Source organism: Vipera berus, assembly GCF_964194415.1.
Source record: "Vipera berus genome assembly, chromosome: 2".
In the NCBI taxonomy this organism is placed as follows: Eukaryota; Metazoa; Chordata; class Lepidosauria; order Squamata; family Viperidae; genus Vipera; species Vipera berus.
In genome coordinates this window covers 271,721,524-271,793,038 of record NC_138203.1, presented here as the reverse complement: position 1 = coordinate 271,793,038, position 71,515 = coordinate 271,721,524, and the positions used below count along the sequence as shown (strand labels likewise).

General features: G+C 43.0%; 3 protein-coding genes across 5 annotated transcripts; 2 read left to right on the top strand and 1 right to left on the bottom strand.

The window, feature by feature from the left end:
• Positions 1–11,545: 11,545 nt before the first annotated feature.
• On the top strand, positions 11,546–47,938 carry LOC308664357 (uncharacterized protein). 3 transcript variants are annotated; one of them, XM_081321563.1, is made up of 7 exons: positions 20,325–20,516; positions 20,740–20,884; positions 23,198–24,697; positions 42,393–42,556; positions 43,060–43,566; positions 43,785–43,903; positions 44,240–47,938. In XM_081321563.1, the coding sequence occupies exon 7, from the start codon at positions 44,734–44,736 to the stop codon at positions 46,045–46,047; it is 1,314 nt and encodes a 437-aa protein (XP_081177689.1). In that variant the 5' UTR covers positions 20,325–20,516; positions 20,740–20,884; positions 23,198–24,697; positions 42,393–42,556; positions 43,060–43,566; positions 43,785–43,903; positions 44,240–44,733; the 3' UTR covers positions 46,048–47,938. The 3 variants fall into 3 exon arrangements, with proteins under 3 accessions (XP_081177690.1, XP_081177689.1, XP_081177688.1); XM_081321564.1 differs by lacking the exon at positions 20,325–20,516 and adding an exon at positions 11,546–11,596 and having other exon boundaries at positions 42,393–43,566; XM_081321562.1 differs by having other exon boundaries at positions 42,393–43,566.
• Positions 47,939–52,469: 4,531 nt separating this feature from the next.
• LOC308664068 (uncharacterized protein) lies at positions 52,470–57,240 on the top strand. Its single transcript, XM_081321029.1, has 3 exons — positions 52,470–52,517; positions 54,030–54,113; positions 55,857–57,240. The coding sequence occupies exons 2-3, from the start codon at positions 54,080–54,082 to the stop codon at positions 56,648–56,650; spliced, it is 828 nt and encodes a 275-aa protein (XP_081177155.1). The 5' UTR covers positions 52,470–52,517; positions 54,030–54,079; the 3' UTR covers positions 56,651–57,240.
• A 1,861-nt stretch (positions 57,241–59,101) lies between these two features.
• Positions 59,102–63,168, bottom strand: LOC308664066 (uncharacterized protein). Its single transcript, XM_081321027.1, has one exon. It carries the CDS (start codon positions 63,125–63,127, stop codon positions 61,853–61,855), a length of 1,275 nt encoding a protein of 424 aa, XP_081177153.1. The 5' UTR covers positions 63,128–63,168; the 3' UTR covers positions 59,102–61,852.
• Positions 63,169–71,515: the final 8,347 nt, after the last annotated feature.

The following is a 71,515-nucleotide window of genomic DNA, read 5'->3' as shown; positions in this document are numbered from 1 at the left end:
CGGTCTATAATTTTTAACTTGAGTAACATCTTGGTCTTCCTTCGGAATCAAAGAAATAAAAGCTGTTCTCCAAGACGGTGGCACCTTTCCCCCCCTCTGGATTGTCTGGAACAGTTCCTTTAACGGTTTTATCATTTCTAATTGTAAATTTTTATAATAGGCCACAGTCAAGCCATCCGTACCTGGTGCTTTATCCACCTTCAATTCCTTAATTGCTATAAAAATTTCTTCTTCTGTGATCAGTTGATTAATCCCTTCTTTTTGTAGTTGCGTAAGAACCGGGATGCTAGCATTTTCCAAATATATATCAATGTCCTTTTCATTAATTTTCTCCTTAGCATATAATTTAGAATAAAAATCCACAAAAGCGTCCTTGATGAGGTCCTGTTGAAACACAACCCTTCCTTTATGCTCAATCTTGTCTATATTAGAAGCCCTTTGTTTTTTCCTCAATCTATAAGCTAACCATCTGCCTGGTTTGTTAGCGTTACAAAAAGTGTTATGCCTGGCAAACCGCAGATTGGTTGCCACTTGGTCAGCCATTAATTTATCAAATTGTCCTCTTAACAATTTAATAGCCTCCTTAGTCTTCACATCCTCTGAATTCAAAATCAAAGCCTTTTCTTTTTCCTTTATTTCATTCTCCAATTCTTTCCTCCTAGCTTCCACAGCACGTCTATGTTTGTTGTTCATATATATCAACACCCCTCTCATGTATGCCTTGCTAGCATCCCACACCATGTCCATAGAAGTACCTTTGTTCATATTAGTTTCAAAAAAATCCTTCATCCGCTGTTTACATTCTTCCACATTTCTCTGATTTCTAAACAAATTCTCATTTACGCGCCACGAGCGCCTGTCTCTTTTCTCCTTATCAATCTCTAACCACACTGGACTATGATCAGAAATAGTTCTTGCACAAATCTTCACCTTTTTAGTCCTCAAAAAAAGTCATTAGTCACCAAAATAAAATCAATCCTCGAAAAAGATTTATGTCTATCAGAATAAAAAGTATAATCCTTTTCCTGCAGGTGTCTCTCGCGCCAGATATCTCGCAATTCCAAGTCATCCTTCATTTCAAAAAAAGATTTAGGCAGTCTAGCATGACTTGGAATGCGCTTAAAAGCTCCAGCCTTATCCATCTGTACATCCATAACACCATTCCAGTCCCCCATAAAAATAAAAGATTTATAATCCAACTGGGTAAGCTTTGTATAAAGTAAACTAAAAAAGTCAACCTGTTGTTGTTGTTGATTAGGGGCATACAGTCCAACTAGAAGCGTCTTTTTGCCTTCTAACAACAAGTCTATCAGTACGTATCTTCCATGCTTATCTGCTTCAATTAAATCCGCTGTTATGGCACTTTTAATATAAACAACCACTCCATTTTTCTTATTCATTGCAGAGGCAACAAAATGCATACCCAGTCTTGAGTTCAATAAAAACTTTTGGTCCATAGCCCTAATATGCGTTTCTTGCAAACATATAACATCTATCTTAAATTGTTTTAAATATTGAAAAACCTTCTTTCTCTTCTGTGGTGAATTTAGTCCATTAACGTTCCAAGTCAAAAATTTAGTTGCCATGCATATCCTCCCAAAGCTCTTGAAGCACTGCTTTAATAGGACTATCTTCTTTAGGCCGTGCTCCTCCCACTGCTTGGCTATGAGTACGTTGTGAAGATTCTGAAGACTTTTGCTGATCTTGTTCTTTTATTTTCTTTGCTCTTTTTAAAGCAGCACGCGTTACCCTTTGCTCTCTAGGATCATCCAAAGAGGTTGTAGCTTGATCTCCTCCAGCACCATTTTCCTCAGTTTCATCCTCTTGATGTTCTCCTTCTCCTTCTCCCAATCCCTTTGCAGCTTCCAGAAGTTTTAATGGGGTTGCTTTTAAAACAGTATTGTAGAAATCACGCGCTTGCTTCACAGTAATCAACCGGTACCTTTTGCCTTCATACATCACCATCAGCCCGTCTGGAATCTCCCATCTGAACCTTATATCTCGTTGCTTGAGCTCTTGCACAAGAAATGTAAAATCCTTCCTTCTCCTCAAAATCTTTGGAGGGATCTCTTTTAAAACCAAAACTTCTTGATCAGCAATCACAACTTTAGCATCATAAGCAGCTTGTATAACTTCATCTCTGATTTCTCTTTTTGTGAAGTAAACCACCACATCTCTAGGCAACTTTCTCTGTCTGGCAATCCATGAGTTTACACGGAACACTTTATCCATAGCTGCTCTTATTTCAGATGCTGGCTGATTCAATACCACTTCAAAAGCCTCAGAAACCAGCTGCTTTAAATCTTCCTTAATGTTCTCTTTTAAACCTCTGATTCTAACAGCAAACTGCATCTGGTAATATTGGGCAAGGCTTAACTCCCTTTCCATTTTGTCTCTTAAATTTTCATTCTCCCGTACTTTAACTTCTAATATTTCATTCTTTTGAGTCAAATCATCCAATTTTTCATCTAAATCTTCCACACATTCCGCCACTTTATGCACTGAAGACAAAATGTCTACCTTCATCACGCTGAGCTTCTGTTCCATCCTCTCTTCCATTCTCTCCTCCAGTTTCTCCAATTTCTCCTCCATCTGTGCAAATTTATCAGCCATTGATTGATTAATTGATTCCAAAAGTTTATCCAGAGCATCTCGTAAATCCTTCGGTGTCAATACATCAGGAGGATGCAACGCCTGTAATGATGATTGTTGCACCGGAGGAGATCCACCACCACTCCGTAGAGTTTTAGGGGGAGGTTTAGCCGCCATCTTTTACTTTTCAATTATGACGCACTTTCACTAAAAGTTTAAAAAGTCCATCAAGCTCGAGAGTATAATAAAATAATCCTCTTCACCTTTTCCTCTTGTACCGCTCTGCCTGCTCCTTTAATCCATAGTCCTTCCTTCAGGCAGGGGTGGTCGCAGACGCCTGGCTCTGCTCCAAGAAGTCCGGAGCAGAGACGCCAGCCAGCTGGGAGCAACCCAGGCTTCGGGGGAGTTCAATCCTTCAGCCGCCCAAGCTCCAAGCTCAGGCGGCCCCGGAGAACTCTACCCCTACCTGGGGCCTCACCCCCTCCTCTTCTCCCGAGGAGGGGGCTTCAAATTCGCCCGAACAGCTAATCGGCGCTGTTTCGGGCGAAAAAACAACAGCTGAGCCGTGGGCAGCCCGGGAAGGCTGTCTCCGTCGCCGCGGAGCCACCGGAAGTCAATATAGCCACATTTTTGAGGCTGAAATACACAAGGACTTTTAACGCATTTGTAGGCGTGTCTATGTTTGTCTCTGTGTGCATATCTGTATAAACTAGCCTCAATATTTCCTGATTTATTTGAAAATAACAGTTTGTAATGGTAAGAATTTAATGATTGTGTGGATATTTGAACTTGGAACTCACTAGTCTTCTATGGGTCAAATTAATCATAATGTTTTTTTATTTTTTTTATTTTAATTCCATTTATATCCCGCCCTTCTCCGAAGACTCAGGGCGGCTTTACAAACTTAGCAGTAGCCTTCATTCTATGTATATGCCTGCTTATTAGGGCTTTCACACACACACACCCAAGTGGCATTATTACAAAGTCAGCTTAATTGCCCCCAACAATTTGGGTCCTCATTTTACCTACCTCGGAAGGATGGAAGGCTGAGTCAACCTTGAGCCTGGTGGGATGCGAACCTGCACTAATTGCAGGCAGCTGGTGTTACTTAAGGAGGCATTAGCCCACTGCTCCACCAAGGCTCATGTTAGAGGTTAAACTAGCTATTTGGCATGTTTGCTTTTTCATTATGATGCGTGCTTTTTTCCTTTTGCCATTTTCACATCTTCTGCACTCATTTTATAAACAACCATTAAACTAACCTTTTATGTCAATCTTGTAGACCAAGAGGACGCTAGGAAGAGAATTCTGGACAAGTGAGAACCACAAGCAGCATTAAAATGGAAAACGATTCCAACCAGCAATGAAAGTCTTTTCCACTTCCTCCAGAAAACTACAAAATTCTTCTCTTACCCAGACAGGTGATAGACAAAAGAGAAAATGGCAGGAAGAGAATTTTGAGCTGGAATATGTAGAACTCAAGCAAACACTCAAGAAAAAGGTCAAGGATCATTTCCAAATTCAGAAAAAGGGGAATACTTTGGAAATCGGAGAGGAGGAAAGGGTCACTTGGATAAGCATATAAGGCAAGCAGCTATGAAAGCTTCACACCGTGAGGAAAGAAATAGTAGCTTGAATCAAAGAAAACTATATGGCTGTCCAGGTTGTAGGAAAACTTTCAGTCGGGATTCTCACCTGATGATACATCAGAGGACTCACACAGGAGGAAAACCATATGAGTGTTTGCACTGTGGGAAAAGTTTCAGTCAGAATTCCAATCTGGTTGTTCGCTTGAGTACTCAAACAGGAGAGAAACCCCATGAGTGTCCAGATTGTGGGAAAAGTTTCAGGCATAATTCCAACCTGATAATACACCAGAGGACTCACACGGGAGAGAAACCATATGAGTGTTTGCATTGTGGGAAAAGTTTCAGTCATAATTCCCATCTGGTTGTTCATTTGAGGACTCACACAGGAGAGAAACCCCACGAGTGTCCAGATTGTGGAAAAAGTTTCAGTCATAATTCCAACCTGATGATACACCAGAGGACTCACACGGGAGAGAAACCATATGAGTGTTTGCATTGTGGGAAAAGTTTCAGTCATAATTCCCATCTGGTAGTTCACTTGAGGACTCACACAGGAGAGAAACCCCATGAGTGTCCAGATTGTGGAAAAGGTTTCAGTCAGTATTCCAACCTGATGATGCACCAGAGGACGCACACAGGGGAGAAACCATACAAGTGTCTGGATTGTGGGAAATCTTTCAGTTCAAAATCTGGCCTGGTGATACACCAAAGGACTCACACAGGGGAGAAACCGTATCAGTGCTTGGATTGTGGAAAAAGTTTCAGTCAGTCTTCCAGCCTTGTGAAACACCAGAGGACTCACACAGGAGAGAAACCATATGAGTGTCCGGACTGTGGTAAAGGTTTCTGTACTAAGACTAACCTTATTACTCATGCAGGTTTACACATAGGGGAGAAACCTTTCAAATGCCCAGAGTGTGGACGATGCTTCTCGCAAACCTCCTCCCTTGTTGCACACAAGAAAATCCACATGACGCAGAAGGTGATAAGTGAAGAGAAGGCTTGAATTTCTTTCCTGATCTGCCTTTGCAAAAGCAACTGAGAAATTAACTATTTAATTTGTGGCCTGATTCAGTTTAGTCATACTTGTCCTCACTATTAGGCAGGAGGGAGGAGAGAAGAAAAATGGAAAATGTTACCTTGATCTCGGTTAACTACTTATGTCTGCCTAGCAGCAGAATGTAGTGGATATTCCCCTTTGCAAAAATAGTGTAATTGCTGCCAAATGTTTTTGAGGATTTTTTTGTATGTTGACCATCAGAGATCATAGAAAAGCAACATACGGAAACCTTTTTTTAGCAGTTGCTGAAAAAAATATTAGAAGATAAGAGCTCTCAGATTTAGTTAGCATTTGTAGATCCTCAGATATAAAGTGATAGGAGGGGAGAAGCAAAGAGGGTTTGGAATTCATCTTTTCCTAATATTTTCTGAAAATGTGCAAGAAGAATCCCTGTTCAGACTGTGAACAGTGAAGCACAGAATGGAAAACACATGAGAGGTGTGAGACAGTGAGAACAGCAAGAAAATTACATATGTAATGATTGTTGAGCATGATATGCAAATGCTGTTGGAATATAATAGAGAAAAAGGGGTTGTGTTTTTTGAGCATAACATCTTCTCCTATTGTGATCTCATTTGCTTGGAGGTGCCTTCTAAGGCTGGTTGGTGATAGCACTGCAAGATGCTAAAATTTTGGCTGAGTTTAGAAACACCAAAGAAGTCAAGGGTTGTTCATTTCAGTAAAAGAATTCAGGTTATAATACAGCACCCCTGTGGCTCTGGACACACAGAAACAATGAAGCACTTGCTTCTCCAGTGGCTGTCTTAGAGAGACGTTTGTACCAGGCTCATCTCTCCTTTACTGCATAAACTGCTGTTCTCTTAGTTCCATTTAGACTTCCGTTTTTTTAATATACTGTCATTTTTGTCTTTTGTTTTTGGTAAAATTGCTATATTTTAGACTTTGCTTTCTATCGTTTTTAGCTGAATATGCTCCTTGTTTATTAGGCTGGTCTTTCACTGTAATAAAGATTTTAAACTTTAATCAAATTATCTTTAATTTTCATCATATTTAGTTCTCTCTCTTTGGTATCATCTTTGGGCACATCTGTTACTAAATTTTTTGTATGCTTTAAGGCGCTGAAAATGCTTGAAGTAGCTCTAAAGCCTCTTGATCTTCCAGACGATCAGTTCCATAAAGCAAACTCTTAATTGCTACAAGATTAGGATGTCTTTGTGGAACAAAATGGGACAGAAAGAATGAAAGGGAATAATTTGGAAGAGTTAGTGGTTGGCTACAGTAATAGTTCGACGTAAATAGTGTGTTTCTTTTGATTATAATTCTGTAAGGACTATATATTTTTTTCTTTTGGGTGTGTCTCATACATAGAACTAAAACATCAGATGGCCAGAAAGAGGAACAATGGGTATGAGTGTGAGGAGACGAATAAGAAACAGGAATAAAGGAATAGTAATTGAATTCCATTACTAAACATTCAACACGGACACAATGAAACTAATACAAAGGGAATAGTGAAATTCCTAACAACTCCTTTACAGTAGAATAAACATATTAATTAGACCCCATAGACCAGAAGTGTCAAACTGCCGGCCTGTAGGCCGGATGCATCATTACCATTGCCGGTAATGGCAAAAAAAGTCACGATACGTCGTGACATGTCACGTAATGTGAGTTTGACACCCCTGCCATAGACCCTACAAACACTATATATAAATCATAAAAATCAAGTAAAATTCTGCAACAGGCAATCTCATAGCCAGAGGAGCTGGTTCCCCAGGACCAGGCCAAAAGCCACTAGTCTCCAATCAGAGAGACATTCCATTTCCTCAGAAGAAAAGTTTGAAGCTCAGATTTAAGACAAAAAAGGTCCTTTTTCTGGAGAATAATGGGAACTCAATTGCAAAGTTGTTGGACTAGAACAGGGGTAGGCAACCTCGGCTCTTTTATGACTTGTGGACTTCAACTCCCAGAATTCCTGAGCCAGCCCTGCTGAAGGAAAAGAGAGATTTCCAAGCTGAGCCATGCTGGCTCAGGAATTCTGGGAGTTGAAGTCCACGAGTCATAAAAGAGCCAAGGTTGCCTACCCCCGGACTGGAAGATTTTGAAAGGCTGCAGACACGAGAACAGCTGAGTGGGTAGATTTTGTAGGGAGTAAGAAGAGCTAGTTTGGTGTAGCATTTGAAGCTCCAGGCTCCAGTGGTCAGTTCCAGTCCTGCCATAGGCCATCTGGGCATCTCTGGCCAATCCCTCCCTCAGGCCTAGGAAGCAGGAAAGGCGGAAACCACTTCTGAAAATCCTTGCAAAGGAAACCACAGAGAAAGCAGTCCAGCCACTTGACAAGTGTCAAGTATGTTGCGCTGCCACCACGTGGCTGTTTTGGAGTAATTACAATGTGGGCAGTCAGACCCTCCTACCCTATGATGTATTTCCTCTTCCCTCCCCTTTCTGGGATGGACTTCCTCCTCCTTTGTCTCTGGAGAGAATCCCATCCTCCATTATTATTCAGCTAACATGTGACAACAGCAGATGTGCAGTCTTTCTTCACACTGTGAAGAAAGAAATAGTAGCTTGAATTGAAAACCATATGGGTGTTCAGTTTGTGGGAAAACTTTCAGTCTGGATTCTCACCTGATGATACACCAGAGGATTCACACAGGAGAGAAACTATATGAGTGTTTGCATTGTGGGAAAAGTCATCAATCCAGGTCAGCCTGATGGAAGAAGAAAGTTTTGAGGTCGCAGCGAAAAGACCGGAGGTCCGGGGCCATCCGAAGCTCAAGGGGAAGTTGATTCCACAGGGCAGGCGCTCCCACAGAGAAGGCCCTCCCCCTGGGGGTCGCCAGCCGACATTGTCTGGCCGACGGCACCCTGAGGAGGCCCTCTCTGTGTGAGCGCACTGGGCGATGGGAAGTCGTCCCCGGTAGCAGATGGTCCTGCAAATATCCCGGGCCTAAGCTTTGGTATGCTTTGGGTTGTTGTCATGTTGAAAGGTGAAATTCCTCTTCAGCATTTTAGCAGAGGCCTGAAGGTTTTGTGCCAAAGTTGACTGATATTTGGAATAAAGCCTAATTTCAGCTGAAGAAAAGCAGCCCCAAAGCTTAATGCCACCAGTACAATGCTTCACTGTAGATATGGTGTACTTTTGGTGATATGCAGTGTTGTTTTTGCACCAAACATACAGACTTGATGCAGGTTTTTGCCAAATGAAGCCAAGCTCAGTTTTTTTTTGGGGGTGGTGGTAAGAAAAATGCTTCTGTTCTGCCACACTACCACACAACCCAGACATAAGAATACAGGAGTTTGTTGTCACACAACCAGTACTTGCCAGAAATTCTTGCATCTCCTTTAATGTTGTAGGCTTCTTGGCAGCCTCTCAGACCAGTTTTCTTGTTTTTGGAGGGACATCCAGTTTTTTGTAATGTCACTGTTGTGCCATATTTTTTACACTTTGTTGATGGCTGTCTTCACTGTGTTCCATGGTATATCCAATGACGTGGAAATTGGTTTGTACCCTTCTCCTGGATGATACTTCCAACAATGAGATTCTCCAGATACTTTGTAAGGTTTTTGCAGACCATGGCTTTTGCTGTAAGAGGCAATTGAGTAAATGTCCAAATAAATTCTAGCAGCATAGCTGAACCTGATCAGAGTCACTTTAATTGATGGCACTCTGTACTGGCTACTGTTTAATATCAATTTGAGTATGAAGGGTTAATTCTGAACACAGCACATCCCTACTTATATACACTTTTCAATCACATTACTGTACGTTTTCCTTGCCTAAAACAGAATTTCTAGAAGTCTGGCACTTTGATAAATTAGTTACCAATAGACATATAGACCTAAACAGTATGTATGTACTGTGCAAAGGAGACAATCAAGAAGCCAAAAAAAGGGAACAAAAAGATCAAAACGTTTTCCCACCAGCAATGAGTACCTAGATGAGTATAGATTAACTGGAAGATTTACATCAAACCAACAATCTATAAGTAAACAATACCCCAATCGAGGAACTGCCAAACAATCTAACAGCAAAGCCCAACCAAAGAACCTCCAAGACCACTCCCACCAATACCGACAGGACAAGCCACTAGACTATAAATGGAGAGCAAACACCACTCCTTACTAGCATTGATGATGTCATCTAGTTAGTGTAATTAAAAGTCTGCAAGAAAAAAATGTCAGAATGCACCAAGGATCCCTCATAATTTGCAGTTCCTCCACAGACAGGAATACAAACATAGCACATACCTTGCAGGTCACCACAGTGCTAGCCTCTTTCTCCAGGAGTCGTCAGTATTGTGTAGTGGGTCCGACGCAAGGAAGAGACCCCAGCCGGTGTGTGAGTTCAGCTCTTTATTGGAAGGGGAAGTGAACTGGGGAATGAGGGCTACCTGCCCTCCTTATATACCTGGCCAGGTAAGCTAACAGCCAATGGGGTTGGCCCTAGGGTTCCCGCCGAAACTGTCCAGGCCAACGCCCCCTGGTGGCTGTTGCTATGCAGGTGCCTGCATACATAACACCCCTCCCCCCTTAGAGAAGGACCACATAACAACAACAACTTGCAACTACTATAACTATGATTATATATAAAAAAACAGTGGTGTCCTTGTGTGAGGGTCACTTGCACACATAGTCCGACAGGTAGGCTGGTGTCCTGTGTGGACGGGTGGATCGTCTGGGTGTGCTTGGCCCCTGGGCTTGGACCTTGGGTTCCTGAGGCCTTTGTGCAGGGCTGCAAGGAGCCGGAATCAGGAAGTCCTCCTCCTCTGGTCCCTGCTCTGTGACGGGGACAGACGCATAAGGCGACACATCGATCAACTCAGAGGAAGAGTCCCTGAGCACATCACACACGCCCCTGAGCGCGTCACACACATCCCTGAACTCAACGCACACGATCAACAGAAGGACCACACTCCAGGAGGGGTCAACCCAGCCGTGGACGTCACAGATGGAGATGGAATTTATTGAAGAGCAGAATCAGAAAGAAAGGTGGCTCTGGGAAAACTGACCACATGTTGCTGGGAGTGGTGGGTTTTTATACCTTCTGGGGCTCTTGAGGTTGTTTCCTGTTCCTGTTTGAGGCTTTGTATTTCCTGTGTCATGTACTTTGACCTGAGTCTGAGAGTGCCCTTTTGGTATTGGTGGATTAAGCCTATTATGTCCTCAACGGTACTGTCTTTTAGAGTTTGGGTGGGTTATGTAGATTTTAGAGGTCTTCCTAGTCTCATAGCTTCTAGCTTCCTGACCCCAAGCTTCCTGAATAGATTATTGAATTTGCATTTCTAAAAGCTGGCCTCTGCCTAGGTTTGCGGCTGGTTTCTGTCTTTTTAAAGATCTTCTCTGTTATTCCTTTGGGGAAATATACTGCTCAAAAAAATAAAGGGAACACTTAAACAACACAATGTACTGTATTTAATAGTAGGATGTCTTATCTTGTGTTCCCTTTATTTTTTTGAGCAGTATACATTCTGCCTTTTTAATATTTCCCAAAATATTTCTTTCTCTGGATTTGTCCCACAAGATGAAGCTGGCAATAATTTAGAGCTACACATAAACAAGAATTTCATGAACTTTTAGGGCCCAGCAACCGGCTTAATCTGGCAAAGCTAAGTAGACTCAGTGAAGAGTAAACTTCACTCTTCAAGCTTCCCTCGGTTTGCAAAGGTAGGTTTTGAGGAGTTATCCTTGCCCCCTAGGATGAAAAACTGGCTGGAACAGAATTCACGCATGCACAATAAATGATGTATAATTGTTGCTGTTTGTGTGTACACCGTTTCCCACTCTCTCTCTCTCCCCACGTTGGTTTAAGTTCTTGCTTCTTGCAAATAGAAATAACTACAAGAGCATCCCTTGAAAGACCAGAAAGAACAGGTTAAGGATCGATCCAAAGTGAAACCACAGTTGTAGTTGGTGTTGAAAACCATTTAGTGGCAGATACAGTAATCCAGGGCTCTTCAAACTTGGCCCTTTTATGACTTGTAGACTTCAACTCCCAAAATTCCTCAGCCAATTGGCTGAGGGGTTCTGGGAGTTGAAGTCCACAAGTCATAAAAGGGCCAAATTTGAAGAGCCCTGCAGTAATCGATCAAAAATCTTGCAAACAAGGACGGTGAGTTTCAGCCTTATGTCGTTAGATGGCGCTCCATAAAATGAGTTATTGTAACACCCGCCGCCTAGAGAAAGCCGTCAATACAGTAGCGGCATCGATGGTTACTGAACACTGACATCCAACGGGAGGGGGAGCGACGGAGCCGAAAGGTGTATAAACAAACGAGTACTGGATTTCTAGAGAGGAGAACAGAGGAATCTCCTCTTCCGTCTGACCCGTGGGAGGATGGAGGTCTGGAGGGCGGCTCTCTTGCTCTTCCCAGGATCAAACAGCAGGTGGAAGGTGAGTTCAGGACAGATCGGAGGAGAGTCAGGGAGCAATTAGGGCTGTTTGGTTTCCTCCACAGTGTAGAAACCAGACTGAAAATGTCAGCTGCTACTGCATGTTCCTTCCCAAGTTTTGTTCCAGCAGTGCTTGTCGGGTCCTCCTGCTTGGTTGGGTGGACTGTAGTATATACACTTAGGAGAACGGAGAAGAGCACCGTACGTGACCGACAGGGAATTTTTTTACTTATTGCAAATCTATATAATCTATCCTCAGCATTTTCTGATATATTTGACAATAACAGTTTGTAATGCTAAGTGTTTGTGATTTACTGAAGTCCAGAAGGGAATCTAATGATTGTGTAGATCAGGGGTCTTCAAACTTGGCCCTTTTATGACTTGTGGACTTCAACTTCAACTCCCAGAATTCCTCAGCCACCATGGAACTCTCAGGAATTCTGGGTATTGAAGTCCACAGGTCGTAAAGGGGTCAAAGCTGACTTTGCTTGTCAGAACTCAGTTGGGAAGGTCGCAAATGATCACATGACTCTGGGATGCTGCAACAGCGTGCCTGGCTGAGGAATTCTGGGAGTTGAAGTCCACAAATCATAAAAGGGCCAAGTTTGAAGACCCCTGGTGTAGATATTTGAACTTGCATTTCACTAGATTTCTATGTGTCAAATGAATCATATTCAATGTTGGAGGTTATCTAGTATTTTGGCATGTTTACTTTTTCATTTAATGCATGCGTTTCCCCCCTCTCTTGCTGTTTTCACATCTTCTGCACCATTAAACTAAGGGTTTATGTCCATTTTATAGATAAAGAGGATACCAGGAACAGAATTCTGGACAAGTGAGAATCACAAGCAGCATTAAAAAGGAAAGCATATCCAGCCACTTCCTCCACAAAAACACAAAATTCTTCTCTTCTTTCCAATGCATGTGACGGACAAAAGAGGGAATAACAGGAAGAGAGTTTTTCGTGGAAAAACCCCCGAGTATGTAGTACTTAAGCAAGCACTCCAGAAAAAGGTCAAGAGGGATCATTTCCAAATTCAGAAAAAGGGGAAATATTCTGCAAATCACTGGGGAGAAAGGGATCACTTCTATAATCATAGGATGGGCGGTCATGCAAGCCTTGCCCTGTGAAGAAAGAATAGCTTAAATGAAAGCGCCATCCGAGAAGGGATCCAACATATTTTTGACCTTTAGAATCCAAAAATATCATTGATAGAAAAGCCCCACTGAGGTTCATATTGTAGGAAAAGAACAGATTGCAGATCACACCTGATTATACCTGTGGGGAACCACACTGAAGAAAAACCCACCTTCTATCCTCAAGGTGACAAAAACGTTAGGAAACATGCTAGTCTACTGATAGAAAAAAGGCCTGAAATGGGGGAGAAGTCATTTGGGTGTTCTGATTGTGGGAAAACTTTCAGTAGGAATTCTCACCTGGTGATACACCAAAGGATGCACACAGGAGAGAAACCCTATGAGTGTCCAGATTGTGGAAAACATTTCAGTCAGAATTCCCACCTGGTGACACACCAGAGGACTCACACAAGGGAGAAAATGTATGAGTGTCCGGATTGTGGGAAAGATTTCAGTCATAACTCCAACCTGGTGATACACCAGAGAACTCATACTGGGGAGAAACCCTATGAGTGTCCAGACTGTGGGAAAGGTTTCAGTCATAATTCTAACCTTGTGAAACACCAGAGGACTCACACTGGGGAGAAACCCTATGAGTGTCCAGACTGTGGGAAAGGTTTCAGTCATAATTCCAACCTTGTGAAACACCAGAGGACACACACTGGGGAGAAACCATATGTATGTCCAGATTGTGGGAAAGGCTTCAGTCAGAAATCCCATCTTGTTAAACACCTGAGGATTCACACTCGGGAGAAACGGTATGAGTGTCCCCATTGTGAGAAATGTTTCTTCTGTAACTCCAACCTGATGATCCACCAGAGGACTCAACACAGGAGAGAAAGCATATGAATGTCCAGATTGTGGGAAAGGTTTCAGTCTGAATTCGAGTCTTGTACCTGAGGATTCACACTCGGGAGAAACGGTACAAGTGTCCTGATTGTAGGAAAAGTTTCAGTCCTAATTCTGACCTTGTGAAACACCTGAGGATTCACAGAGGAGAGAAACCCTTTGAATGTCCTGATTGTGGGAAAGTTTCGGTCATAATTCCAATCTTGTGAAACACCAAAGGACTCACACAGGTGATAAACCATATAAGTGTCTGGACTGTGGAAAATGTTTCAGTTGGTATTCTGGCCTGGTGATACACCAGAGGACTCACACAGGAGAGAAACCATATGAGTTTACACACAGGTGAGAAACCTTTTAAGTGCCCAGAGCGCGGACTGTGCTTCTCACAAAATTCCTCCCTTACTGTACACAAGAAAATCCACATGAGCCTGAAGATGATGAATAAAGAGAAGGCTTGAATTTTTCTCATCTCCCTTTGGAAATGCAACTGAGAAATTAATCATTGAATTTCTGGTCTGATTTTGTTTAGTTAAACATGTCTCAGTATGAGTAGAGTAGAGTAGAGTAGAATAGAATGGAATAGAATCTGGAAGGAACCTTGGATATCTTCTAGTCCATCCCCCTGCTGAAGCAGGAGAACCTATACCATCTCAGACAAGTGACTGTCTAGCCTCTTCTTAAAAATCTCCAGTGATGGAGCGCCCACAGTTTCTGGAGCCAAGCTATTCCACTGGTTAATTGTCCTCACTGTCAGGAAGTTTCTCCTTAATTCTAGGTTGCTTCTCTTTGGTCGGTTTCCAACCATTGTTTCTTGTCCTGCCCTCTGGTGCTTTGGAGAATAATTTGACCCCTTCTTCTTTGTGGCAGCCCCTCAAATACTGGAAAACTGTTATCATGTCTCCCCTATTTCTTCTTTTCTTTAGACTAGCCAAACCCAAGTCCTGCAGCCGTTCTTCGTATGTTTTAGTCTCTAGGCCTTTGATCATCTTAGTTGCTCTTCTCTGAATTTTTTCCAAACTCTCATCTTTTTTGTAGTATGGTGACCAAAATTGGCTGCAGTATTCCAGGTGTGGTCTTACTAGGGTTTTATAAAATGGTACTAATACTTTGCTTGATCTTGATTCTATGCCTCTGTTTATACAACCCAGGATTGTATTAGCTTTTTTGGCTGCTGCTGCACACTGCTGGTTCATAGTCAAGTGATCATCCACTAGGACTCCAAGGTCCCTCTCACAGTTACTGTTTTTAAGCCAGGTTTTGCCCAGTCTGTACTTATACCTTTGATTTTTTCCTGCTTAAATGTAAAACTGCTTTTCTCCATATTGAAGCTCATTTTGCTGGACAGGGCCCATTGTTCAAGTTTGTCAAGATCTTTTTGGATCCTTAGTTTGTCTTCTGGGGTGGCGGCTACTCCTGCCAGATTGGTGTCATCTGCAAATTTGATGAGTTCCCCTTCAGTTCCCTCATCTAAGTCATTAATGAAGATATTGAAGAGTACTGGGCCTAAGGCGGAACCTTGTGGTACCCCACTGCTTACCTCTCTCCATGTGGATGTAGTACCATTGAGGACTATTCGTTGAGTACGGTTTGCCAGCCAGTTACAGATCCATCTGGTGGTGATGTTGTCTATTTCACCTTATTCTAGCTTACCAAGGAGTAGGTTGTGGTCTACCTTATCAAATGCGTTACTGAAGTCTAAGTATACTACGTCCACAATATTTCACTGGTCTTAGTTTAGTCACTTTATTGAAGAATGAAATAAGATTGGTTTGGCATGATCTGTTTTTGACAAACCCATGCTAGCTACTAGTTATAACTTTGTTTGCTTCTAGTTGTTCATGGATCTGTTTTTCTATTATCTTTTCCAGGATCTTCCCAGGTATTGATGTTAGACTGATTAGTCTGTAGTTTCCTGGGTCTGTTTTTTTTCCTTTCTTGAAGATGGGAACCACATCAGCCCTTTTCCAATCCTCAGGTATTTTCCCGGCGCTCCAGGATTTTTGAAAGATATGGTGCAATGGTTCTGAGATAACATCTGCCAGCTCCTTCAGAACTCTGGGATGTAATCTATCGGGTCCTGGTTATTTATATTCGTCAAGGTCGGATAGATGTTCTCTTCCATTTTCTTGCTCATTTTAATTTTTGTTTCTAGTTTGTCTTTTGCAGTATTCTTTTTGGTAAGTTGTGCTATAATTTGTTTTTGTGTGAAGAATGATGCAAAGAATGAGTTAAGCAGCTCTGCTTTCTCCCTATTGCTTGTTACATCCTTGCCATCTTCTCTCTTTAGTGGACCTACAGTTTCCTTGACTTTTTTCTTGTTATTAATATTTTGAAAAAAACTTTTTTATTATCCTTGATTTCTGTTGCAAGTCTTTGTTCGTTCTGAGCCTTTGCTTTCCTGACTTCGTCTTTGCATGTTCTGGCTGTCTGCTGAGAATCAGCCTTAGTTATGTGTCCCTCTTTCCATTTTTTGTATTTGTCCTTTTTGTCTTTCAGCTTGTCTGAGAGATCTTTGTACTACCATGCTGGTTTCTTGACTTTCTTTTTCAGTGATATTGTGCTGGACTGGGCTTTTATGATAGCATTTTTCAGAATTTCCCATGCTTCTTGAGTTGTTTTCCCCTTTAGGATTTTCACCTTTCCTAGGTTCTCTCTGAGTTTGTTAAAATCAGTTCTTTTGAAGTTTAAGACATTGGTTGAATTATTTTCTATTTCTTGTGTTTGCATTATATTAAATTCCAGTATGACGTTGTCACAGATTTTATTTTCCTGGGCTCCAAGATCACCGCAGACGGGGACGGCAGCCAAGAAATTAAAAGACGCTTGCTCCTTGGGAGGAAAGCCATGGCAAATCTAGACAGCACACTAAAAAGCAGAGACATCACCATGTCAACAAAAGTGCGTATAGTCAAGGCTATGGTCTTCCCAGTTGCAATGTACGGCTGTGAAAGCTGGACCATAAGAAAGGCTGAGCGCCAAAGAATTGAGGCCTTTGAACTATGGTGATGGAGAAGACTCCTGCAAGTCTTTTGGACTGCAAGGCGATCAAACCAGTCAGTCCTAGAGGAGATCAACCCTGACTGCTCTTTAGAAGGCCAGATCCTGAAGCTAAAACTCAAATACTTTGGCCACCTAATGAGAAGGAAGGACTCACTGGAGAAGAGCCTAATGCTGGGAAAGATTGAGGGCAATAGAAGGGGACGACAGAGAATGAGGTGGCTGGATGGAGTCACTGAAGCAGTAGGCGTGAGCTTAAATGGACTCCAGAAGATGGTAGAGGACAGGAAGGCCTGGAGGAACGTTGTCCATAGGGTCGCGATGGGTCGGACATGACTTCGCAGCTAACAACAACATGATGTCACTTTCCCCCAAGGTTCCGGCAACTTCAACTCCCTCTATCACTTCTCTATTAGTAAGAATTAGATCTAGTATAGCTTTACTTCTAGTTCTGACTTCTACTTTTGGATGACAAGTTGTTGGCTAAGGTAGTTAGGAATCTGTTTGATATCCCACTTGCTGCAGAGTTTGTCTCCCAGCTGATGTGTGGTAGTTGAAGTCTCCCATTACTACTGTGGTATTCTTCCTTCATACATTTGTTAACTGGTTAGCAAAGAGTTCATCTATTTCTTCTGATTGGTTGGGTGGCCTGTAGTGTACCCCTATGGCAATGTCACATTTTTCCCCTTTTATATTGACCCATATAGATTCTGGAGGGCTTTTATCTTTGATCGTGTGCATTTCTGTATATGTAGTATTCTCTTACATATAGTGCAACTCCCCCTCCTCTTTTGTAGTTCTGTTTCTTTTGAACAATTTTTATCCATCAGTCCATTCCAGTTATGGGTTTCGTACCACCAGGTTTCTGTAATGCAATTATGATACATACATACATACATACATACATACATACATACATACACACACGGAGCAAGAAGAATCCCAGTCCAGATTGTGAAGAATTAAGCAAGAAGAGTGAAGCACAGAATGGAGAACATATGAGGGAGCTTTGGGGCAGTGAGAAGAGCAGAAAAAATTCACAACATGTAAAGATTGTTGAACATGATATGCAAATGCTGTTGGAATATTATAGAGAAAAGGGATTGTGGCTTTTGAGTGTAGGATCTTCAGTTTTTCCACCACCTTTTGCTGTGATCTCCTTTGCTTGGAAGTGCCTCTTTAAATGCTGTTGGGTGATAGCAGTGGAAGGTGCTAAATTTTTTTCCTTAATGTAGACGACACCAAAGATTTCAAGGGTTGTTCATTTCAGTAGTACGCTTCAGCTTATAATACAATGTGCCTGTGAAACTGAACATTCAGAAACAACAAAACATGTGCTTCTCCAGTGGCTGTATTATGGAGATATTAGTATCCAGGTTGTCTCTCTAGTACTGCATAAATCTTCAGGCCACACAGGACAATTCTACACCAACCTCCAGCATTCAGATAGTCACCCTGGTATAAAATACAGTATAATGTTGCCAGATTCTGCAGAGCAGCACTTAAATATGATCAGATGATGGATGACTTGTGCCATAAGGAGCATCCGGCTCATCGTATTTTGTGCTCCGTACAGTGGTTAATCTGCCACACGCTAAAATTTATTCACCATGTCTTATGCTCCTCACCGAGCTCTTAGTTCTGTTTAGGCCTCTATTTTTATATATACTCTGTCATTTATGTCTCTTGGGTTTTTTTTGTATAATTACTATTTTTATACTTTATTTTCTGTACTATTTAGCTGAATACACCCCAAGTTCCTTATGCTGGTCTTTCAGTGTAATAAAATTTTTAAAGTTTCAAAGAAGCAAATTATATTTAATGCTTGTCAGATTACATTTAATTCTCTTTCTTTTTAGCGTCATTTTTGGGCACGTTTTTAATGCTTGGCCACTGAAAATGTTTGGAATAGCTGTGCAATACCTCTTACCCATTGCCTCACACCCCTCTGCATCCTTGCTATGCTCTGCTTCACCCTGCATACCCTCCGTGATTTCATGCAGAGCCTCTTGCTTAGCCCGTACGCCTTTCCTGACGCGCATGGTGCCTTTCATGCAACTTCTTCCTCATGCGCCCTTCCCAACTTTGCCCTCCATCTCCACGTACTTCTGTCACTCCCTCACCCAACCAGGTTCCAGGAATCTTTAGATCATCTTTCTGCAAACTAGTTTCCTCCAAGTCTTTAGCCCAAGTTGCTTGAGAATTATAAGGCTGCAAATCTAACTCCTTTGGAGATTTGGAAGGCTGCTCAGAGCAATTCTGCCCTCTAGTGAGATTTAGGCTCCCCAACAATACAGATAGAAGGTTCAGAGGCAAAGCCAGTTAAAATTTCTCCTACCTAGATGTGAGTCAGACGCAATGCCAGTGGACGCTTCCAGGTTTTGCTATTCTATTACTACGATGAAGCTGGCAATCATTTACGGCTACACATAAACAACATACTTAATGAACTTTAGGGCCTAGCAGTCGGTTTAATCTTGCAATGTTAAATAGACCCAACCCTCCCTCAGTTTGCAAAGATAGTTTTTGAGGAGTTATCCTTGCCCACCCCCACCCCCCAGGACGAATAATTGGCTGGAACAGAATTCACTGACCCTCACCCTCCGGGTGAGATTCAAGGTGCTGGTGATGACCTATAAAGCCCTAAATGGCTTGGGTCCAGGATATCTGAGGGAACACCTGCTGCCAGCATCAAGTTCCCTTCGTCCTGTGCGCTCCCACGGGGAGGGTCTTCTCAGGGTGCCGGCGGTACAAGATTGCCGGCGGATAACACCCAGGGGAAGGGCCTTCTCTGTGGGTGCGCCTGCCCTCTGGAACCAGCTGCCCGTGGAGCTTAGGACTGCCCCCGACCTTCGTTCATTTCGCCGGGACCTGAAGACCTGGCTCTTTGAGCTCTCCGGCCCAGGCTGAGAATTTTAATTTTAATTTTAATTGTTTTTTTTTTACTTTTTCAGGGACTGTTGTAATTTTTAAAATTGTTTTTCACTTTTGTATTTCTTGTTTTAAATACCCTGTAAACCGCCCTGAGACCTTCAGGAAAGGGCGGTATATAAATCCAATTAAATAAATAAATGAAGTGTAGTGTTGCTGTTTGTGTGCGCATCGTTTCCCGCCCCCTCCCCCCATGTCGGTTTAAATCAGGGGGTCTTCAAACTTGGCCCTTTTATGACTCGTGGACTTCAATTCCCAGAATTCCTCAGCCAGGCATGCTGGTTGAGGAATTCTGGGAGTTGAAGTCCACGAGTCATAAAAGGGCCAAGTTTGAAGACCCCTGGTTTAAATTCTCGCTTCTTGCAAACAAAGCGGCTTGCTTCAGTTGTGGTAGCTATGGGTGCAATCCCTGGGAGACCCGAAAGAACAGTTTAGAGATGGATCCGAAGTGAAACTATCGCCGCGGTCGGCGGTGTTGAAAAAAAAATCACTTGGTGGCTGTCAATCTCGCGACGTCACGTGACGTGTCGGGATCTATCGCGTGTTTTTTTTCCCCTCCCCATTGCCAGCAATGGGGTGGGTGGGTGCGGTTTTGGTTATGACCCATCCGGCCCGCGGGCGGGCAGTTTGACACCCCTTTGCAAAGAAAGAGCGATTTTCAGCCTTATGTCGCTAGATGGCGCTCCATGAAATGAATATTGTAACGCCCGGCGCCTAGTAAACCGTCGCTACCGGCGTAGCGGAATCGATGGTTGCTGAATACTTGACAATCCAACGGGAGGGGGAGCGACGGAGCCGAAAGGTGTATAAACAAACGAGCACTGGATTCCTAGAGAGGAGAACAGAGGAATCTCCTCTTCCGACTGACCCGGAATGGAAGCGTGGAGGGCGGCTCTCCTGCTCTTTCCAGGGATGGCAGTAGCTGGAAGCTTGAGTTGAGGACAGGTCGGAGGGAGCCAGTAAAGTTGTTTGGTTTCCTCCACAGAGAAGAAAGCAAACAGAAACAGGTCAGCTGCTGCTGCTGGTGCTGCATGTTCCTTCCCTCCCCAAATTTTGTCCCAGTGGGGCTGGTCGCTTTAAAAGTGGTGCCTGCCATTTTCTGTTGGCTGGGAGATTTAAAAAGTCTCCTTTCAGCTTAGGGTGGGCTCTTCGCTATTTTTATGATCTTGTTGTTGTTTATTTTGGAAACCGAGGAGTTTCACGCGCAAAACTGGGCATTATATCTTGCAGATGTTTTGAGCACTTTTTTCATCTGTTGAAGACGTTCATCCGTTGAAGCCCCCTCTTCCTCTAAAATTAGACTAAGAAGCGTGAGGGGAGCCACTTCTGGGACATGTTTGCAGTTGAAATGCACGTGGAGTTTTGACATACTTTGGTAAGTATGTTTTATATTTGTGTGCATATTTGTATGTGGGTGACATGGCCCAGGGGTTAAAGATGCTCTTTAGTGCTTCCAGCTGGAGAGCTGACTTTTGGGGTTCAAGACCTGCTCTCCATGCAACAAGGTGAGCTCCCATTACTTGCCAGCCTTGCAGTTTGAAAGCATGCATTTTGCTTGTCCTCTTATTTCAAAGAACGGAATTAAGATTTGTTTGGCATGATCTGTTTTTGAAAAACCCGTGTTCACTTCTGCTTATTCTCCGAAGCACCTGAAAGCAGGACAAGAAGCAACGGATGGAAACTAGTCAAGATTGTTGGGGGCAATTAAGCTGACTTTGTAATAATGCCGCTTGGGGGTGTGTGTGAAAGCCCTAATAAGCGGGCATATACATAGAATGAAGGCTACTGCTAAGCTTGTAAGCCGCCCTGAGTCTTCGGAGAAGGGCGGGATATAAATGGAATTAAAATAAAATAAATAAATAAACCTAGAACTAAGGAGAAACTTCCTGACAGTTAGAACAATTAACCAGTGGAACAACCTGCCTCCAGAGGTGGTGAATGCTCCAACACTGGAGGTTTTTAAGAAGAGACTGGACAGCCATTTGCCTGAAATGGTATAAGGTTTCCTGCCTGAGCAGGGGGTTGGACTAGATGACCTCCAAGGTCCCTTCCAACATTATTATTATTATTATTATTATTATTATTATTATTATTATTATTATTATTATTATTATTATTACTTTGCTTGCTTCTAGCTATTTGCAGGTCTGATGCTTTATTAACTTTTCCAGGATCTTCCCAGGTATTAATGTCAAGCTGATTGGTCTGTGGTTTCCTGGATCTGTTATTTTTTTTCCTCTTTTGAAGATTGGGACTACATCAACTCTTTTCTAGTCCTCTGGTAGTTCCCCGGTAATCCAAGATCTTTGAAAGATAAGGTTCAGTGGTTCTGAGATCACATCTGGCAGCTCCGTCAGCACTCTGGGATGTAATCTGTCAGCGGTGATTTGAACTTGTCTAGAGCAGACAGATATATCTCTTAGTATTTTCTTGCTTATTTTAATTTGTATTCCTAATCTGTCTTTCACAGTTTAGTTTTTGATAAGTTGAGCTGTATTATCTTTGTGTGACGACAGATGCAAAAATGAATGAGTAGCTCTGCTTTCTACTGCCCATTACTTCCTTGCCAGCTTCTCTCTAGTGGACCAATTGTTTCCTTGACTTTTTTTCTTGTTTTTTTATATGTTGAAATAAACTTTAAAAATTATTTTTGACATTTCCGGCAAGTCTTATTTCATTTTGAGCCTTAGCTTTTCTGACCATCATTACAAGTTTGGGTTTTTTGCTCTCTGCCTTAGTTATATCTCCCTTTTTCCATTTTTTTGTAATTATTCTTTTTGTCTTTCAGTTTATCAGAGTTCTTTGTGTAACCAGGCTGGTGGTTTCTTGGGTTTCTTGTTTTTCTTTTTCAGTGGTATTGAGCTGGACTGGGCTGTTATAATCATATTTTTCAGAGTTTCCTAACCCTGTTGAGTGGTTTTCCCCCTTAAGATTTTCATCCATGGAATTCTTCCCAAGCGCTCTCTAGGTTTATTAAAATAAGCTCTTTTGAAGTCTGGACACTGGTTTGATTATGTTCTATTGTTTGCATTTGCATTATATTGAATTCCAGTATGACGTGGTCACTCTACCACACAGTTGCAACAACTTCAATCCCCTCTATCACTTCTTATGTGTTGTGTATAGCAGTGCCTTCAGTTTCTTCCTCTACCTTTTGGATGACAAAGTTGTCAGCTATTCAATTTCCCACCTGATGCAGAATTTGTCACCCAGTTGATGTCAGGCTAGTTAGACCCTCATTACTATTATGGAGTGTTTCTGAAATACATTCGTTAACTGGTTAGCAAAAAGTTCATCTATTTCTCCTGCTTGGTTGGGTGGCCTGTAGTGATGACAATGGAAATGAGCTCCATGCCCTAGATTCAGACATAGACTGACAGGGAAATCTTTATCTATTGCAAATCTGTATAATCTATCCTCAGCATTTTCTGATATATTTGAAAATAACAGTTTGTAATGCTAAGAGTTTGTGATTTGCTGAAGTCCAAAAGGGAATGTAATGTTTGTGTGGATATTTGAACTTGGATCTCGCTAGTTTTCTATACATCAACTGAATCATAGTTAACATTAGAGGTTAAAGTAGCATTTTGGCATGCTTGCCTTTTCATTATAATGCATGCTTTTTCTCTTGCTGTTTTCACATCTTCTGCAGTGACTTTATAAACAACCATTTATGTCCATTTTATAGACAAATAGGATGCCAGGAAGAGAATTCCGGACAAGTGAGAATCACAAGCAGCATTAAAAAAGAAAGCAAATCCAGCCAGCAATGAAAGTTTTTTCCGACTCCTCCGAAAACTACAAAATTCTTCTCCTTCATGAGGAAGGTGAGAGACAAAAGAGAGAATAATAGGAAGAGAATTTTGAGCTGGAAAAAACTGAGTGTTTAGAGCTGAAGCAAACACTCCAGAGAAAAGTCAAGGGGGACAATTTGAAATACAGAAAAAGGGAAACAATCTGGAAATCAGTGAGGAGGAAGGAGTCACTTGTATAATCACATACGATAGGCGGTCAAGCGAGCCTTGCCCTGTGAAGAAAGAATAGCTTGAATGAAAGCACCCATCCAAGAATGGATCCAAAATGTTTTTGATCTTGAAAATTCAATAATGTTATAGGTTGAAAAGCCCCACTGATGTGCATATTGTGGGAAAAGCACAGGTTGCACATCACACCTGATTATACACTAAAGGAACCGCTCTGAAGAAAAACCCACCCACTGTCCTCAATGTGGCACAAGCGTTAGGAAACATGTACCCCTAGTAATCAGGGATGGGATTCAGCTGGTTTGCACCACTATGGCAGAACCAGTAGCTAATTTTTTGTTGCCCAGGCCCAGAATGGACTTCCGGAAGCGGCATCCACACAGAAAACCTGTTGTTCTCCTATTTGAATCCCACCACTGCAAGTAGAAAAATGCAAGTAGAAAAATAGGGACCACTACGGTGGGAAGGTAACAGCGTTCCGTGCGCCTTTGGCATCTAGTCATGCCGGCCACATGACCACAGAGACGTCCTCGGACAAGCGCTGGCTCTTCGGCTTTGAAACGGAGATGAGCACCGGCCCCTAGAGTCGGAAACGACTAGCACGCACGTGCGGGGGAACCTTTACCTTTACCTTTTACTGCTAGTAATACAAAAAAAAAGGACTGAAATGGGGAAGAAATCATATGGGTGTTCCGATTGTGGGAAAACTTTCAAACGGAATTCTCACCTTGTGCAACACCAGAGGACGCACACAGGAGAGAAACCTTATGAGTGCCCAGATTGTGGGAAAGGCTTCAGTCAAAATTCTCACCTGGTGACACACCAGAGGATTCACACAGGAGAGAAACCGTACGAGTGTCAGGATTGTGGGAAAAGATTCAGTGATAACTCCAATTTGGTGATACATCAGAAGACTCACAGAGGAGAGAAACCGTATGTGTGTCCGGATTGTGGGAGAGGTTTCCTTTGCAATTCCCATCTGATGAAACACCTGAGGACTCACACAGGAGAGAAACCATATGAGTGTCCCGATTGTGAGAAAGTTTTCAGTCATAATTCTGATCTTCTGAACCACCAGAAGAGTCATACTGGAGAGATACCATACAAGTGTCTGGACTGTGGGAAAGGTTTCATTCGGAATTCTGCCCTGCTAATGCACCAGAGGATTCACACTGGGGAGAAACCGTACAAGTGTCCCGATTGTGGTAAATGTTTCAGTTGGAATTCTAGCCTTGTGATGCACCAGAGGACTCACACAGGGGAGAAACCATATGAATGTCCCGACTGTGGGAAAGGTTTCAGTGCTAGGTCTATCTTGATAAATCATGTAGGTTTACATACAGGGGAGAAACCTTTCAAATGCCCAGAGTGCGGAAAGTGCTTCTCACAAACGTCCTCCCTTAATAAACATAAAAAAATCCACATTAGGCAGAAGGGGATGAGTGAAGAAGGTGAAGCTTGAATTACTTTTCTGAGCTGCCTTTGCAAATGTAGCTGAGAAATTATTTAATTTCTGGTCTGATTCAGTTTAGTGAAACATGCGTCAGTGTTAGGCATGAGGGAGGAGAGAAAAGAAATGAAAATGGAAAATGTTAGCTTGATCAAGGTTAACTCCTTGCGTCTGGCTATCAGCAGGACTTAGTGGATATTCTCGTGAAAAAATAGTGCGATTGCTGCAAAAAGGCTTTGGGGGGGTTATAGTTTCATGTTTAACAACAGAGATCATAGAAAAGCAACATGCAGAGTTTCAGAAATCTGCAGATGCTAAAAAAATAGAAGATAGGAGCACTCTGATTTACTTAGTGATTATAGCTGCTCAAATGTGAGATGATCAGAGAGGAGAGGTAAAGAGGATTCAGAGTTCATTTTTAAAAACATTTTCAGAAATTCAGTGGAAGAAGAATCCCTGTTCAGTTTGTGCAGAGTGAAACAAGAACAGTGAAGCACAGAACGGAGAACATATGAAGGAGGTTAGGGGCAGTGAGAAAAGCACAAAAATTTCACATGTAAAGGTTGTTGAACGTGATATGCAAACACTACTTGAATATTATAGAGAAAAAAGGGACGTGGTTTTTTGAGCGTTAGGTTCTCCAGGCTTCCTAGCAACTCTTGCTGTGATCTTTGCTTGAGGTGCCTCTTGTTAGCCTTTGAATTCTGGTAGGTGATAGCAGTGGAAGGTGATACATTTTTGCTGAGTTTACTAGACACCAAATAAGTCAAGCGTTGTTCATTTCACTAACATAATTTGGGTTATAACAGCGCTCCGAGTGACTCTGGACAGACAAACAACGGAGCACTTGCTTCTCCAGTGGCTGTATTACAGAGACGTTTGTACCAGGCTCATCTCTCCTTTACTGCATAAACTGCTGTTCTCTTAGTTCCATTTAGACTTTTGTTTTTTAATATACTCTTGTCATTTATGTCTTTTGTTTTTTAGTATACTTATTATTTTTTAGACTTTGATTACTTTCTATAGTTTTTAGCTGAATACGCCCCATGTTTGTTAGGCTGGTATTTCACTATAATAAAAGATTTTAAATTGTAAAATAATCCAATTAGTTTTAATTTTTTGACATCTAATTCTCTCTTTTTAGTGTCATCTTTGGACACATCTGTTACTTTCTTTGTATGCTTTAGGCGCTGAAAATGCTTGAAATGGATCAAAAGCCTCTAGATCTTTGAGAGGACCACTCTGTAATGCAAACTCTTAGTTGCTACAACGTTCTGATTTCTTTGGGGGGAAAAATGGGAGAAAATAAGAGTTTGTAATGCTAAGAGTTTGTGATTTACTGAAGTGCAGAAGGGAATTTAATGTTGGTTGGATATTTGAACTTGGATTTATTTATTTATTTATTTTATTATATTTGTATACCGCCCTTCTCCCGAAGGACTCAGGGCGGTGAACAGGGCAATACATGTTAAAAAACAAGAATACAAAAGTTAAAAAAGATTAAACAAGATGCCCAAAAACTATAACAATAAGTTAAAATACATAAAAACAATAAAACCCAAACCCATCACCCATCAGGCCAGGCTGGCTTGTTCGAACAGGTAGGTCTTTAGATCGCGCCGGAAGGAGCGAAGGTCGGGTGCCATCCAGAGCTCAACCGGAAGATGGTTCCATAAATCCGGCGCGCCCACAGAGAACGCCCTCCCCCTGGGGGCCACCAGTCGACATTCTTTGACCGGTGGCACCCTGAGGAGGCCCTCTCTGTGGGAGCGCACTGGGCAGAGGGACGTTGATGCCGGCCGCAGGTGCTCCCTGAGGTATTCCGGACCCATGCCATGAAGGGCTTTGTAGGTCATTACCAGCACCTTGAATCTCACCCGGAAGACAACTGGGAGCCAATGCAGCTCGCGGAGCAGGGGTGTAACATGGGAGTATCGGGAGACTCCCAACACAACTCTCGCGGCTGCATTCTGTACCAGTTGGAGCCTCCGAGTGGTCCTCAAGGGCAGCCCCATGTAGAGAGCGTTGCAGTAGTCCAAACGAGAGGTCACGAGCGCGTGAGTGACTGTACACAAGGCATCCCGGTCTAGATAGGGCCGCAACTGGCGCACCAGGCGAACCTGGGCGATCTCTCTAATCTTCTATAGAGAGGACATGATCTCTGGCCAGAACCACCTCTGTGAAGGAACGACAATCTTTAGATCAGCTTTCTGCAAACTAGTTTCCTTCAAGTTTTTAACCCAAGTTGCTTGAGAATAATAACTTCTGGGGATTTGGAAGGCTGCTCAGAGCAATTCTGCCCTCTAGTGAGATTTAGGCTGCCCAACAATACAGATAGAAGGTTCAGAGGCAAAGCCAGTTAAAGTTCCTCCTATCTAGATGTGGTTTGGATGTAATGCCAGTGGATCTTCCAGGTTTGACCAGGGTTTCACTGTTCTATTAATAGGATGAAGCTGGCAATCATTTAGGTCTACACAAACAAGAACTTCATGAGCTTTTAATGCCCCACAGTTGGCTTTATCTTGCAAAGCCAAGTAAGACTCAACCTTCAACGGTGAAAAAAGTTAGGTTCTACATTTGGGCAAGAAAAATCAGATACACAGGTATAGTATAGGGCACAGGTCTGCAACCCGTGGCTCCGGAGCCGCATGTGGCTCTTTTAGCCGTCTCCTGCGGCTCCCAGTCCTCTGCCATGTGCAGTCCAAAAACAAAAAGTGGGACTAAAAAAGTTCAACCAATCAATTCAAATATGCAGGGTAGGTGCATATCTCTCCTTGGCTCCACTCTTCAGTCAAACGCATGTATGCGCATGTGCACACATTTTTTTGCGGCTCCCAGTTTTTCCTTTTGTGAGGGAACCGGTTCCGAGTGGCTCTTTCACTGTTTCAGGTTGCTGACCCCTGGTATAGGGTTTCCCGCCTGAGCAGGGGGCTGGACTAGAAGACCTCCAAAGTCCCTTCCAATTCTGTTATTCTGTATACACTCTTCCCTCAGTTTGCAAAGGTAGGTTTTGAGGAGTTATCTTTGCCCGCCCAGGATGAATAACTGGCTGGAACAGAATTCAGGGATCCAGAAATGATGTGTACTTGTGTGTGCACACCGTTTCCTGCCCGCACTTTTGAGCAACCAAGTCAGCCTACTCGTTAGCTGCACACCCAGGAATTTGATGCTGGTAACCCTCTCCACAGGTGAATCATTTATGCACAAAGAAGTGTGGCTGTGCCTGCCTTTTCTGAAATCGACAATGATCTCTTTGGTTTTTCCAGCATTTAAAACTAGGCTGTTTTCCTTACACCAGTTCAACTACTTGTGTCTGGCTATCAGCAAAATATAGTGGATATTCCCTTCTGGGGAAAAAATGCAATTGTGCCAAAATGTTTTTGGGATGTTTTATGTTATGTAATATACCGTATATATTAGAAGATAGGAGCACTCTGGTTTGTTTAACGATTGTAGTTCCCCAAATATGAGATGATGGGAGCAGAGAGGTAAAGAGGGTTCGGAGTTCATGTTTTCCTAACTTTTTCAGAAATTCGGGGCAAGAAGAATCCCTTTTTAGATTGTGAAGCATCAAGCAAGAAGAGTGAAGCACAGAATGGAGCACACATGAGGGAGCTTTGGGGCTGTGAGAAGAGCAGAAAAATTCCACATGTGAAGATTGTTGAACATGATATGGAAATACTATTGGAATATTATAGAGAAAAGCGGATTGTGGCTTTTGAGTGTAGGATCTTCAGTTTTTCCACCACCTCTTACTGTGATCTCCTTTGCTTGGAAGTGCCTCTTGTTATCCTTTGAATGCTGGTGGGTGATAGCAGTGGAAGGTGCTAAACTTTTCCTTAAATGTAGATGGCGCCAAAGAATTCAAGGGTTGTTCATTTCAGTAACACACTTCAGCTTATAATACAGTGTGCCCATGAATCTGAACATTCAGAAACAACAAAACATGTGCTTCTCCAGTGGCTGTATTATGGAGATATTAGTATCAGGTTCATTTGTCCATTTACAACAGATTGCTTAGTGATCGTTTGAAGTTACAACGGCACTAAAAAAGTGACTTATGACCATGTTTCACAGTTACGACCTTTGCAGCATCCCCATGATCATGTGATCACAATTCAGACACTTGGCAACTGATTCGTATTTATGATGGTCATAGAGTCCTGGGGTCATGTGATCCCCTTTTACAACCTTCTGACAAGCAAAGTCAATGGGGAAACCAGATACACTTAAAAACTGGGTTACTAACTAATCAGCTCCACTGCTTCACTTAACAACCGTGGCAAGAAAGGTTGTAAAATGGGGCAAAACTCAACAAATTTCTCACTTAACAACAGAAATTTTGGGCTGAGTTGTGGTTGTGTCAAAGCCTACCTGTACTGCCTGTACTTAGGGCACATTGGATAATTCTGTAGCTCCCTGCGGCTTTGAGATAGTCGCCCTGGTACAAAATATCAATAATGTTGCCAGGTTCTGCAGAGCAGACTTAAAATTGGTCAGATGATGGATGACTTGTGCCATCAACTAGTCTGAAGGAGCATCCAGCTCATCATACTGTGTGCTCTGTAAAGTGATAGATTTAATCTGCCATATGCTGAGTCCTTCGGGAAAGGGCGGTATATAAATACAACAAAATAAATAAATAAATAAATAAATAAATAAATAAATAAATAAATAAATATGCTAAAATTTATGTGCCCTATCTTGTGCCCTATCTTGAACTATGGTGCTGGAGAAGACTCCTGCGAGTCCCTTGGACTGCAAGGCGATCAAACCGGTCAGTCCTAGAGATCAACCCTGACTGCTCTTAAGAAGGCCAGATCCTGAAGCTAAAACTCAAATACTTTGGCCACCTAATGAGAAGGAAGGACTCACTGGAGAAGAGCCTAATGCTGGGAAAGGTTGAGGGCAAGAGAAGAAGGGGACAACAGAGAATGAGGTGGCTGGATGGAGTCACTGAAGCAGTAGGCGTGAGCTTAAATGGACTCCAGAAGATGGTAGAGGACAGGAAGGCCTGGAGGAACATTGACCATAGGGTCGCGATGGGTCAGACACGACTTTGCAACTAACAACAACAATCTTGTGCTCTTAGTTCCAGTTAGCCTTCTGTTTTTACTCTCATTTATGTCTCTCTTGTAACTTTTCATTTTGATATGGCCCAAGGGCTAATCAATAAAGACTTATGTTATGTCTCTCTTGTTTTTTTTTTGTATAATTTCACTATTTTTACACTGTGATTACTTTCTCTACTTTTTAACCGAATACAGCCCACATTCATTATGCTGGTCTTTCACTGTAATAAACTTTTTAAACTTTAAATTAAATCAAATTATATTTATTTTTTGTCATATTCAATTCTCTCTTTTTAGTGTTATTTTTGGGTGCATCTGTTGTCACATTTTTATGGTTAAGGTGCTAAAAATGCTTGAAATGGCTGAAAAGCCCCTGGGTCTTTGAGAGGACTATTCCACAAGGAGGACTCTTAGCAGCTACAACATTCTGATGTCTCTGTGGAACAAAATGGGACATTAGCCCAGAGGGAATGGAAGTGAAAAAGTTGGAAGAGTTCATAGCTGACTGATTACTGCAAGAGTTCATTGCTAAGTGTGTTTCTTTTCATTATCATTCTGTGAAAATAGTCAATTGAATACACGTAATCTACCAGTATAGAGACACGGTGGCTCAGTGGGTTAGGACGCTGAGCTTGTCGATCAGAAGGTCGGCAGTTTGGCGGGTCGAATCCCGAGTGCCGTGTAGCAGAGTGAGCGCCTGTTACTCGTCCCAGCTTCTGCCAACCTAGCAGTTCGAAAGCACGTAAAAATGCAAGTAGAAAAATAGGGACCACTGCGGTGGGAAGGTAACAGTGTTCCGTGCGCCTTTGGCGTCTAGTCATGCCGGCCACATGACCATGGAGACGTCCTCAGACAAACGCTGACTCTTTGGCTTTGAAACGGAGATGAGCACCGGGCCTTAGAGTCGGAAACGACTAGCATGCATGTGCGGGGGAACCTTTACCTTTACCTAATCTACCAGTGGAAGGAGGGTCATTTTCAAGGTGGAAACCTTTTAAGGGGGTTGATGAAACAAAGGAATGAGTGAAACATTCCTTGGCCTAGGATACTGTGAAAAGGGTGGGTGAGTATTCAGATGAACATTTTGCCTTGGCTCTGCAGTCTTAAAAAGGGCCCTGCATTTTGGCTGCCTCAGATGGAATTGTGCAGCAGGCAGAGAAACCTTGGTCGGCGGATCCTGTCTTATTCCCAGGGATCCTTTCTGACCTATGGAGTCCGGAAACGAGACTCAACCTTGAGGATCTGGTTACTGCTTGCCACCTGAGCATAGAGAAAATCTCCCTGTTCCTTTGCACAGAGATGAGCAATGTGGATGGGAAAGGCTGGCCTGGATTTCTCCAAGGAATGGACTTCCAAGCCAGGCTCTCTCTCTCCAAGGAAAGAACTAGGAATGTGTGTTGACAATCACTTGATTGAAAGAAGAGTGGAAAGTAGAATTGTGTGGTTTTCCTTTTTTTCAACTTCCGTCCTGCTTATATCTTATTTTCTGTATTTGTTTTTTGTTTGGTTTGTACATTTTATTACAGGAAACATTTCTGATTAAAACTAGCCTGGTGTGTCAAATGGAGAGTATGGCAACTTTTTATGCAGTTCTGTGTGCACGTATGTGGTATCATCCTTTTTCAAACTCTGGAATGTTTCTTTGAAAAGTTTATCACTTCCTTTAACCACCTCCTCCTTCTAAGCAACATTTGTCTAGGCTCTGCTGTGTATATCCAACTCTTGCTTTGATCTAATGGAGACCCTTTGCAAAGGATTTACGGAATCACACGGCATTTAGAAGATTTAAAAATCTTCTCCTTCAAGATCAAAGCTGGCTTGCTGGGAACACCAGCTGCAAGATACTGGCTGTGCTTGGAGACAATCATGACCACCATCCATCAATGAAATGGGTTCCCTTGGAGTCTCTGCCTTGCTTGGTTCTCCCAGGTCTTAACTCCTTGGGAGCCAGAATACATTAGTTATAAATTTTAGGATGCAGAGAGGATTTGATCTCTGTGAAGGAACAGGAATCTTTAGATCAGCTTTCTACAAATTAGTTTCCTCCAAGTCTTTAACCCAAGTTGCTTGAGAATAATAGGGCTGCAAATGTAACTCCTCTGGAGATTTGGAAGGCTGCTCAGAGCAATTCTGCCCTCTAGTGAGATTTAGGCTCCCCAACAATACAGAGAGGAATGTTTAGCGGCAACCCCTGAATTCCTCCTATGTGTTTCAGAGGCAATGCAAGTGGATACTTCCAGGTTTGTACAGGATGCAGCTGGCAATCATTTAGAGCAGGGGTAGGCAACCTCGGCTCTTTTATGACTCATGGACTTCAACTCCCAGAATTCCTGAGCCAGCTTGAAGTTGAAGTTGAAGTTGAAGTCCATGAGTCATAAAAGAGCCGAGGTTGCCTACCCCTGATGTAGAGCTTCACTTTAGTTTGCAAAGTTAGGTTTTGAGGACTTATCCTTGACCCCGCAGTTATGCCCCCCCATAACTGGCTGGAACAGAATTCACCAATCCACTCGTGATGTGCATTTGGTGCTGTTTGTGTGCACATCGTTTCCTGCCCCCCCTCCCCACCCACGTTGATTTAAAATCAGGGGTCTTCAAACTTGGCCCTTTGATGACGTGTGGACTTCAACTCCCAGAATTCCTCAGCCAGTGTGCCTGGCTGAGGAATTCTGGGAGTTGAAGTCCACAAGTCATAAAAGGGGCCATGTTTGAAGACCTCTGATTTAAATTCTTGGAAGCAAAGCCGCCGGGTCAGTTATACTAGCTGTGAGAACATCCCTGGGAGACCCGAAAGAACAGTTTAGAGACCGATCCCAAGTGAAATTATCGATGCGGTCGGCGGTTTTGAAATCACTTTGACGGCGCATACAAACAATCGATCCGAAATCTTGCAAAGAATAGATTTTCAGCCTTGCGTCGCTAGATGGCGCTCGATGAAATGAATAACACCCGCCGCCTAGAAAGCCGTTAAATACAGGGGCGGCGTCGATGGTTGTTGAGTGCTGACAATTCCAACGGGAGGGGGAGCGACGGAGCCGAAAGGTGTATAAACAAACGAGTACTGGATTTCTAGAGAGGAGAGCAGAGGAATCTCCTCTTCCGGCTCATCCGTGGGAGGATGGAGGTCTGGAGGGCGGCTCTCCTGCTCTTCCCAGGATCAAACGGCAGCTGGAAAGTGAATTGAGGGCAGGTCGGAGAAGAAGCCGGGAGCAAGTTAGGGTTGTTTGATTTCCTCCACGGTGTAGAAGAAGAGAAGAAACCAGAGACACGCTGCTGCCGCACGTTCCTTCCCTCCCCAAATTTTGTTCCAGTGGTCCTGGTCGCTTTAAAAGTGGTGCCTGCAATTTTTTTTGTTGGTTGGGAGATTTAAAAAGTTTAGGGTGGACTCTTCCGCGATTTTTGTGAGCTTGTTGTTTTCTTGGAAACCGAGGAGTTTCATGCGCAAAACTGGGCATTACATCTTGCAAATGCTTTCAGCACTTTTTCATCGGTTGAAGCCCCTCATCTATCGAAGCCCTTCATCTATTGAAAGCCATCTCTTCCTCTAAAATTAGACTAAAAAAATTGAGCGTACCCACTTCTGGGATATCTTTGCGCCTAAAATATACACGGACTCTTAACATGCTTTTGGTAAGTGTGTTTATATTTGTTTGATGTAAGGGAGGCAGTGGCTCAGTGGGTCAGGATGCTGAGCTTGTCGATCAGGTCGGCAGTTTGGCGGGTCGAATCCCGAGTGTCGCATAGCAGAGTGAGCGCCTGTTACTCGTCCCAGCTTCTGCCAACCTAGCAGCTCGAAAGCACGTAAAAATGCAAGTAGAAAAATAGGGACCACTACGGTGGGAAGGTAACAGCGTTCCGTGTGCCTTTGGCGTGTAGTCATGCCGGCCACATGACCACAGAGACGTCCTTGGACAAGCGCTGAAACGGAGATGAGCACCGGCCCCTAGAGTCGGAAACGACTAGCACGCATGTGCGGGGGAACCTTTACCTTTATATCATCTGTATGGAGTGCAATGACTCAGTGGTTAAAGATCCTGAGCTGGAGGGCTGATGACTGGGGTTCAAGGCCTGAGCTCCATAGAACAGGGTGAGCTCCTGTTACTTCCCCTGCTCCTGCCAACATAGCAGTTCGAAAGCAGGCAAATAATAGAGTAATAGAGTTCTATGTGCCTTTGGCATAGAGTCATGCTGGCCACAGAACCACTGAAATTATCTTTGGACAGTGCTGGCTCCCTGGACCAAGAACAGAATAACAGAATAGTACAGTTGGAAGGGAAGACCTTGAAGGTCTTCTAGCTCAACCCCCCTGTTCAAGCAAGAGACCCTATGCCATTGCAGGCAAGTGGCTGTCCAGTCTCTTGTTAAAAGCCTCCAATGATGGAGCACCCACAACATCTGAAGGCAAGCGGTTCCACTGGTTGATTGTTCTTATTGTTAGGAAATTTCTCCTTGGTTCTAAGTTGCTTCTCTCCTGGATTAGTTTCCATCCATTGTTTCTTGCCTTCCCTTTTGGTCCTTTGGAATATACATTGACCCCCTCTTGTTTGTGTCAGCCCCCAGATATTGGAACAGTGCTATTATGTCACCCCTAGTCCTTTTCTTTAGACTAGACAAACCCAATTCCTGCAATCATTCTTCATGTGTTTTAGCCTCCAGCCACCTAATCATCTTCGTTGCTCTTCTCTGCACTCTTCCAGAGTCTCCTCATTGTTTTTATAATATGGTGACCAAAAATGAATTGAATAGCTCTGCTTTCTCTCTACTGCCTCTTACTTCCTTGCCATCTTCTCTCATTAGTGGACCAATTATTTTCTTGACATTTTCTTGTTTTTTATATGTGTTGAAATGAACTTTTAAAATTATTTTTGACATTTGTTTCAAGACATCTTTCATTCTGAGCCTTAGCTTTTCTGATTTCCTCTTTGCAAGTTCGGGCTATTTGTTTGAACTCTGCCTTAGTTATATGTCCCTATTTCCACTATTTGTATTTATCCTTTTTGTCTTTCAATTTATCAGAGAATTCTTTGTCTAACCATGCTGGTTTCTTCTTGGATTTTTTTGTTTTTCTTGTTCAGTGGTATTGAGCTGGACTGGAATTTTATAATCATATTTTTCAGTTTTCCAACTTTGTTGAGTGGTTTTCCCCTTTAAGATTTTCATCCATGGAATCCTTCCCAAGCTCTCTCTAAATTTGTTAAAACCAGCTCCTTTGAAGTCTAAGACACTGGTGTGATTATGTTCTGTTGTTTGTGTCTGCATTATATTGAATTCCAATATGACGTTGTCACTCTACCACACAGTTGCAACAACTTTAACCCCCCTCTTTCACTTCTTTTGTGTTAGTAAAAATTAGGTCCAGTATAGCTGTCCCTCCTCCACTTTTTGGATGACAAATGTTGTCAGCTAAGTTGGTCAGGAACTTGTTCAACTTCCCACCTGATGCAGAGTTTGTCACCCAGTTGATGTCAGGCTAGTTAAAGTCCCTCATTACTCTTATAGGACGCGGTGGCTCAGTGGGTTAGGACGCTGAGCTTGTCGATCGGAAGGTCGGCAGTTTGGCGGGTCGAATCCCGAGTGCCGCGTAACAGAGTGAGCGCCTGTTACTCGTCCCAGCTTCTGCCAACCTAGCAGTTCGAAAGCACGTCAAAATGCAAGTAGAAAAATAGGGACCACTACGGTGGGAAGGTAACAGCGTTCCGTGCGCCTTTGGCGTCTAGTCATGCCGGCCACATGACCACGGACATGTCCTCGGACAAGCGCTGGCTCTTCGGCTTTGAAACGGAGATGAGCACCGGCCCCTAGAGTCGGAAACGACTAGCACGCATGTGCAGGGGAACCTTTACCTTTACCTTTATTACTCTTATGGAGTGTTTCTGAAATACATTCGTTAACTGGTTAGCAAGAAGTTCATCTATTTCTCCTGCTTGGTTGGGTGGCCTGTAGTGATGACAATGGAGATGAACTCTATGCCCTAGAGTCCAACCTGACTGACAGGGAAATCTTTATCTATTGCAAATCTGTATAATCTATCCTCAGCATTTTCTGATATATTTGAAAATAACAGTTTGTAACGCTAAGAGTTTGTGGTTTACTGAAGTCCAAAAGGGAATTTAATGTTTGTGTGGATATTTGAACTTGTATCTTTCTAGTTTTCTATGCATCAAATTAATCATATTTAATGTTAGAGGTTAATCCAGCATTTTCGCTTTTTCATTATAATGCATGCTCTTTCTCTTGCTGATTTCACATCCTCTGCATGCTTTTTCTCTTGCTGTTTTCACATCTTCTGCAGCGACTTTATAAACAACCATTAAACTAAGGGTTTTATGTCCATTTTATAGACAAATAGGATGCCAGGAAGAGAATTCCGGACAAGTGAGAATCACAAGCAGCATTAAAAAAGAAAGCAGTCAGCAATGAAAGTTTTTTCCGACTCCTCCGAAAACTACAAAATTCTTCTCCTTCATGAGGAAGGTGAGAGACAAAAGAGAGAATAATAGGAAGAGAATTTTGAGCTGGAAAAAACTGAGTGTGTAGAGCTGAAGCAAACACTCCAGAGAAAAGTCAAGGGGGACAATTTGAAATACAGAAAAAGGGAAACAATCTGGAAATCAGTGAGGAGGAAGGAGTCACTTGTATAATCACATAGGATGTGCGGTCAAGCGAGCCTTGCCCTGTGAAGAAAGAATAGCTTGAATGAAACCACCCATCCAAGAAGGGATCCAAAATGTTTTTGACCTTGAAAATTCAATAATGTTATAGGTTGAAAAGTCCCACTGATATGCATATAAAGAAAAGACCAACCTCTGTCCTCAATGTGGCACAAGCTTTAGGAAACATGCTACCTTAGTGTTACAAAAGAGGACTGAAATGGGGGAGAAATCATATGGGTGTTCTGATTGTGGGAAAGCTTTCAATCGGAATTCTCACCTGGTGACACACCAGAGAACACACACAGGAGAGAAACCCTATGTGTGTCCAGATTGTGGGAAAGGCTTCAGTCAGAATTCCCACCTGGTGACACACCAGAGGACACACACAGGGGAGAAACCGTATGAGTGTTGGGATTGTGAGAAAAGTTTCAGTCGGAATTCCCACCTGGTGATACACCAGAGGACACACAGAGTGGAGAAGGTGTATGAATGTCCAGATTGTGGGAAAGGTTTCAGTCACAATTCCAACCTGGTGATACACCAGAGGACTCATACAGGAGAGAAACCATATGAGTGTCCCAGTTGTGGGAAGACTTTCAGTCGTAATACCAATCTTGTGAATCATCTGAGGACTCACACAGGAGCAAAAGTGTATGAGTGTCCAGACTGTGGGAAAAGTTTCGGTCATAATTCCACCCTGATGATACACCAGAGGACTCACACAGGGGAGAAAGTTTATGAATGTCCAGACTGTGGGAAAGGTTTCAGTCATAATTCCATCCTGATGATACACCAGAGGACTCACACAGGGGAGAAACCATATGAGTGTCCGGATTGTGGGAAAAGTTTCAGTCATAATTCTGCCCTTGCGATACACCAGAGAATTCACACTGGAGAAAAACCATACGAATGTCCAGATTGTGGGAAAGGTTTTAGTAATAATTCCAACCTTGTGAAACACCAGAGGACTCACAGAGGGGAGAAACCGTACGAATGTCCAGATTGCGGGAAAGGTTTCAGTCATAATTCCAACCTGATGACACACCAGAGGATTCACACAGGGGAGAAACCGTATGAGTGTCCCAGTTGCAGGAAAGGTTTCAGTCAGAATTCGAACCTTGTTAAACACCTGAGGACTCATGCTCGAGAGAAACGGTACAAGTGTCCAGATTGTGGGAAATGTTTCTTTCGTAATTCCAACCTCATGATACATCAGAGGACTCACATAGGAGACAAACCCTTTGAATGTCCTAATTGTGGGAAAAGTTTCAGTAATAATTCCAACCTTGTGAAACACAAGAAGACTCACACTGGGGAGAAACCCTATGAGTGTCCAGATTGTGGGAAAAGTTTCAATCAGAATTCCAACCTGCTGATACACCAGAGGACTCACACTGGGGAGAAACCGTATGAGTGCTTGGTCTGTGGAAAATATTTCAGTTGGTATTCTGGCCTGGTGATACACCAGAGGACTCATACAGGGGAGAAGCCATATGAGTGTCCTGATTGTGGGAAAGGTTTCAGTACTAGGACTAATCTTATAAATCATGTAGGTTTGCACACAGGTGAGAAACCTTTCAAGTGCCCAGAGTGTGGACGGTGCTTCTCACAAACATCCTCTCTTATTAAACATAAGAAAATCCACATGACCCAGAAGATGATGAGTAAAGAGAAGGCTTGAATTTCTTTTCTCATCTGCCTTTGCAAGTTCAGCTGAGAAATTAAGTATTTAATTTCTTACCTGATTCTGTTTAGCCTTACATGTCCTCAGTATTAGGTATGACGGAGGAGAGAAAGAAATGAAAATGGAAAATGATAGCTTGATCAAGGTTAACTACTTGTGTCTGGCTATCAGCAAAATATAGTAGATATTTCCTTTTGCAAAAAGCAGAATTGCTGCCAAAAGGCTTTTTGGGGATGTTTTTTGCATGTTGAACAATAGAGATCATAGAAAAGCAACATACAGTTTTTTAGATCCTGAAAAAAATATATTAGGAGATAGGAGCACTCTGATTTACTTGCCTATTGTAGCTCCTCAAATATGAGTTGATGGGAGAAGTAAGGAGGGTTCAGAGTTCATCTTTTCCTAACATTTTCAGAAATTCAGGACAAGAAGAATTCCTGTTCAGATTGTGAAGCATAGAATGGAGAACCTATGAGGGAGATTTGGGGCAGTGAGAAGAAAATTTCATATGTAAAGGTTCTTGAACATGATATGCAAATACAGCTGGATGTAAATTTAGGAAAGGATACGGAGGTTTTGAAAGAGGTCAGGTGTCTGCCAGGTGCAGAGACAAGAGGCGTGTTTTGAAGATAGTCAGGAATTCCAGTAAGAACTGTGATGTTAATGCTATTGTACATCTTGGTGCAAATGATCTGTCCCCAAAAGTTGTACTCTCTGTGCAGAATGATTTCCAGAGCTTGGGGCAGGAACTTGGTAGGATAGAGGTTTTACCAGTATATAAAGAACAAAAAGGAACAGGCCAGCATATAGCAAAGTTCATGTGTGACTAAAGGAGTGGTGTAAGGGGGAAGGCTTTGGCTATATTAGTCATGATGTCTGCAGCTGGTTCAATGAAACAGAGATCGTCTGCATCTGTCAAAGAAAGGGACTGAGTTACTTGGCATCAAATTTACAGTTTTTCTAGAGAAACATTTAAACTAAACGGGGAGAGTTAGTTAATTGATACAGAATATTTCTATACATGTTATGTAGAAAGTAAACACAGAATCAGTCAAAAAGGACTCATGTGTCTATACACCAACATGCAGAGTATGAGCAATAAACAGGGTGAATTAGAAATACAAGTAAATAAAGGCAGATATATTGTTGCCATTAGGGAAACTTGGTGGGATGAAACCCACAAATGGAATATTTATTTATTTAATTGGATTTGTATACCGCCCTTTCCCGAAGGACTCAGGGCATTTTACAGGGAATTAAAACAAGAAATACAAAAATTAAAAACAATTAAAAAGATTATAACAGTCCCTGAAAGAGTAAAAACCCCAATTAAAATTAAAATTAAAATTAAAATTCTCAGCCTGGGCCAGAGAGCTCGAAGAGCCAGGTCTTCAGGTCCCGGCGGAATGAACGAAGGTCGGGGGCAGTCCTCAGCTCCACGGGCAGCTGGTTCCAGAGGGCAGGTGCACCCACTGAGAAGGCCTTCCCCCTGGATGTTACCCGCCGGCAGTCTTTTAACAGCGGCACCCTGAGAAGACCTTCCCTTTGGGAGCGCACTGGACGAAGGGAACTTGATGCTGGCAGCAGGTGTTCCCTCAGATATCCCTCAGATATCCCTCAGATATCAGCTAGAGCAGGGGTCTTCAAACTTGGCCCTTTTATGACTTGTGGACCTCAACTCCCAGAATTCCTCAGCCAGGCACGCTGGCTGAGGAATTCTGGAAGTTGAAGTCCACAAGTCATAAAAGGGCCAAGTTTGAAGACCCCTGAGCTAGAGGGACTTAAATTATTTTTTAAAAACGGACCAAATAAAAGAGGAGGTGGAGGTGTACTATATATAAGAAATAACTACATCTCTACAGAAATAGAGTACAACAATGATGAAAACTGTCTTGAATGCATTTGGGTCAATATAAAAGGGGCGGGGGAATGACATTGCCATAGGTGTATACTATAGTTCACCCAGCCAGAGTAAATAGTCAGTTAGTCTTAGTCAGTTAACTAAGGCATGTAGGAAGTATATCACAATAGTAATGGGGGACTTTAACTACCCTGACATCACCTGGGAGACAGACTGCACCATGTGGAAGATCAAACAGGCTTTGTTATTCTAGAGAAAAAATGGATGTAGTTTTTGAATGTAGGATCTTCAAGTTTTCTACCAACTGCTGCTGTGATCTACTTTGCTCGGGGGTGCCTCTTGTTATCCTTTGAATGCTGGTGGGTGATAGCAGTGGAAGCTGCTAAATGTTTTCCTGAATTTAGAAGACACCAAAGAATTCAAGGGTTGTTCATTTCAGTAATACAGTTCAGGTTGTAATACAATGCCCCGGTGGTTCTGGACACATAGAAACAACAAATCCTGTGTTTCTCCAGTTACTTTATCACAGCACTGTGTTGTATCAGGCTTGTTTCTCCAGCACTGCATAAATACTCAGGGTGCACAGGACAATTCTGTAGCTCCCTTCTGCTTTCAAATGGCCGCCCTGGTACAAAATACAGTATAATGTTGCCAGGTTCTGCAGAGCAGCAGTAAGAATTGGTCAGACGATGGATGACTTGTGCCATAAACCAGTCTTAAGGAGCATCTAGGTCGTGGGTCTTCAAACTTGGCCCTTTTATGACTTGTGGACTTCAACTCTCAGAATTCCTCAGCCAGCGTGCCTGGCTGAGGAATTATGGGAGTTGAAGTCCACAAGTCATAAAAGGGCCAAGTTTGAAGACCCCTGATCTAGGTCATCCTACAATTTGCTCTCTAGAGTAATAGATTTAGTTTGCCACATACTAAACTTCATGGAGCTACAGCCATCTTATGCCTTACTGTCTGCTTAGTTCCTGTCAGGGGATTGCGCAGCAGGTGTCCAAATGAAGTCATAGATTGACATGAGCTTGTATTTCTATATGTAAATATATTTTACAACTTATGTATACAGCAAACTAGATAGGCAAACAGGAGCATCATCAGGTAAATCACAGAACAGCATACAAAGCACACAGAAGAAAAAGACTGGAAAACAGGGAAATTCCCCCTCCACACCCACAGCAACCAATCACAGTGCAGATTGCCTCATGCAGGATACACCAATCAACCACAACTTTTCTGGCTCACTGCACAACCTCACTGCTCCAGCTACTAAATTTAAATACCTTAACAGTTCCATTTAGACTCCTGTTTTTATATATATACTCTGTCTTTTATATCTTGGTTTTTTAGTATAATTACTATTACTACACTTTGATTTCTGTACTTTTTAGCTAAATACACCCCACATTCATTATAGTGGTATTTGACTGTAATAAAGATTTTAAACCTTAAAACAAATTATTTTTTGTTCACGCCATAATGTATTTAATTCTCTTTCTCTTTTTGGTATCACTTTTGGACAGATCTGTTACGACATTTTATCATGCTTAGGCTCTGAAAATGCTTGAAATAGCTCAAAAGCCTCTGGATCTTTGAGAGGACCATTCCATGATACAACCTCTACAATATTCTGATATATTTGGGGAACAAAATGGGACATTAGTTCAGAGGAAATGGAAGCGAAGAAGTTGGAAGAGTTTGTGGCTTGCTGGCTACTGCACGAGTTCCTTGCAAAGAGTGTATTTCTTTTGATTCTGTAAAGCTCCAATTTCTTTTTCTTTTGCAACTTGTCTCATACATGCATACAGATGATAAGAAAGATGAGCAATGAGTGAGGGGAGGAATAACAATTTATGCCATGCTTAAGAATTAATTGTGGAGCAGAAATAAAGGAATGGTAATTACACAAATATTCAACATAGACTGATACAAAGGGAATAGCGGAATTCCCAACAAGTAACTACTTTACAGTAAATAAATAGATTAATTAGACTCCATAAAACCTACAAACACTATATCTATCTATCTATCTATCTATCTATCTATCTATCTATCTATCTATCTATCTATCTATCTATCTATCCATCCATCCATCCATCCATCTATCTATCTAACATAAAATCAAGTAAAATTCTGCAATAGGCAATCTCATAGTAAAAGGAGTTATTTCTTCTGGACAGGCCAGAAGCCACCTGTCTCCAGTCGGAGAGAGATTCCATTTCCTCAGAAGAAAAGTTTGAAGCTCAGATTTAACACAAAAAAGGTTCTTTTTCTGGAGAATAATGAGAACTCGATTGCAAAGATGTACTAGATCTTGAAAGGCTGCAGCCACAGGAACTGCCGAGTGAGTAGATTTTGTGAGGAGTAAGAAGAGCCAGTTAGGTGTAGTGGTTAAAGCTGCAAGTTACAGACTGGGAAGTGCTCAGTTGCAGTCCTGCCATAGGCATGAAACCTAGTCCCTCTCTCGGGGTTAGGAAGCAGGAAATGGGGAGACCACTTCAAAAATCCTTGCCAAGGAAACTGCAGAGAAACCAGTCCAGGTATGAAGTCTGTTTTGAAGGTGCCAAAAACAAACATTGGACATAAGGGACATGGGGATTAAGACTCCAAGAAGTTCCAGTTTGGGGTTAGGTCAGGCATGAAGGTATTCCAAGAGCTATGGAATACCGGGATGCCAATTGGCAGTCAAAAAGTATGTCCATGAAGGGAGATAGGCAGGTAGGGGAGATTAAAATCAACCTCTTTTTTGGCCCAGGATGCTACCTAGGAAGTGCTTTCTATGCCACCTTGAGTTCCCGAAAGAAAAAAGAATCAAGACAACATATGTTGGTGTTGGTTTTCATTCAGATTCCTCCATACAACAGAGATTAGAGCCAACTGCTGAACTGGGGTCTTCTGAGTCTAGCTGAGCCAGCATCTCCATCGTCTCTGTCTCACCCACTCTCCCCAAAGGATACTTTCCCTTGGTTTAGTTCTTGCTTCAGTTATAGTAGGTATGAGTGCATTGATGTTGTAGCATATAGCAATCAATCAAAAAGCTTGCAAACGATAGAAGCCTGTAAGTCAGCCCGATGTCGCTAGATGGCGCGCGCTCTATTAAATATGACTAACACCCGGCGTCTAGAAAGCCGTCAATTCAGAGGCGGCATCGATGGTTGCTGAGCACTGAAATCCAACGGGAGGGGGAGCGACAGAGCCGAAAAGGTGTTGAAACAATCGAGTGCTGGATGTCTAGAGAGGATTTGGAAGAGAGGAGAAGAACGGAGGAATTTCCTTTTCCGGCTGACCCATGGGAGGATGGTAGTAGAATGGAGGGCTGTCGTCCTGCTCTTCCCAGGACTACAGCAGCTGAAGGTGCGTTGAGGACCGGTCGGAGGAGAGGCCGGGAGCAAGTAGGGCTGTTTGATTTCCTCCACGCTGGTCGCTTTAAAAGTGGTGCCTGCAATTTTCTGCTGGTTGGGAGATTTTTAAAGTCTCCTTAAGTTTAGGGTGGACGCTTTGATTTCATGGACGTGTTGTTTTCTTGGGACCTGGGGAGTTTCATGCACAAAACTGGGCATTATACCTTGCAGATGCTTTGAGCACCATTTCTTCGGTTGAAGCCTCTCCTCTGTTGAAGCCCTGCTGCCTCTAAAATTAGACCCAAACGTTTGAGCATACCCACTTCTGGAACAGACATATATATTCAAAGGTGTGTCTTATCTACATTTGTCTCTCCTGTGCATATCTGTATAGTCTAGCCTCAGCATTTCCTGATGCATTTGAAAATAACAGTTTGTAATGATAAAAAATTGTGATTTACTGAAGTCCAGCAGAGAATTTAATGATTGTGTGGATATTTGAACTTGGATCTTGCTAGTCTTCTGTACATCAAATAAATCACAGTCAATGTTAGAGGTTAATCTAGCACTTTGGCATGTTTGCTTTTCCATTGTAATGCATGCTTTTTCCCTCTTGCTGTTTTCACATGTTCTGCAGCCATTTTATGAAACAACCAATAAACTAAATTTTTATGTCAATCTTGTAGACCAAGAGGATGCTAGGAAGAGAATTCCAGACACGTGAGAATCACAAGCAATATTAAAAGGAAACCATATTCAGCCAACTGTGAAATTCTTTTTTGCTTCCTCCAGAAAACTATGAAAGTCGTCTTCTCCAGACAGGTGACAGACAAAAGAGAATAAGATGGAAGAGAGTTTTGAGTTGAAAAAAACCTGAGCATGCAGAATTCAAACAAACACTCCAGGGAAAAGGTCTAGGGGGTTTATTTTCAAATTCAGAAAAAGGGGAAGTAATCTGGAAATCAGTGCAGAAAGAAATGGTCACTTGATAGTCACATAGGACAGGCAGGCATTCATGCTTCACCCTATGAAGAAAGTAAGACTAGCTTGAAAGCACCATCCAAGAAGGTATCCAAAATATTTTTGAACTTGAGAATCCAAAAATATCATTGGTGGAAAAACCTCACAATGTGTGTATTGTAGGGGAAAGCACAGATTGCAGAAGAACAGCTTATTATGCATGAAAGGACCGGCACTGAAAGTACCGGCACTGAAGAAAAGCCACCAACTGCCCTTAATGTGGCAAATAGCTTTAGGAAACGTGATACACAAGAGTACTCACATGGGGGAGAAACCATATGGGTGCCTAGATTGTGGGAAAACTTTCAGTCGGAATTCTCACCTGGTGATACACCAGAGGACTCACACAGGGGAGAAACCGTATGAGTGTCCAGATTGTGGCAAAAAATTTAGTCGGAATTCCAACTTGACGATACACCAGAGGACTCACACAGGAGAGAAACCCTATGAGTGTCCAGACTGTGGAAAAAGTTTCAGTCAGAATTCCAATCTGATGATACACCAGAGGATGCACACAGGACAGAAACCATATGAGTGTCCAGATTGTGGGAAAAGTTTCAGTCAGAATTCTGACCTAGTAATACATCAGAGGACACACACAGGAGAAAGACCGTATGAGTGTCCAGATTGTGGAAAAAGTTTCATTCAGAATTCCGACCTAGTCATCCATAAGAGGACTCACACTGGGGAGAAACCATATGAGTGTCCTAATTGTGGGAAAGGTTTTAGTCGGAATTATGCTCTGGTACTACACCAGAGGACTCATACTGGGGAGAAACCATATGAGTGTCCAGATTGTGGTAAAAGTTTCAGTCGGAATTCCGACCTTGTAGCACACCAAAGGACTCATACTGGGGAGAAACCTTATGATTGTCCAGATTGTGGGAAAAGTTTCAGTCGGAATTCCCACCTTGTGCTACACCAGAGGAGTCACACAGGAGAGAAACCATACGAGTGTCTGGATTGTGGAAAAAGTTTCAGTCGGAATTCTGGCCTGGTGATACACCAGAGAACTCACACTGGAGAGAAACCTTATGAGTGTCTGGATTGTGGGAAAAATTTCAATCGTAGTTCCCACTTGGCGATACACCAGAGGATTCACACAGGAGAGAAACCATTTGAGTGTTTGGAATGTGGGAAAACTTTCAGTCGGAATTCTGAGCTGGTGATACACCAGAGGACTCACACAGGAGAGAAACCATATGAGTGTCCTGATTGTGGGAGAGGTTTCAGTCAGAATTCCCATCTGGTAGTACACCATAGGACTCACACGGGAGAAAAACCGTATGAATGTCCAGAGTGTGGGAAGGGTTTCAGTACTAGATCTAAGCTTATAAATCATTTAGGTTTACATACAGGGGAGAAACCTTTCAGATGCCCAGAGTGTGGACGGTGCTTCACACATTATTCCTCCCTTACTGCACACAAGAAAGTCCACATGAGGCAGACAGTAATGAGTGTAGAAAAGCCTTGAATTTCTGATTTCCCATTGGGAATGCAGTTTAGAAATTAATTTAATTTGTGGCCTTACTCTCTTTAGTGAATCGAGTCTTAATATTGGCCACGAAGGAGGAGAGGAAAATGGTAAAATATTACTTAGGTAAAGGCTAACTACATATATCTGATTATCAGCAGAGGTTAGTGGATGACCAGTTTAGCAGTAAAGTGCAATTGCACAAAAGCTTCTGGGTGTTTTTTTTTGCATATTGATCATCATGGATCATAGAAATGCTCCGTGCAGAATTTCAGCTTTCTATCTTTGGTGTCCTCCATATTTTAGCCCCAGACTTTCTAAGCCAGCATTTTAACTATGCAGATGAATGATCTTGCACTTGCTAAATTTAAAGGACATCAAAGAATTCAAGGTTGGTTCTTTTCATTAACAGAATTCAGAGGTCAGTTTATAATTCATTGCCTCTCTTTCTGTGGATTAAAAAAAAGTAAAGGTTTCTCCTGCTGGTTGTGTCTGACTCTAGAGGATGGTGCTGATCTGCGATTCATGGCCCAAAAGCCAGCATTATCTTTTCCATGGTTGGCATGACTGTTGGTTGGCATGACTGTTTGTCAAAGGCACACAGAACACTGTTACCTTCCCACTGAAGTGGTATCTGTCTACTTGCATTTATCTGTTTTTGGACTGCCAGGTTGGCAGGAGTTGGGGCAAGTAAAGGGAACTCACTTCATCACGCGGTACTTCGGTCTCAAACAGCCAACCTTCTGGTTGGCAAGCCCAGTGTCTTAACTGCTCCGCCACCATACTCCCCCTACTGTGAAACAACAGCATGTGCTTCTCCAATGGCTTTATTGCAGAGATGTTTGCATCAGGCTTATCTTGCCATTTGTTCTGTACCAGCCTGCTACCGGCCCTGCAGAAAAGGCAGGGACAACCCCTTTACAAACGGCAAGAGGCTGGAATTAAGCCTGCCAAATTTATTAAGATAAAACAGAGCAAAACAAGACACCAACCATGAAACAGGAGCTATGAAACAGGAACTAATCAAGCGGTTGCCTTCAGCAAACCAGCCCTCCCATGCATTCCCCTTTTATACAGTTCAGGGCATGGTTTCTCTCTGCCTCCTTCCGAGGTGCCCCATTGCCTTCCTCTGTTTACTCCTGATTGCCTCCTGCGTCGGGCGTCCTTGAACAGGGCCAGCTGTGGGTCATCTTCATCCACACTGTCAGGCTCACACAGCTGGGTCTCCGTCGTGACCAGGTGGGAGGGGCCTGGCTGAGGGCTCTCATCAGCAAGATCTTCAACCCCCTCAGCAAGCTCTTCAACACCCCCCTCCTCCTCTGAGTCGTCCGACCCAACTGCCGAACCCACAGGCTGACCCTGAATCACAACACCATTACTGCATAAATATTCAGGGCTCATGAGACATTTCTATGCCTCTCTGCGGCTTGGTGCAGTGTGTAATGCTTCCAGATTTCTATGGAGCAGCATTTAGAATTCGTCAGGTGATGGATGACCTGTGGTATAAACTAGCCTTTAATGAGCATCCAGCTCCTCAAATGGCATGTTCTGTAGAGTGAAATATTTAGTCTTCTCACATGCTAACCTTTATGTTCTGTACTCCCATCTCATTCTCCTAGTTTTCCTTTCAGTTCCATTTAAACGTCTGTTTCTATGTATACTTTTTTCTTTTATGTCTTTTGGCTGTTTATAATTATTCTTAGACTTTGATTATTTTCTATGTTTTTTTTAAAACTGAATGTACACTTATGCTGGTCTTTCACCATAATAAACTTTTGATAATGTTATATAACACTTGTTTTCCTAGTAGGTCATATTGCATACAGTACCTTGCAGAAATACACCCAACGACCAGGCCAGGTGTGGGAAGGAACCAGGAAGCTTATTTGGCCTGTGCCTCAAGCTCCAGGTGGCTTCAAATTTAAACAAGTGCAGTTTTAAAACTTTAATCAAATTATATTTAATTCTCCTTGTCTTTCTTTGTTGGTGCCACTTTTTGATCACATCCATTATGAAGTACCATATTTTTATGTTTAGGAGCTGAGAATGCTTGGAATAATTCAAAAGCCTCTGGATATTTGAGTCAAGAGAAGCAGAATAATTCACTTTAGTTACACCAGCAGCTTTCTATAGGTTTCACTGTGAAACACTCCAGATGTACAGACGTATGTACACATAAACATGCAGCATTCCTATAAAGCAAGTGTGAACCAACTCTTTGGGCTGAAGGGGAAATCTGGCCAGCTCTATTTCAAAACATAGCTGAACAATGGGAGGGGGGAAGGCCTGCATTTGATTCAATCTACAGGTAGTCCTCAACTTACAACCATCCGTTTAGTGAATGTTCGAATGCACGTAAAAATGGAAGTAGAAAAATAGTGACCACTATGGTGGGAAGGTAACAGCGTTCCGTGCGCCTTTGGCGTCTAGTCATGCCGGCCACATGACCACGGAGACGTCCTCGGACAAGCGCTGGCTCTTCGGCTTTGAAACGGAGATGAGCACCAGCCCCTAGAGTCGGAAACGACTAGCACGCATGTGCGGGGGAACCTTTACCTTTACCTAAAGTTACAACGGCACTGGAAAAAGTGACTTATGACTGTTTTTCATACTGATGACTGTTGCAGCATCCCCATGGTCACGTGAGCAAAATAGGGATGCTTGGCAATTGGTTCATATTTATGATGGTTGCAGTGTCCTGGGGTCATGTCATTACCTTTTGTGACCTTCCGACAAGCAAAGTCAATGGGGAAGGCAGATTCACTTAACAACCGTGTTACTAATTTAACATCTGCAGGGATTTTTTTTTAAAATCCCATTTATATCCCGCCCTTCTCCGAAGACTCAGGGCGGCTGACAGTCTAAAGCACAAATCAAATGTGCTTAGCAATAGCCTTCATTCTATGTATATGCCTGCTTATTAGGGCTTTCGTGCCCCCCCCCAAGCGGCATTATTACAAAGTCAGCTTCTTGCCCCCAACAATCTGGGTCCTCATTTTACCTACCTCGATTCACTTACCTGTGGCAAGAGAGGTCAAAAAATGGGGCAAAACTCACTTAACTCTGTTGCTTAGCAATTTTAAGCTCAAATGTGGTCACAGGTCGAGGGAGTTGAATTAATAAGACTTCAAATACCTCCTAAGCATTCCATTGCTCTCTCTCTCTCTGTTGCACGAAAACTTACCATTTGGTGACGCTTTCTGAGATGGTCTCTTACGGCATGCTTCAATTATTCAGAGGTGGCTTTTCATCCAGACATTCAGTTGATAAAGTTACATGTTGGGAGGCAAGAGAGTAAGAAATATCATGATAGGATAGGGTAGGGTAGGGTAGGGTAGGGTAGGGTAGGATAGGATAGGATAGGATAGGATAGGATAGGATAGGATAGGATAGGATAGGATAGGATAGGATAGGATAGGAGTTGGAACGGACCTTGGAGGTCTTTTAGTTTAGCTTCCTGCTCCGGCAGGGAACCCTATTTCTGATTATCTTTTCTTCTCCCAGAAGAGCTTCTTTTCTCCGGTCACTCTTCACTGGGGTCTTCCAGCTGTGCAACTGAAATTCCTTTAGTCCATCACAAGACCATCACTTAAGAGCAGACATGGGCAGCTGTCTTAGCCTGGGAGATAAAACCCACCCTCCCCATCTGCTGATGGGCCGTAGGAGGCCTTTCAATGAAGCAATGGGATCAATGGGCAAAAATTTCACTTAAAAATTGAATGGCTTTTGGAAGTTGAGTTGGGATTTGAAACACCAGAAATTAGTTTCTTGGGGTCCCAAAGGCTTAGCACCTATACGTCTATTTATATCCTTCGCCACTGGATGCCATTGGTGCAATGTCAGGGTGCTTTGGGGCTGGGAAGCTATATTTTGGAAGTTAAGAGATTGGACAACCCTCTGTTTGAAATAGTATGGGATTTTGTATTTGAGCAGGGGGTTGGACTAGAAGATCTCCAAGGTCCCTCCCAACTCTGTTATACTGTTTACATGTTGCCTGCCATTATCTTATAGGTTGGTGGTTCTACTTCAAATGCTGTTGTAATCTCTATACGGCAAGGAGAACATCAGCCACTGAAAGAAACAGTTGAGATGAACAAGTCCTGATAGAAACCTTAAGTGTTTCTTAGGCTTGATAAGAGAGAGAAGAAAGCCTTCTATCAAGAAACCACTTCAAAGCTTTGTGGGAAAAGCTTCAGGCCGCAATCAAATGTTTGTTCATACAGGAACTCAGACGAGTGTGTGCAGAAACAGCTTCTGCTCCAATACATTCACTGCTAAAGCTCTACAGTTATAGTAACCTTTGGGAAGGCTGAAGGAAGACTGTGTTGAATTATTAGATGCTCAAGGCCAGAGTTGGTACATGTTGCCCATCAAAATCAGGTAATATTATACATGTTCCTCCTGCATCAACTCAGAAAGCTCAGATTGTCCAAGGACCTGCTGATAACAGTTCTACAGAGGGATTATTGTCATTTGTACCTCTACAGCTGTCTAGTTTGGCACAGCAACCAAACAGGCCAGGTACAGACTTCAACAGATAGTTAGGACTGCAGAAAAAAACAATTGCAACCAACCTGCCTTCCATTGAGGACCTGTATACTGTACAAACCAGAAAGACGGCTGAGAAAATATTTACAGACCTCTCACATCTGGACATAAACTGTTTCAACTCCTCCCCTTGGGATGCCACTATAGGGCATTGTGTGCCAAAACAACTAGACACAAAGATAGTTCTTTCCCTGAGCCATCACTCTGCTGAACACCTAATTCCCACAGCACTGTCTTAAGCCTAAATATATTTACACATGTAGTAGGCTGTATTGCTATTATCTTCCCATTTCTTATCTTTTCTTCTTCTGTCTTCTCCTATTGGTATCACATGATTTGTCACTTGTTTGTATCTCATGATTAATGATTGTAACTATGACTTATGATCTACGACCTATCCCTTTGTTGTTTGTATATACACTGAGAGCTTATGCACTGGAGACAAATTCCTTGTGTGTCCAACCACATTTGGCCAATAAAGTATAAAGAATTCCATTGACCCCTTTGAACTTTGGGTTGGAGAAACCACATAAGAATACCACAGACAGCCAAGAAAACAAATAAATAGATCAGAAAATAAATCAACGCTGAATTTTCGTAGGCACAAAGGGGCAGCCTCAAATTATCCTAATTCAGATTCAAAGACCCAGCTCTCTGGAGGAGCCTCTAGTGCAGGGGTGTCAAACTCAATTTCATTGAGGGCCACATCAGCATTGCGGTTGCCCTCAGGGGGCCAGGTGGGTATGGCCAGGGTGGGCGTGGCTAGAGTGCGTATGGCCTACTGGGTGGGCGTGGCCAGCTCTACATCCTTCGCATCAAGGGTGCCTATGGGGGCCTGGGCAGGAGTGGGACAGATCTGAGGGTCTCTGGCAAAAGGAGGGTCTCTGGGCCAGGGTCAAGGCAGTGGGGGCCGTTCCCTCACTGTTTCCAGGATGGCTTCGTGGGCCACATGAAACCACTTCGTGGGCCGGATCTGGCCCCTGGGCCTTGTGTTTGACATGTCTGCTCTAGTGCTAGGAAAGATTGAAGGAAAGAGAAGAAGATAACCAGCATTAAAACAGACTCAGTTACAGGAGCAATTGGAGCACCCTTGGATGACCTGAAGGACTAGGTTAGGGGCAGATCCTCCTGGAGAAAATCTATCTACAGTATATGGTTGCTAAAAGTCAACAATGACTTGATGACATGCAATCAATTGCTGCTGCTTAATTACAGGTGATCAACGTACGACCACAATTGAGCCCAAAATTTCTTTTGTTAAACAAGACATTTTTGTTTAAGTGAGTTTTGCCCCATTTTATGACCTTTCCTGTCACAGATCCTCTTGATCAGAGTAAAAGTAGCTTTTGAGTAAATACATCTTGTCACAGTTGTTAAATGAATCACTGCAGTTGTTAAATTGGTAACAAAGTTGTTAAGTGAATCTAGCTTTCCCCATTGAATGTGCTTGTCAGAAGGTCACAAAAGGTGATCACATGACCATGGACTATTGCAACCGTCATAAATACGAACCAGTTGCCAAGTGTCTGAATTTTAATCACGTGACCACGGGGATTCTGCAACGGTTTCCTAACTCCCTTTGTTCCCTATGGTAACTTTAAACCAGTGGTCCTCAAACTTAGCCCTTTTATGAGTTTTGGACTTCAACTCCCAGAATTCGGAATTCTGGGAGTTGAAGTCCACAAGTCATAAAAGGGCCAAGTTTGAAGACCCCTGCTTTAAACGGTCACTAAATGAACTGTTGTAACGCAGGCTTGGATATCACAGGCTCCCGATCCTCCATTCACCCATCCGCTCTAACAGCTGATTAGTCGGGTCTGTCTTGCCAGTCTCCTGGCAGAGCTTCGGTCACATGATAGGAAGCGGAAAGCAAGGGAAAAGCCGCCTTTAAAACACAGAAAGAGAAGGAGAGATTTTCCCAGGTCGGTTTGAATCCCCGTGTGCTTTGGATGGTTTAATCCGGATTAGCTGCCCCTTAAAAGTGCTTTGTCCTCTGAAATGTCTCCCAGCTTTTAAAAATTCACCTCTCTTCTTCCTGATGGCTCGTCCTTTTTAGGGATTGCCCTGATGCAGAGGGTGTGGGATGGGTGGGACTTAACCCATTTATAAAAGTTTGTTTTCTCACCAAAAGTGATTGGGGTGTTGAAAAAGAGAGGAAAAACACATTCGACCGGGGAAGAGAAGAAACGCCCGACGAGTGGATTGCTCAAGAAGATAAAGCAGATGGGGAGGGAGAAGGAAGAGGTCAGCATCCAGATTTTCCTGGCAGGGTCTTCACTAAGCCTACTCATCACCCCCTCCCCCCGGCCGTTGAATTAAACCTTGCAGATTATGTCTTCTCTGTTTTTATAGTGTTGTGGTGTTATTTGAAACCACATCTGCATTAGTACTGTGCAGCTGCTGACTGGGGTTGCATGTCACCAATTAACGTGTCTGGGTGCAAATCCTCATGATCTGAGTAAAAGTAGCTTTTGAGTAAAGATGGTTGTGTCCAGACAATGTGAAATTCTCTTGGGTAAAAAGACGGGACGATTCAGTATACACCAAGCCACATATTTAAAGAGTTTCGATTTGATTTTCATTGCACTGAAGTCGAAATACATTTTAAATTTTGTCTGAAATGGTATAGGGTTTCCTGCCTTAGCAGGGGGTTGGACTAGATGACCTCCAAGGTCCCTTCCAACTTCTTCTTCTTCTTCTTCTTCTTCTTCTTCTTCTTCTTCTTCTTCTTCTTCTTCTTCTTCTTCTTCTTCTTCTTCATTATTATTATTATTATTATTATTATTATTATTATTATTATTATTATTATTATTATTATTATTATTATTATTATTATTATTATTATTATTATCCTGCCCACTTATTGTTTAAAGTTTGATTCCAATAGGCCAATCAGAAGCCAGAAGAAGTGATGGAGAATCTTATTAGATATGAGATCAATCCTGAAAGTTCTTATGGCTTTTCTTTTTGGAGAGATCAAAGAAAAAACAAGGATAGTGGCTGTTTTTTTTAAAAAGGAGGGGGAGGGTGGGTTAAAGAGATGAACAGGTCTCTAAAATGTATGGCCTTACTGGTTTGGGGTGATGGGAGTGGTTGGCTTAGGTCTGGAAATATTAGAGCCCAAGAGAACCTTCCAGATCAGTGTTTCTCAACCTTGGCAATTTTAAGCTGTGTGGACTTCAACTCCCAGAATTCCCCAGACAGCCAACTTATAATTGATAACTTACAACTCTTACAAATTTGAAACCCATTTGAGGGTTGAACTCTGTTTGATAATGTATGGTCTAAAAAGTCAGATTGTGCAATGTTAGCCTTGGAGAAAAGAGTAGGCAGGAAAAATACGTGGCTGCTCAAATCAGCGCGGACTTATTTTCCCCGAATGAACAATTTTAACAAGTCATTATTTTGAACTCTTCTTTCTTCCTCCGTGACAGGAGCGAGTGGTTTTCTGGGGCTAGCCTCAAATGTTGGATTTGGAGTTGCTATGGAGGAAGATTCTGGCAGCATCGTTGTTCTGGGTGAGGGCTCTTTCTCCTCAAGATTTGTGAATCAATTGGGCTCTTCCCTGACTTCTAGGAGGACTTGATTTGGAAACATTTCAGAGGCATTTCTCCAGCCTCACCTGGAGGTCAACATAGATTGTGTGAAAATGAACCCAGGGAGCCACTTCTGGGGAGCAGCTGACCGCAGGAATCTTGATAATTTAAGAAGGAGATGGAGCAGCAGCAGCTGAATAATAATACGCTGTGCTAGCTGAGGAATGCTGCTGCTATCTTGCTTCCCCTCAGCTCCATGCGCTACTTCAGGAGTGTCAAACTGCCCGCCTGTGGGCCGGTTTCATCATACCAAAGCCACACCCACCCCATTGCCGCAATGCAAAAAAAGTCGCGATACATCGCGACACATCACGTGATGTGGCGAGTTTTGACACCTGTGCACTGTGGAGACACAGTGAACACAAGGCAGCCTTTGAGGGCACTGTTGGCCTCCATGTTTCCAGAAAGATTGATCTGTTCCTCAGGGTTTCTATTTCATGCTGATTTTTCCTAGTGGCTGATTTGCTAGGCAAATTTGGGAGGGGGAGGAGAGGAAATGAGGTTTGCTGTGGGTGGTTTCAGATACTAGTTGAAAATGGACGATTGTGGTAAATCAGGTAGGTAGGTAGTCCTCAACTTATGGCTGATTGCTTAGTGGCTATTCAAAGTTATAACGATCCTACCTTGGGGGCTACTTATGGTCTGAATCTGAAGTTATGAGGGTCGCTGTCCCTCTTCCACTGATCACATGGCTCGGGCGCTTGGCAACATGGCCACGTTTATGGTTTGCAGAGTCCCATGGTTACATGGCTGCATTTTATGGCTTTTGCCCAAAACAAGCACCTCTGATTTTCAGCAAAAGCATGCCCATCATGAATTATTGGTTTGCTTAACAATATCAGATTCACATAACGACCATAGTGATTTGCTTAATAGCTACTGCAAAAGTCCTAAAACCAGGTCGTCACATGACCAGCCCATTTTTACAATTATCAAGCTTACATCTCTCGTTAGGGTCATAAATCAAGGACTACCTGTGCACTTTGCTATTCTGAGCTGATGGATGAGCTTGGGTGTCAAACTGTACTCTGGGATGTAGAATTGTATTCTTCAACTCTTTTGAAATTTGGTCACACAAGATTTTGACAATTTTTAAAAAGTTGAATATATCAGCAAAAGACACAGGCAGTTTTAGAACTTGATAGATTTCCTTGCGTCCATCAGGTCCTCCTTTAACAACTCACAGTTTAGAATTACTTTTGTTAAAAAGAAAAGTTTCATTTTATGGAGGGCAGCTTTTATTGATACAGGTAGTCCTCCGCTTACAACTGCAATTGAGCCCCAAATTTCTCTTGCTAAGTGTGACAGTTAAGTGAGTTTTGCCTCATTTTATGACCTTTCTTGCCACGGTTGTTAAATGAATCACTGCAGATGTTAAGTTAGTAACATGGTTGTTAAGTGGAATCTGGCTTCCTCATTGACTTTGCTTGTCAGAGGGTCACAAAAGGTGATCATGAGATCCTGCAGCACTGCAACCATCAAAAAATTGCCAAGCATCCGAACTTCGATCGTGTGACCATGGGGATGCTACAACAGTCATAAGGGTGACAAAAGGTTATACGTCACTTTCTTTTAGTGCTGTTGTAATGAACGGTTGTAAGTCAAGGACTACCTGTATTAGCCCCAGGCCTACATAAAGACTGATACCCCAATTCTGTCTTCCAGAAGGTGATGAGGACGAAAGGATCTACACAGGAGAGGATCCCCATTACTGTCCGATGTATGACAAAGGTTTTGGTGATCAGTCGAGCCTGATGGATCGTGAGAGACCCAAAGCAACCGAGAAACGATACAAATGTGCTGATTGCGGGAAAGGCTTCAAGAAACGGTCGGCCCTCCTCACCCATGACCGGACTCACACGGGAGAAAAACCCTACAAATGCCCAGAATGCGGGAACAGCTTCAGTAACAAATCCAGCCTAACGAGACACAAGAGGAAACACACCGGAGAAAAGCCGTTCTGTTGCTTAAACTGTGGGAAACGTTTCAGCCAGAGCTCGAGTTTAATCAGGCACATGAGGAATCACACCGGCCTGAGGCCCTACATATGCTCAGACTGCGGCAAAAGTTTCAAGCAGAGCTCAAGTCTTCTAGTCCATGGGAGAACGCATACAGGAGAGACCCCCTATAGTTGCTCCATCTGTGGGAAGCGCTTTTCCCAGAGCTCAAATCTGGTGAAACATGAGAGGATCCACACTGGGGAAAAGCCTTACAGATGCTCAGACTGTGGGAACACCTTCAGTAACAAATCTAGCCTTACAAGACATAAGAGGAACCACACAGGGCAGAAACCCTACAAATGTTCCCAGTGTGGGAAAAAATTCAAACAAAGCTCAGGCCTTCTCAAGCACGAGAGAATCCATACACGGCCCAGCTTCTCACAATATCCTCATCCTAGCTTGGGTCTGGATTCTAAGCTGCCTGTACATGAGAGAGACCATGTTGGAGAGGCCGTATAAGCTGCTTGCTCTATAAGCCAAGTTTTTATTTGACATTAGTAGCAGAGGATAGGGTTCAAACAGAATGGAGCTGTATTTGAATAGTAGTGGGAAAGTGTTGGATGATATGTATACAAACCCTGCAGTGTCGGTGACCACGGTCTCAGATATACGGCCAAACCCTCTTGTCTTGCTGCGTTGCAAACAGAACACAAAAGGAAGACGTTTGTGATATAGTGATGGAGTTTTTCAGAGTTTGACCAGTTTTATCTATTAAATAATTTCCTCGGGTTTAATTCTAGAAATTAAAAAAGGGACGCAGTGGCTCAGTGGGTTAGGATGCTGAGCTTGTCGGTCAGAAGGTCGGCAGTTTGGCGGGTTGAATCTCGAGTGCCGTGTAACAGAGTGAGCACCTGTTACTCGTCCCAGCTTCTGCCAACCTAGCAGTTCGAAAGCACGTAAAAATGCAAGTAGAAAAATAGGGACCACTACGGTGGGAAGGTAACAGCGTTCTGTGCACCTTTGGCGTCTTAGTCATGCCGGCCACATGACCACGGAGACGTCCTTGGACAAGCGCTGGCTCTTCGGCTTTGAAACGGAGATGAGCATCGGCCCCTAGAGTTGGAAACAACTAGCACGCATGTGCGGGGGAACCTTTACTTTTACCTTTATTGCATTCTAACCACTGCACCACCACGGCTCTATATCCCCATCAATACATTTCATTAGCGGATTAACCCACTACCTGAGTTCTCCTGTTATTTTTTTTTATTATTTATTTAGGAAATTTATTTGTCGCCAATCTCGTATCCAGCGACTCTGGGTGGCTTACAGTATAAAGAACCTTAAAGCATTAAAGAACATTAAAATCAACATTGGTAGAACACAGCTGATAAAATTGAAGAATACAAATCATAGTCCTATTCTGGATGGCAACAGCTAAGGCAGTGTTTCCACAGCATGCTAACCAACATGCATGTGTACAGGTGTTCCTCGACTTGTGACCATAATGGAGCCCAAAATTAATGTTGCTAAGTGAGACATTTGTTAAGTGAGTTTTGCCCCATTTTACGACCTTTTTTTGCCACAGTTAAATGAATCACTGCGATGGTTAAGTTGGTAACACAATTGTTAAATGAATCTGGCTTCCCCATTGACTCTCAAAAGGTTGCAAAAGGGGATCACATGACCCTGGGACACTGCAAGTGTCATAAATGTGAGTCAGTTGCCAAGCATCTGGGTTTTGCTCATGTGACCTTGGGGATGCCACAGTGGTTATATGAAAGATGGTCACAAGTCCCTTTTTTTCTAGTGCTGTTGTATCTTCAAACGGCCATTAAATGAATTTTTGTAAGCCAAGGAGTATCTGTATTTGAATCAGGGTAAAAGCTAAGTAAGTTTCTTGTGTGCAGCAAATAGAGCTGTTGGTTCTTTGACAAGTCTAGTTGAACATGTTAGGTAAACACAGCCAAGCTGATCACTGGACTGCAAGAATATAGACCTTGCATTTTCATGAAGGGGAGATTGAATGTTTGATTTGTTTGATACGGAAGGCAGTTCAACCCTGGGAGATGGGCTTTAAGTATCTGGCTGTTTTCTAGTGGGGACTCAACGGGTATAGATAGCCAGTGTATGTATGTATGTATGTATGTATGTATGTATGTATGTATGTATGTATGTATGTTACTTTCACAAATAACTCAAGGTGGCAAACATGTCCAATGCACTTTCTCCCCATTTCCCCCACCACAACAACCCTGTGCAGCGAGTTGGGCTGAGAAAGAGTGACAGACCCAAGGTCACCCAGTTGGCTTTCATGGCTAAGATGTGGCTAAAACTCATGGTCTCCTCTTTTTTTTAGCCTGGTGCATTAACCAATAGACCAATCACACTCAGATGTTATTTTATGGGGTGTTAACCTTCCACTGGAGCAAAGTTTCTCAACCTTGGCCACTTTTAAGATGTGTGGACTTTCTGGGAGCTGAAGTCCACACACGTTAAGGTGTCCAAGGTTGAGAAACACTGGTCTAGATAATTACTGTGGTGTATTGTTCCAGCTCTCTTAGGAACTCCCCAGAAACCTAAAGAACAGTAGTGGAATCTAGATACACAATAATGTTGGAAAGGCAAGCTACAAGAGTGTGTGTTTGTTCTTTGCGTTGACTCCTGGCAACATTTTCAAAACTGGTTTGTTCTTACCTTCTTCCTAGGGCTGAAAGAGAGAAACTGGTCCAAGGTCACCCAGCTGGCTTCATATCTAAGGCAGAAGAAGAACTTGTGGTGTCCTGGTTACTAACCCAGCACCAAACTGATTTTCAGATTTTTTTTAATTAAGTAAATCTAATTCAATCTATTTCCTCTTGCATTGCAGAAATCCAGAGATAAAAAAACCCCAAACACTCATTACAAAGGCAAGATTTATTGTTTTTTATTTCCTATTAAATGCAGTATTGTACTAAAAATAAATTTATTTGAAAAAGGAAAAAACAGACGATACTTTTAACTACAAGCTCCTAATTAAAATTCCAATACTGGCTTCTAGTAATAAAATATTTTTTCAGCTGATTGCGTTACTGATAAAACCCAATTAATGATCACGACTCTTCATTATTTTCCCCAATATATTGCATCACTGCTTAGCCAGGTTAATGTCATGGTTCCGACAGATGACACTTCAAAACAACTTCGAGGCATTGTTTTCCTTAAAGAATCTTTTATTCGAGAAACAAAGTATCAGCACTAGATAGTTGTAGCCAAAACCTGAATTCCCTTCCCCTGGCACAAAGTAGCAAAGTGCAATTCCCTCCTCCAATTAACAGTCATAAATCACATTCCCCAATTAACTTGAACCGTGGGCTTTCTCCCCATCTCTCCTGCCTCCCCACCTCTCCTGCCAGCCAAATTTCAATCAGCTCTGGACCTAATAACCTTGGGTTCCCACGGCTGTTATTATTGTTACGACAAGCTGGACTCTCATCCACATTCCCCCTCCTAGGATCAACAACTCTAAAAGCAATAGAGAAAAGATGGCTACATTTCCATCTGTTGTCAAAGCAAGAACATCTGATTTTGGCAGCATTGACAGTTAATTCTATTCCCAATCCTAGCAACCCTGATGCCTAAAATTTAATCAAATATAATTTCTTACATAATCTCACTTTAAATTCAAGTTTAGATTCTTCAAACTCTTTAGATTCTGAACCTTCTGTACTAGTAGAACAATCACAAGAATTATGCTCCAATTATGCTCCAAAGTTGTTTTAAAACCCACTTTAATATTTCAGGATTCTTAGAATTACATTTTTTTAACTTCTTCATTTACTTGATATATCAGGTTAGTGCATTGAGCACCAATCATGCAGGTTCCATCATACAGGTGGTTCTTGACTTACAGCTATTTATTTGATTTAGCAACCATTTGAAGTGACAACAGCACCGAAAAAGTGACTTAGAGTCAGTCCTCGCACTTATTACCACTGCAGCAAACCACTGCACAAAATTTGGGTGCTAGAAAGCGGGCATGCATTTTCAAAGTTTACAGTGTGATCAATGATAATGTGATTATCACTGATTCACTTATCAACTGTGGGAAAATGGTGGTAAAATTGGGAAGGGCTCACTTAACAACTGCCTGGCTTAGCAATGGAAATTCCAGTCCAACTTGTAATCATAAGTCGAGGACTATCTGTATAGGAAGATTAGCTGGTATGAATAACATTACAACTTATGACAACTTGGATAGGAAAGATTCAGTACAGGTAGTCCTCGACGTATGACCACAATTGAACCCAACGTTTCTGTCGCTAAGTGAGACATTTATTGAGTTTTGCTCCATTTTACGACTTTTCTTGCCACAATTGCTAAGTGAACCATAGCAGTTGTTACTTTAGTAACATGACAGTTAAGTGAATCTGGCTTCCTCACTGACTTTGCTTGTCAGAAGGTTGCAAAAGACGATCACATGACCCGGAACACTGCAAATGTCATAAATATGAGTCAGTTGCCAAGCATCTGGACTTTGATCACGTGGCCATGGGGATGCTGCAATGGTTGTAAGTGTGAAAAATGGTCATAAATCACTTTCTTCGGTGCTGTTGTAGCTTCAAACAGTCACTAAACGAACTGTTGTAAATCAAGGACTACCTGTATATCCTCAGTGAACTTTTTACATTAATCCAATCATTCCTAAAAACTTGGAATATTACAATTTTGTGTGGTCGTAAGTTGAGGACTTACTTGTACTTTCTACAGCCACAGTCTTGCACAACAAAGGAGCTGAGTGCTGGTGGAATGGATCCCAGTACAAACTTCTTGTTTGCTTCTGGACAAGCGTGGGGGGATTTAGCCAGTCTGTTCACACCTAACTTAGATCTATTCTTCTCAAGAGGAACGATAAACATGCAGGCAGTCGAGAACTTAATGTTCATTTGAGGAACATAAGAGGCATTTGGTTACCTGTCATACCCACAGAACGTGGCAATACAGTTTCCCCACCTGCTACCCTCCTTCCAAATGCATTCTGGGATCTGCTCCCTAGAAGGCCACAGCTGAACTGCAATTCCCAGAATTCTAAGGCAAGAGGTTGAGGAAAGCCCACAGCAGATACCGAATGGCACCAGATTACTTTCTCTGGTGGCGGCAACAAGTTTGAAAGGAACCTTCTGAGCTAAGAAACACTGTGACACCCATGCCATGAATCCATGGCACTGTTTGTGAGTGTAGTAAAAATTAGGAACACCAAGAACGAGTGACAATTCTGTCAGCTGTGCCCTTTCTCAGGGTACATCATTGCATTATCCTTCCTGCCCACCTTCCCAGTGCTTACTGAGCATGCTCAGCCCTTTTTCTACAGAATACAGAGAATTGGAAGGGACCTTGGAGGTCTTTGGGGGATGGGAGGGAGAGAGCCCCATTTATTTTAATTTTTGGCAAGCCTGCAAACCTCAGTGTTCCAAGCTTGCAGATTCCTTTCTTCTGTGCCAGACAGGTGACATTTGGGATGCAAAAAATGTCTGCCACAGTCTTAATGGAAAAAGAGACAACCTAAGGGGAAGCTTGACCTACCGTCAACATTTTCTTCCTCACTGCTTCAACTCTTATGAATTGCTCCTTCTATTTTATTTTAGGCCAAAAAGATGGTTACCTCCAAAGGAAGGCAGTTCTTACAAAACCTTGTGTCATTCCTATGTGGAGCTTCTGTTTGTTGGCAACCCTTGAGGAGATCTACCCCATATTCATGCTATGTCCCACCACATGCATTATTGCATCAGCTCTGGCTAAATCCTTTTCCACGGTTGGCCCACGCCCGTGGTTTCTCTCGTGTTTCAAGAGGGATGCTTTGTGACTGAATTTTTTCCCGCAGTCCAAGCACTCAAAGGGCTTCTCTCCTGTGTGGCTTCTCCGATGATTAATCAGGTTGGATCGCTGACTGAAGCTCTTCCCACATTCTGCACATTTGTACGGTTTCTCTCCCGTGTGAGTTCTTTGGTGGCCAACCAGGAATTCTCTTCGGCTGAAGCCTTTCCCACACTCCAAACACACGTATGGCTTTTCCCCTGTGTGAATCCTCTCATGGATTCGGAGAACTGAGTTGCAACTAAAAAATTTCCCACAGCTGGCACACTTATACGGTTTCTCCCCTCTGTGAGTTCTCTCGTGGGATGTCAGGCTTGAACTGTTGCTGAAAGATTTCCCACAGTTGGTACAGCTGTATGGTTTCTCCCCTGTGTGGATTCTCTGGTGGTTCAGAAGGTTTGAACTCTGGCTGAAATTCTTTCCACAGTCTAAACATTTGTATGGCTTCTCTCCGGTATGGAGTCTCTGATGGCGGACAAGACTTGACCTAAAGCTGAAGTTTTTCCCACAGTCCGCGCACATGTATGGTTTCTCTCCCATCTGAAAGTCAGGAGGCTGTGGGGTCCTCTTCTCATGTTCTGGATGTCTGGATGGATTCTCTTCACCATATGCTTTCTCTTGCTTTCCTGTGGATGAACTGGAGAGGAAGCTTTTACCACAATTCAAACATATACGAAGACTTCCTCCCCTCAGATCCAAGGTCTGACTGGAATCGTGCCCACATTTGGAACATTTGTATGGTTTCTCTCCAACAGGGATCCTCTGCAGACTACTTTGATTAACTTTTTGATACAACCCATCCTGACCATCCATGGTCGAGTCTATTCTCATTTGTTTCTTCTGCTCAAACATGGACTCCCAACTTTCACCATCCTCGTTAGGTTGGGATGGCTTTTTTTCAGCTTCCATTTTTTGACACTTGGAAAGGTCATGAGCATTTTCTCTGGGCATTCTCTCCCAGCTGTTTCGACTGAAGATTTTGTCATCCTGTTTCTCACAGGTATGTTTTTCTGCTTCTCCTTGCTCTAAGGGACTCCCTTCATTCCTCTCTGTCTCTTGATGACATATTGCCATCTTTCCCATTGGGGGCAAGGAGAAAAGTTCCCATTTGGCTTTATCAAATGGAACCCCAGTAAGACCCATCAGGTGAGAAATTCCTTTGACAAATGGCTTCCGCTTGTTTTCAACTGTTTATATAAGAAAAATACAGAGAGCAATGAGTCTGTGAAGAGCATTTTGACATTTAACATCTCATTGCTTCTCCCCAGTAAAACAGAGAGCAACACAGGTCATATGATGATCCTATCCTCCTCCCATTAAAAAAAAACACCTAAGTGTTGTTATGTTACAGCACAAGCCCCACCCTTACATGTATACAAGTGTCCCTACTTTAGATGCAAGTACGTAAGTCATAGGTTTAGGAAAACAACTCAGAAGTATATTAGAAATTTTGCAAACTCCAAATTGGCCAAGCAATGGGTAGAAGCTAGTCAGAGGGAGATCCAACCTGGAAATAAGGAAGAATTTCCTGACAGTGAGAACGATTAATCAATGGAACAGCCTCCCTGAGTTGTAGGTGCTCCATATTGCTGGAGGTCTTCTAGAAAAGACTGGACAACTATTTGTCTGGGGATGGTGTAAGGACTCCTGCCTTGGGCAGGAAATTAGAGTAGAACACCTCCACGGTCCCTTCCAGCCCTATGACTCTATGATCTGTGATTCAAATCTTACCTAACATGTGGATCTGATGATCTGCCCTTTGCTCAGCTGCCACCTTTCCTGTTTCCAACAAAGGCTGTTTTATTTTGATGGAACTGGTCTGAAAATAAAAAAAAAAGACCACAAGACATGAAGATTTCAGAATATTTAATGGAAAACTTTCAGATTTAGCAATGTGTTACAATATTATAGCCAATGTGTATACATACTACATAATACATACATACATTCAACCTTATAAGAAGAAATGTGGGAGGATGACATCCTTTTGCTAAGGTTTTTTTTAGCCTGAAATTAACAGTCGTCCCCCCCCTGAAAAAAGCATCCTATTTTCAATGTGGGTCAAACATGCTAAATTAGATTTGGTTTGCAGGAAATGGCTGGGGGTTTGTGAAGATCCAGATTCTGTGTGTGCGTGTGCACATGTGCCCATTTTTGTCAATAAACTTCATTTGAAGGAAAATTATAAATGTGATTCACAAATTAGGTAATGTTCTGTACCAGCCTGCTACCGGCCTTGCAGAAAAGGCAACCCCTTTACAGACGGCAAAAGGCTGGAATACGTCTGCCAAATTTATTACAAAAACAAACAAAACATGAAACAAGATACCGGAGCTTTGAAACACTATCAGAGCGGTTGCTTTCAGCAAACCAGCCCTCCCCCAAACATTCCCTTTATAAAGAGTTCAGGGCGTGGCCTCTCTTTGCCTCCTTCCGAGAAGTCCCACAGCCTTCCTCTGCTTGCTCCTACTTGACTGCCTCCTGCGTCGGGCGTCCTTGAACAGGGCCAGCTGTGGGTCATCTTCATCCACACTGTCAGGCTCACACAGCTGGGTCTCCACCAGGTAGGAGGGGCCTGGCTGGGGGCTCTGCGGAGCCTCAAAGCCATCATCAGCAAGTTCTTCAACACCCCCCTCCTCCCCCTCATCTGAGTCATCCGACCCAACTGCCGAACCCACAGGCTGACCCTGAATCACAACAGGTAACAGTAACTTAATGGTAAAAGGGATGTGGTGGCTCAGTGGGTTAGGATGCTGAGCTTGTCGATCAGAAGGTCGGCAGTTTAGCGGGTCAAATCCCGAGTGCCGCGTAGCAGAGTGAGCGCCTGTTACTCGTCCCAGCTTCTGCCAAACTGGCAGTTCGAAAGCATGTAAAAATGCAAGTAGAAAAATAGGGACCACTCCGGTGGGAAGGTAATAGCGTTCCGTGCGCCTTTGGCGTCTAGTCATGCCGGCCACATGACCACGGAGACGTCCTCGGACAAACGCTGGCTTTTTGGCTTTGAAACAGAGATGAGCACCAGCCCCTAGAGTTGGAAACGACTAGCACGCATGTGCGGGGGAACCTTTACCTTTTTAACTTAATGGTTCTTGTAAGTGGGTGTAATTTCTAATGAACGAATGAATGAATTAGCTGTTTCATGCAGCGAGCAGGAACATAAGATACACATTGCACAATTTCAGAATCTATAATACTGGAACAAATCCTGTCAGGGTTGGTGGGAATGCTGTTTTCTTCTTGACAGCTCCTTGATTAGGCTGTTGTTTACTATTTGATTTTTCTCTGATTTTCGATTTGGTATTAATCCTGGTGTTAACCCCTGCTTATCTGGGGGTTGATTACTGTTAAGGAGGCATTTTGGTCACTTTGTTTTTGTCCCAACAATCCTGACAGGAAAAGTCACTGTACATAAACAGAGCAAACCCCACTCCCTTCTAGCACTAAATATGTCACCTAGTTGGGTAATGAAAAGTCTGCAAGAAAATGACCAAGCACAAAGAGCATCAAGAATACTACAGTTCAACCCTGAGCTAAAAATATTATCTTCTACTACTACCCTGTGGTTCAGGGGTAGGCAACCTCGGCTCTTTTATGACTCATGGACTTCAACTCCCAGAATTCCTGAGTCAGCATAGCTGGCTATGCTGACTCAGGAATTCTGGGAGTTGAAATCCATGAGTCATAAAAGAGCCGAGGTTGCCTACCCCTGCTCTGGTTGATCAAAAGGAAACTACTCACCTGCTCTTCTTGTATTTCAGATTCTTCTTTCCACAGCAAGAAATCTTCTGCTACAGCCACCGCTTGGAGACAGGTCTCTGGGTTATCTTCCCTAACTCAGTTTTGCATCTCTGATGGCAGAATTGCCAAGAACTGTTCCAGGATTACCAGCTCTACAATCTGCTCCTTTGTGTGACTTTCAGGCTTCAGCCACTGAGAGCCAAGATCCTGGAGGTGTCCAAGTGCTTCTTGAGGTCCCTCAGCCTCCTCATAGCGAAACTGCCTGAATCGCTGGCACAGTCGCTCCAAACTGATCTTGTCCTTCTCCAGGGCTTTGTCTCCAGCTTTCAGAGGACAATCCAAGCTTTCAGAGATGGCATGAGCTTCCCTACTAAAGCCTGGTAGGATTTCAGATGCAACCATTCTTCTAAGCCCTGGGTTGGGACGAGCAATGGCCCCTAACAATGTGATAGAAGAATTATGGTCATCCCACTCTTCAGGTCCAGGCAGCTGAGGTTGGCTTTCTTTTGAATGAGTTCCTTTCTGGATGTTACACCATGGAACTTCTGAATCCAGCTCCACAACTTGCTCTCCTTTAATCTGCAGGGGATCCACATTGGATGGAATTTTTCCAACACAGTCCTCCTGGAGAACATGAGGATGGCTTTCTCCTTCCTCCATTTTCTCCCCTGGAGCTTGCTCAGAGCTTGTGAATGCCTGCATTTTTATTCCTGGCTAGAAAACTGGTCCTGGAAACAGGATAATAGGAGAGAAGTTAAGGACAAAATTCAAGGTGGGTCATATAAACTTAGCCATACCTCATTATTTTCAAGTATATCTCATAGAATGTGATGGTAGTATAGTTAATATGCCCAGATAACACCCTTGTTTCTTGAACTGCACTAATTGCCAGTTTGCTGCTGGGTACAATTCAAGGTGCTGATCGTTACCTATAAAGCCGTCATGGCCTAAAGGTAAAGGTAAAGGTTCCCCCACACGTGTGCTAGTCATTTCCGACTCTAGGGGCCGGTGCTCATCTCCGTTTCAAAGCCGAAGTGCCAGCGCTTGTCCGAGGATGTCTCCGTGGTCATGTGGCCGGCATGACTAGATGCCAAAGGCGCACGGAACGCTGTTACCTTCCCACTGTAGTGGTCCCTATTTTTCTACTTGCATTTTTACGTGCTTTCGAACTGCTAGGTTGGCAGAAGCTGGGACGAGTCACAGGCGCTCACTCTTTTATGCAGCACTCGGGATTTGACCCGCCAAACTGCCGACCTTCTGATCGACAAGCTCAGCGTCCTAACCCACTGAGCCACCACGTCCCTCATCATGGCCTAGGGCCTGCTTAATTGAGAGACTGCCTGAAAGTTAAGCTTCAGCATTATTAAGAGCTCCAGAGATTCTCCGCCTGGTTTTGGAACACATTTGAATAATTTTGGAAAACAGAGAAGACTGACAGGTGCAGTCAACCCCACCCCCAGCCCATCAAAATTTCCTCTTCTCTGATGTGCAAAGGAGTCAATATTATTTTCCTGCAGAGTCTCAAAATAGTAAGGGGGGGGGGAAAGCACATTAATCAATCAGAATAGAGCTGGAAGGGACTTTGGAGGTCTTCTAGTCCAACCCCCTGCTCAAACAGAAGTCCCCGGTACCATTTCAGACATCTAAGAAAATATATGCTATATATCTGTCAAGCCCCAGGTTCGACCGTTCTGGACTTAACAATATCTAAGAAAATATATGCTATGCATCTAAGAAAGAGGAACAAGAGGAACAAGCTGCCTTTTGCATTTCTGGAGGGTGGGGGGGGGCAACAACCTGTTGGAAAGATTATCTCATGATGTAATATGAATAGTTGTCCTTTGTTTTCTAAAAGTCAACTTGCAGAGAAGGAAAACAAAACAAAGCAAAAATTTAAAAAAAACCCAGTTCCTTTGCTTTTATCACAGGTAGCCTGAAAGCAACGTAACCAGCTTGGTCAGTTTTTCACAGGGCAGATTAGTAACTTGACCTGTCTGTCTCTGCTTGTTCCAAAACTTTGACTTGCGTGTGTAGAAAAAGGTGCTAGTCCGTCTTTCTGCACTGCGGAACTGGATCTCCGAAGAAGAGGAAGAGGGAGAGTCTGCCTTGAATGTTAGCTAAAAAAAAAAAAAAAGAAGGGGAAGGGGCTACGGTGGTTTTCATTTTCTTTTTATCCTTACTCCAAAACAAAACTTCTATCTGTTAAGCTGCAGGACAACAAGACTAGGCCCCTTTTTCTGTTGTTTTTTCACATCTCCAAATTATACAGGTTTAAAGGTAAAGGTAAAGGTTCCCCCGCACATGCGTGCTAGTCGTTTCCGACTCTAGGGGCTGGTGCTCATCTCTCTTTCAAAGCCGAAGAGCCAGCGCTTGTCCAAGGACATCTCCGTGGTCATGTGGCCGACATGACTAGACACCAAAGGCGCACGGAACGCTGTTACCTTCCCACCGGAGTGGTCCCTATTTTTCTACTTGCATTTTTACGTGCTTTCGAACTGCTAGGTTGGCAGAAGCTGGGACAAGTAACTCTGCTACACGGCACATGGGATTCGACCCACCAAACTGCCGACCTTCTGATCGACAAGCTCATTGTCCTAACCCACTGAGCCACCGCGTCCCTTTATACAGGTTTACAACTATATAAAATCCTAGAGAATGCATACATCTAAATACTGCCCATGCAAATTAAACAAATGCATTTTTGGTGATTATTTTTTTTAAAATGCTATTGGAATCAAAAGGTTAACACACATTTGTTTCATGTAAATTAATATGCGGCAAGTGCTGTTATATATTTGCCCTGGCATAATAACATATGTGGGTGGGAGATTTGATAACTGAATGGGGGAAATCCCGCTGCTGTGAATTGGACTGGATAATTCGGAGGGGAAAAAAAAAACCACTGGGAAAAGTAATGTCAAAGTGTTGTAATTATTGCCCAGAAAACAACATGGACACTTCATGCAGTCACCTGCAGCTGAGCTGGACTGGAGTGTTTATCCTTCCAAAGACCTTTTGTTCATATTCTTAACAAGCTTGCAAGGCAAATTAACTTTAGAGATTACAATGGGAGAAAGTGACCCAGTGGGGTTCAGGATCGATGGCAGGAAATCTTAATCTGCATTTTCCAAGGAGTAAATCTTCCTGGCTCTAATACTATGCCACCTGCAGTAGTGCAGCTCACTATTTGCTCCCCTAGAAGAAAAGAAAGCCCATTGAGTTCAGCGAGAATGACCAAACAGGTATAGGATTGCAGCACGCTTACCTGGAAGTAAGTCCAAGAGAAGGCTGCCTTCTCAAGAGACCAAAAGCCCACGCGATCCCAGGGAATCGCTTCGCCCCCGCAGGGCTTGCGTCGGTGCAAAGATGCGGGGGCCCGGACTCGAGTCCAAGAAAATAAACAGCCGTCCCACGTTCCCAACAAACCCCCATTGGAAAGGGACAGGAGAAGCGTCCTGCCTACTCTCCGCGCGTCCCTTTCGCTCCGTTCCTGATCTAGAAGCTGGAAGAAGCTGGTGGAAAAAGAGAAGAGAGGGTTGCCAGGAGTACGCGCCGAGCAGTTCTGGCCGGGGAAGGCGGTGGCTTCGGGAGACCGGCGCCTCTGGCCTTGCCGGCTGCTGTGTCCCTGCCTTCTCGGAGCCTCCTCTTCCTTGCCCTGCTTCCCGGGCCCGTCCCACTTTCCCTCGCTCACCTTGCGGCAGCGAGAAGCTTGCTTTCCCAAGGCGTTTCGCACGCTCGAGTCGCGCCACCTTCCCACTTTCACTAGCGCGTTCTGCGTGGGGAAGGGAGCGCTCGCGTCTTGTGCTCTCCACCAGTGGGGAAGAGGTTTTCTCTCTTTCCCTCTTTCTCCCCCCCCCCAACCCGTGATGTTTTGGGGAGATGGCTGCGAGTAATGGATAGAGATCCGCAAGTTGCTGGAAAGACCAAGACGTGGGTGTAACGCGGCGATGCTCATCACCGTGGGAAAGTGCCTGTTGGATTTCCCAGACTCTGAGCACCCTACAGGTGGAAGAGTACTACTGTAAGGGGGAAGCCCTTGACTTACAGCAGTTCGTTTAGTGACTGTTCAAAGTTACAGTGGTTGTGAAAAAAGTGACTCATGCACCCGCATGGTCACATAATCAAAATTCAGATGCTCGGCAACTGACTTATATTTATTTTTTTATTTTTTTATTTTTTTATTTTAATTCCATTTATATCCCGCCCTTCTCCGAAGACTCAGGGCGGCTTACAAGCTTAGCAGTAGCCTTCATTCTATGTATATGCCTGCTTATTAGGGCTTTCACACCCCCCCAAGCGGCATTATTACAAAGTCAGCTTAATTGCCCCCAACAATCTGGGTCCTCATTTTACCTACCTCAGAAGGATGGAAGGCTGAGTCAACCTTGAGCCTGGTGGGACTCGAACCTGCACTAATTGCAGGCAGCTGGTGTTACTTAAGGAGGCATTAGCCCACTGCTCCACCAAGGCTTTATGACGGTTGCAGTATCTTTGGGGTCCTGTGATCCCCTTTAGCGACCTTCTGACAAGCAAAGTCAATGGGGAAGCCAAATTCCCTTGACAACCATGTTACTGACTTCACAACTGCAATGTTTCACTTAACAACTCTGGCAAGAAAGGTCGTAAAATGGGGGGAAACCCAACAACTGTCTTGCTTAGCAATGGAAATTTTGAGCTCAATTGTGGTCGTAAGTTGAGGGCGACCACAATTCCAGGGCATCGAGAGAAGCCTCTCTACTTGCTCTGTCTCCACAATATTTCACTTTGTAACTGGAAGTTAGGGATACAGTAATAGCCAAAACTGACAATTTGAAGTTCAGTTTTTTTTTTTAGTTTTAAAACTAAGGATGTGTTTACTCTTATACCCAGAGTTAATTTTTCCCCCTTAAGGTGAACCTTTACTTCTTGCCCTAGCTGGTACTTTATTTATTTATTTATTTATTTTAATTCCATTTATATCCCGCCCTTCTCCGAAGACTCAGGGCGGCTTTAATATGTTAATATTTATGTTAATAAAGGTAAAGGTAAAGGTTCCCCCGCACACGTGTGCTAGTCGTTTCCGGCTCTAGGGGCCGGTGCTCATCTCTGTTTCAAAGCTGAAGGACGTCTCCGTGGTCATGTGGCCGGCATGACTAGACGCCAAAGGCGCACGGAAAGCTGTTACCTTCCCACCGTAGTGGTCCCTATTTTTCTACTTGCATTTTTACGTGCTTTCGAACTGCTAGGTTGGCAGAAGCTGGGACGAGTAACAGGCGCTCAATCTGTTACGCGGCACTCGGGATTCGACCCGCCAAACTGCCGACCTTCTGATAGACAAGCTCAGCGTCCTAACCTACTGAGCCACCGCGTTAATAGATTGTAGTTAAGAGATAGAAAATTGCACGTAACTCAGGCAAAATTTTTGACCTGCATCTGGATACCTGGTTCTGGATACTGTTTTAAATCAATAACTGTCAGGAGAACTCATATAGATGCCACTTTACGCTGCATTATTCTGTGATGGTTTGAAAAAAAGATAGATTATCTATTGTCCTGTGTTAGTGATGCTCGTTACAGAGATGCTGTGTTTGCTGAAAAACACAGGAACTGTTGAATTCTGGCTGGCCATACTTTTGTTACTTGCATCAATCCGACTCCTCTAAGTTCAGGTCAAAAAACATAATATAACCATCCCCAACCTGGTGCCCACCAGATTGGAAGTGCAGCTGGCTAGGGATTCTGGGAGCAGCAAGCAAATAACCAAGCTTAAGAGAGCACCAAAAGCACCACAATATAGGTAGTCCTTAACTTACA

Excerpts from the sequence above, each read along its gene's own strand:
- LOC308664357 (XM_081321564.1), top strand. The coding sequence starts at position 44,734 with ATGAAAGGACCGGCACTGAAAGTACCGGCACTGAAGAAAAGCCACCAA.
- LOC308664068 (XM_081321029.1), top strand. The coding sequence starts at position 54,080 with ATGGAGGAAGATTCTGGCAGCATCGTTGTTCTGG. Across the intron at positions 54,114-55,856 it reads TGGCAGCATCGTTGTTCTGG|AAGGTGATGAGGACGAAAGG; the intron begins GTGAGGGCTCTT and ends TCTGTCTTCCAG.
- LOC308664066 (XM_081321027.1), bottom strand. The coding sequence starts at position 63,127 with ATGGGTCTTACTGGGGTTCCATTTGATAAAGCCAAATGGGAACTTTTC.